The 60,948-nt window shown below is 37.4% G+C and overlaps 2 protein-coding genes across 2 annotated transcripts; one reads left to right on the top strand and one right to left on the bottom strand.

The window, feature by feature from the left end:
- Nucleotides 1-24,945: 24,945 nt before the first annotated feature.
- On the top strand, nucleotides 24,946-28,184 carry LOC132352247 (mucosal pentraxin-like). The gene is made up of 2 exons (XM_059902582.1): nucleotides 24,946-25,050; nucleotides 27,595-28,184. The coding sequence occupies exons 1-2, from the start codon at nucleotides 24,987-24,989 to the stop codon at nucleotides 28,182-28,184; spliced, it is 654 nt and encodes a 217-aa protein (XP_059758565.1). The 5' UTR covers nucleotides 24,946-24,986.
- Nucleotides 28,185-30,126: 1,942 nt separating this feature from the next.
- Nucleotides 30,127-50,723, bottom strand: LOC132366549 (olfactory receptor 10J1-like). Its single transcript, XM_059924173.1, is given in 3 exon segments — nucleotides 30,127-30,893; nucleotides 30,896-31,052; nucleotides 50,670-50,723. Coding segments are annotated over 3 exon segments (978 nt in total).
- Between the last annotated feature and the right edge of the window lie 10,225 nt (nucleotides 50,724-60,948).

Consider the following 60,948-nt stretch of genomic DNA (forward strand, 5'->3'; position numbering starts at 1 on the left):
TGCCCTGGTCTGGAGAGAGCAGTGTGACTCTCATTTCCTCCTAGGGAACTGCTACACATTAAGACTTGGATGAAGGAGAAGCTAACTGCCTCGATTTACCACGCGACTCTCCATAAAGAAACACCTGCCTATGGTGGACAAGAGCATCTTGGGGAACATTGTGTCCTCCCCACTCATGCACACCACCTTTGGAAAAGGCGAGGGTGAGCTACTTGGGCTTCCTGCTACCCCTTCTATCCTCAACGAGCCTCTTACTTGCCCTTATTAAAATCCTCCCTCGTTCTTGGTGTAGAGAAGCTTCTGCAGATTTTTTTCCCCTAGAATCTCCTTTTTCCTTCCCACCCCCAGGAATCAGAAGTCAGACTATTCAGCAGTACATGCAAGAGCTCAGAATGACACTATGTTTTGAGCTGCATGACTCTACTGCCCTGAGCACTCCCTGACTAGCCCAGGGAGGAGGGGTTGCTGAAGCAAATGCAGCACCAAGAGGCTGGCCAGTCACCTCTCAAACTGCATATACAAGAAGTCCTGAGTCTAGCCATTCTACTTCTTAAGTATTTCTCCCTCCATTTTGTTCATTTCTTTCTCACCACACCCATCATCTCTTACTTGGATTGTTGGAAAAAACTCAATAACTAGTCTCTTGTGTCAAGACTTGCTCTGATTCTTCCAACTGTTAACAGGAAGGTACCTCCAAAATATCAATTGGATCATGTCATTTTCATCCTTGAAAGTCTCCAGTGTTTTCTCTTCAGGGGCATTTAGGACAAAGTTTACACTTTTTTTTATTATTATTATTATTACCAGTAAAATATCTTTATTTACTTCTCAGGTACTCACTGTCTATTTCCCCTGCTCACATTTTTTTCCTTTTGGCCTGTTCTGGTTCCAGAGAGGAAAACACAATAACACAAATCACTCTTTAAAGCAAGACACTTTTAAACAGTTTTAAGTAAAAGTAATGAATGCGCATGATAGAATACTTTCTAAAGAACATAAACATATTTAAGTCCAAGTTGCTTCTCCTCCTTCTCACAGGAAACCACTATTAAAGTGTCTAGTGCAAAGATTCAGAAAACTTAGACATACAGAGCATAAACATATGTATTCTTCTTTATTTCACTGTATTCTTGTCTATCATTCTTAACACATATTGGAGATCTTTCCAGTTACCCCACACAGTTCCACCTCATTCAAGATAAAGTTTATACTTTTTGACATGATTAAAATGTCTTAATAATCTGGACCCTGCTTATTTTTAAGGCATTATCTCTTTATCTTTCTACCACCTCCCCCCTCTGCTTACCATCCTATACTCCATACTCTAGCCATACTAAACTACTTTCTCTTTCCCAAACACTATGTGGTCTCTTTAGGTCTTCATGCTTACTCTTCCCTTTGCCTGTAACAAAGACTTATCACAATCACCCTGCTGATATATTCCTCCTCTTCATTTACTTCTCATTTTGGATGTTACTTTCTACAGGAAGATTTTCTTGACCCCCTAGACTGGATTAAACCCTCCTTCTATGTGCTCCCATTATACTCTCAGGTTCCCCCATCATAGCACTCATCACATGATGCTATAATTGCCAATTTACTTGCCTTTCTTTCTGGGCTGTAAATTCTGTGCACAGGAACAGTATCTTTCTTCTCCTTTACCTCTCCAAAGCCTTGCAGAGTGCCTAGCACACAGAGAGTGCTCAGTAAATCTTTATTAAAACCAATCATTCAATCAATGAAACATATGGCAAGAGTAAGAGGAAGGGTAGTCAAGCAGAAAGTAGGTAGAGAGGGGAGGAGAGATGCAGGAGTTATCATCCACATGGAATACTTGCAGAATTGCTATTGGTTCATTACACCTACTTTGAAATGAATGCATTTGAACAAGTAATGAATGATGTGCCAGCCACATGCAGGGTCTGGTGGTTTAACTGCTTTACCTTCTCCTTCTTACCAACTCATCTATCCTTACAATAAGCCTCTATTAACTGTGGTGACCTGGACATATTTCTATTCTGAAAGTCTGATGAAGCCTCACTAATACCAAAGTCAAAGAAAAGTAACCCCTTGACTACCCCAAACATTTAATGCAATATTTCCTACATGTCTCATATACACTTAATGATAGCACAACCTGGGATATAATGGTTGCATAAAAGACTGTCCCTCTCATAAAAGAGCTTCTAGTTGAAGAGGCAGTCCATCCAAAATCAAGTATTACTAACTGGTATTCAATTAAGTGCAAATTAAGAGAAAAAGACAAAAAAAAAAAAAAAAGGATTTAGACTCAAATGAAGATGAGCTCAGTGTGAGATGAGGCTTCAAAGAATGCTCCAAGGAAGAGGTGATATTGAAAGAAACTCTGAAGTAATTGAATTACTTACATAGACCTGATATTGTCAAACCCAAGTTCATATGCTCGATGCACAGTGAAGCCAAACAAACAGAAACGTTAGAGTCTGGAGCAGAGAAAGGTTTATTGCAAGGGTCAAGTAAGGAGAATGGGGCACCTCATGCTCAAAAAGCCCAAACTCCCCAATGGTTTTGGGGGAAGAGTATTTATAGGCAAAATATGGGGGGAGGGCTCAGGGTGTGTGACCCTCCTCTGATTGGTTGGTAGAGAGATAACAGGGTCATATTCCAGGAATCTCAATCATCAGCCTTCTGGTTCCAGCCAGTCTGGGGTTTACTTGCTTGTGCTCAGCCTGAAGTTACCATCCTCCACCTGGGTGAGGGCCTTAGTTACTGTAGAAGAATTCAGAGGTATATTGTTATGTATATCCCTCGAGGAGGAACCAGGACCCTGCCCAATTGCTGCACTATTGTTTCTTGATGGCATTTCCTTTGTTTCTGTATTTCCTCACTCCTCTAATTAGTAACTGAATCTGCCCTTTGGAACTCAGGGAAGGTCTAGGAGGCTGAAACATTTTTCCTACAAACAGGAAATGGGGAGCATGAAAAGGCTTTTGTATCCAGGAGGGTCCCAAAAGGTCCTGCTTGGTTTCATCCCAAAATCAATAGAGGAGCCCAAAGCACGGATGCTAGAGGAATTTGAAGTCTCTAGTACTACAGATACAGTAGATATTAAAACACAGTCCAACTCCTAGCCAGATAAACATAAAACCTCACTTTAAATGCCTGTTTCCCTCAGTTTCCATGCTAATACATCATGCCCAGCTTTCAACAAAAAATTACAAAGTATGCTAAAAGGTAAGAAAAAAAGCACATTCTGAAAAGGCAAAGCGAGAATCAGGAGGAGATTCACATATGACACAGTTTTTGGAATTATCAGACAGAAGATTTAAAATAGTTATGATTAATACATTAAGAGTTCTAATGGAAAAAGTAGACAACTTACAAGACAGATGAGTAATGTAAGCAGAGATGGGAACACTTTGAAACAATCAACAGGAAATCCTAGAAATCAAAAACACTGTAACTGAGATTAGAAAATGCCTTTGATAGTTTCATCAGACTTGACATGAGTAAGGAAAGAATCAGTGAGCTTGCAGATAGGTCAACAGTAACTTCCCAAACTAAAGTGCAAAGAGAAAAAAGAATGAAAAAACAAATAAACAAAGAACAGAACATCTAAGACAAGAGATGTGGGACAAAATCAAAAAGTGTAATATTTGTGTAATTAGAATACCAGAAGAAGAAGAAAGAGAGCAGAAGAGATATTTGAAATAAGAATGGAGAGAATTTTCCAAAATTTATGACAGACAACAAACCACAGATTTATTAAGCTCCATAAACACAAAACACAACAAATACCCAAAAATCTACAATCATACATGTCAGTCAAACTCCAGAAAACCAAAGAGAAAGACAAAATCTTAAAAAAAAAAAAAAAAAAAAAAAGCTAAAAAAAAATCCCCACCTTATCTATTATCTATAGAGGGACACAGACAAGAATTAAGGTAGACTTCTCATCAGAAACCATGCAAGCAAGAACAGAGTGAAATGAAATGTTTAATGCTTTGAAAGAAAAAAAGCCACATGCCTAGAATTGTACATCCAGCAAAAACGTACTTCAAAGACGAAAGAGAAATAAAGATTTTTTCAAACAAATAAAAACTGAAGGAATTCATTGCCAAGATATTGGCCTTACAAATAATTCTAAAAGAAACTTTTCAGGCATAAAGAAAATGGTATGGATCAGGAATTGGGATCTATATAAAGAAAGGAAGAGAGTCAGAGAAGAAATAAATACAGGTAAAATAAAATATTTTATTTTTCTTATTTTGAAATTATCTAAAAGATAACTGTTTAAAGTAATAATAATAACAATGTATTTGGTGATTATAGTATATGGAAAACTGAAATAAATGATTCAAAGTCATAAGAGATGGAAAAGAGAAATTGATAATACTCAGTTATAAAGTACTGTACCATACATGAAACAGTATAGTGTTATTGCTGTTGGACTTAGATCAGGTAAAAATGCATATTGAAAACTCTACTGGCAAACACTAAAATATTTTTTAAATAAACATAATTGATATGCTAAAAGAGATAAAATAGAATCAGAAAATGCTCAGTTAAGACCAGGAAATCTAGAAATATAGGGAAAAAATAGAAATAAAACAAATGCAACAAGTAGAAAACAAATAAATACAAACATGGTAGATATAAACCCAAATTTATCAATAATTACTTCAGTTGTGAATGCTCTAAATACACCTTGCTCTACAGATTCCTCTCAATCTCAACAAAAATTCTAGCAAGTTATTTTTTGGCAAACTGTCTTTGACAAAGGAGCAAAGGCAATTCAAAGAAAAAAGGATAGTGTTTTCAACAAATGGTGCTGGAAATATTAGATGTCCATAATGAAAAAATGAACCTAAACCAAGACCTTACTTCTTTCAAAGTGGATCATGGCCTAAATGTAAAATGCAAACCTATAAAACTTCTAGAAGGAAGCATGGAAGAAAATTGATAGAACCTTTGGACTGGTGATGAATTTACATGTACAACACCCAAAACATGATTATTAAAAGAAAACTGATAAATTAGACTTTATTTAAATTAAAAACTGCTATTTGAAAGACACTATTAAGAGAATGTGGAAAAAAAAGCCACACACTGGAAGAAAATGTTTGTGATTCACATATCTGATAAGGGCATTGTATGCAAAATACAGAAAGGATCCTTAAAACTCAACAATAACAAAACGAACAACCCAATTATAAAATGGAAAAAAAAAATATCTGAATGTATCCTTCACCAAAGGAGGTGGAACATAACTCCCCACTAGTTAAGTATGGGCTATGTATGGTGACTTCCTTCTGATGCTGAAAACTCGGCCTCTGTGCTCTGGTGCCGAATCTAATCTCAGAGACAGAGTTTTGGGTGAAGTAGAAAAGAATAGCTTTATTGCTTTGCCAGGCAAATGGGGACAGAGCGGACTCCTGCCCTCAAAAATTGTGTGTCCCCACGTGGGAGGATTTGGTGAGGAGTTTTATAGCAATGGTCCTAGGACGGAGTTACTGATAGGATTGGGGTGGGTATGGGGCCTGCACTCCTTTCATCTGGTCTCAGGTAATCTCTTGATGAGTTTCTCTGGTTCCTTTAATCTGGCCTCAGGTGGTCTTCTCTGGAATAAGGAATACTGACATCTTCCATTTGTTGGGTTTTAGTTCTGTAAAGAGCTCAAAGATACTGTTATGTGTATCCCTTGAGGCAGAACCAGGACCCTGCCCCAAGACTGCACTTATTGTTTCTTGTCTGCTCCTCCCTTGTCTCTGCATCCCCTCCCTTCCCTGATTAGCAACTGTTCAAATCTGCCCTTTGGAACACAGGGAAGGTCATGGAGGCTGGAGTCTATTCCCTACAAAAAAGAAATGGAGAATAGAAAGGCTTCCGTGCCTGGGAGCCCCACAGGGTCCTGCTCGGTTTCACCTCCTAAGACTAGAGTATGTAACAATAGGGAACTTTACAGTGGAGATACCTAACAAACACTACCTCAACCATGCAATCAGGTCAACATCAGCAGTAATAGTGTGTACCCTATAGCATCATCATATAAAGTGATGAGAATGGCACTTTTCCTCTGTAGTCTTCCTCTCCTAAACTCATAACCACAGTCTAAACATGAGAAAAACATCAGACAAATCCAAATTGAGAGACAGTTTGCAAAATACCAGACCAATACTTACAACTGTCAAGGTCATCAAAAACAAGAGTCTGAGAAAATGTTATAGCCAATAGGAGTCTAAGGAGACGTGATGAATAAATATGATGAGGTGTCTTATATGGGATCCTGGAAAAGAAAAAGGACTGTAGGTAAAAACTAAGGAAATCTTAATGAAGTATGGCCTTTGTTAATAATAATGTATCAATATTGGTTCATTAGTTGTGACAAATGTACCATACCAATGTAAGATGTTAATAATAAGAAAAAGTGCAGGGTATATGGAAACCATTTGTACTATCTTTCCAATTTTTCTATAAATGTAAAACTTTTCTAAAATTATTAAATTAGTGGAAACAAAGAGACCCAGCATGTCTTTGATATCAGGACACCAAAGTTCAGTGAAATTCACTGTAATATTAATTCCATAGGAGAATGGATTTTTAAAAATTGAAGTAGAGTTGATTTACAATGTTTTGTTATTTTTGGGAATATAGCAAAGTGATTCAGTTTATATACATATATTCTTTTTCAGATTATTTTCCTTTATAGGTTATTACAGGATATTGAATATAGTTCCCTGTGATATGAAGTAGGACCTTGTTGTTCATCTTTTTTATATAGCAGTGTGTATCTGTTAATCCCAAACTACTAATTTATCCCTCCTCCAACTCTTTCCCCTTTGTTAACCATAAGTTTGTTTTCTATGTCTGTGAGTCTGTTTCTGTTTTGTAAATAAATTCATTTGTATCATTTTTTTTTAGATTCCACTTATAAGTGATATCATATGATATTTGTCTTAATAAGATTAACTTTACAGTGTGCCTATCACTGGGAAATTTCTATCACTACCAGGATGCAGGGTCTGGCATTCTTATTGGGAAGTGAGAACAAGAGTTTAAACAGCTGAATCTAGAGATAAGATCAACTTATTTGAGGCTCATCCTGGGCAAGTTTCTCTGGAAATACCTAACTTATCAAAAATCTCATAATTTTTAATACCATGGCCTTGATTTTCTCAGAAATCTCTGCATAGAACCCCTTAAATTTGGCTGCTGTCTCTAAATTGTGGTGTGAAATGTATGGGAAGGGTCATGACCAGAAAATAATTGTGTCAGCCAACCTTGCCCAGCCCCATGTACATTCCATATCCAAGAAGAAACTTTCTCTGACTCTTTAGGTTTGGAATCACCCCCAGACAATCTCAACTCATCAATGAAATTCTGGATCCTTTAGTCATATTTTTTTCTACTTCCTACCCTATAAAGCTCTTGTTAGAATATTCCAGCAAGACAATTATATTAGTTTTAAAAATCTGTTGTAACAAATCATCACACTCTTGGTGTCTTAAAAAAACAGAATTGTATTCTCTTACAGTTATGGGGGCTAGAAGTCTGAAATCAAAGTACCTGCAATGCCATGCTCCCACAGAAGGCTCTGGAGGAGACTCCTTCCTTTACCTCTGCTTCTGGTGGCTCCCAGTATTCCCTGATTTGTGTCAGCATAACTCTAGCCTCTACTTTTTGCTTCAAATGGCCTTCTCCTGTGTGTAACTATGTCTTCTTTCCTGTCTCTTGCAAGGACACTTGCCATGAGATTTAGAACCCACCTCAACGAAGGATAAATCTCACATCAAGATCCTTACCTTAATTATACCTGAAGAAACCTTATTCCAAATAAGGCATGTTCTGAGGTTCTTGGTGGACATATCTTTTGGGTGAGCACCATTCAACTCACTACCGTAATCACTGTTAAGTTCTGCTCTGACCTAGTGTCCAAAGGTTTTGCCTGGTAAAGACCCATATATTATTTCTTATCTCAAATATCCTGAAAGAAATTGTATTGTTACTTTCTCTAAGGTAGTATTGTTAAACCACATGTCAACTTTCATTGATTTTGCTTAGAATTACTTCAATTAAGTTTGGTAACAATTGGGAAACTTTTGATTTTTTTTTTTTTTAATATGAGAATGTGAGTTACTTAAGAAGCACAGTTCATTTGGCAAAAACCTGAAAACCTTTAAATATATGCAATTCCAGGAGGAAAAAATAAGAAGGGCCCTTTCTAAAGGTAATACATTTAAGAACCTAATCCGATGAGCATATTATCTATATTATACTACCAGTACTTAATGTCTAACTCTTTTTATAAGTATGCTATCTATATTATTCTCTTCTGATAAGAATTAATTAATATATCATTCGTTTTTTTTTTTATACAGCAGGTTCTTATTAGTCATCAATTTTATACACATCAGTGTATACATTATACATGTCAATCCCATTCGCCCAATTCATCACCCCCCCACCCCCTCTGCTGCTTTCCTCCCTTGGTGTCCATAGGTTTGTTCTCCACATCTGTGTCTCTATTTCTGCCCTGCAAACTGGTTCATCTGTACCATTTTTCTAGGTTCCACATATATGCGTTAATATACGATATTTGTTTTTCTCTTTCTGATTTACTTCACTCTGTATGACAGACTCTAGATCCATCCAAGTCTCAACAAATGACCCAATTTCGTTCCTTTTCATGGCTGAGTAATATTCCATTGTATATATGTACCACATCTTCTTTATCCATTCATCTGTTGATGGGCATTTAGGTTGGTTCCATGACCTGGCTATTGTAAATAGTGCTGCAATGAACATTCGGGTGCATGTGTCTTTTTGAATTGTGGTTTTTATGCCTAGTGTGGGTATATGCCCAGTACTGGGATTGCTGGGTCATATGGTAATTCTATTTTTAATTCTATTTTTTTAAGGAAACTCCATACTGTTCTCCATAGTGGCTGTATCAATTTACATTCCCACCAACAGTGCAAGAGGGTTCCCTTTTCTCCACACCCTCTCCAGCATTTGTTGTTTGTAGATTTCCTGATGATGCCCATTCTAACAGGTGTGAGGTGATACCTCCTTGTAGTTTTGATTTGCATTTCTCTAATAATCAGTGATGTTGAGCAGCTTTTCATGTGCCTCTTGGCCATCTGTATGTCTTCTTTGGAGAAATGTCTATTTAGGTCTTCTGCCCATATTTCAATTGAGTTGTTTGTTTTTTTAATATTGAGTCGCATGAGCTGTTTATATATTTTGGAGATTAATCCTTTGTCCATTGATTCATTGGCAAATATTTTCTCCCATGCTGAGGGTTGTCTTTTCATCTTGTTTAAAGTTTCCTTTGTTGTGCAAAAGCTTTTAAGTTTCATTAGGTCCCATTTGTTTATTTTTGTTTTTATTTCCATTACTCTAGGAGGTGGATCAAAGATCTTGCTGCAATTTGTGTCAAAGAGTGTTCTGCCTATGTTTTCTTCTCAGAGTTTTATAGTGTCATCATACATTTAGGTCTCGAATCCATTTTGAGTTTATTTTTGTGTATGGTGTTAGGGAGTGTTCTAATTTCATTCTTTTACACGTAACTGTCCAGTTTTCCCAGCACCACTTATTGAAGAGACTGTCTTTTCTCCATTGTATATCCTTGCCTCCTTTGTCATAGATTAGTTGACCAATGGTGCGTGGGTTTACCTCTGGGCTTTCTTGTTCCATCTTGTTCCATTGATCTATGTTCTGTTTTTGTGCCAGTACCATATTGTCTTGATTACTGTAGCTTTGTAGTATAGTCTGAAGTCAGGGAGCCTGATTCCTCCAGCTCCGTTTTTTTCCCTCAAGACTGATTTGGCTATTCGGGGTCTTTTGTGTCTCCATACAACTTTTAAGATTTTTTGTTCTAGTTCCATAAAAAACGCCATTGGTAGTTTGATAGGGATTGCATTGAATCTGTAGATTGCTTTGGGTGGTATAGTCATTTTCCCAATATTGATTCTTCCAATCCAAGAACATGGTATATTTCTCCATCTGTTGGTATCATCTTTAATTTCCTTCATCAGTGTCTTATAGTTTTCTGCATACAGGTCTTTTGTCTCCCTAGGTAGGTTTATTCCTAGGTATTTTATTCTTTTTGTTGCAATGGTAAATGGGAATGTTTCCTTAATTTATCTTTCAGACTTTTCATCATTAGTGTATAGGAAAGCAAGAGATTTCTGTGCATTAATTTTGTATCCTGCAACTTTACCAAATTCATTCATTAGTTCTAGTAGTTTTCTGGTAGCATCTTTAGGATTCTCTATGTATAGTATCATGTCATCTGCAAACAGTGACAGTTTTACTCCTTCTTTTCCAATGTGTATTCCTTTTATTTCTTTTTCTTCTCTGATTGCCGTGGCTAGGAATTCCAGAACTATGTTGAATAGTAGTGGTGAGAGTGGACATCCTTGTCTCGTTCCTGATCTTAGAGGAAATGCTTTCAGCTTTTCACCATTGAAAATGATGTTTGCTGTGGGTTTGTCATATATGGCCTTTATTATGTTGAGGTAGGTTCCCTCTCTGCTCACTTTCTGGAGAGTTTTTATCATAAATGGCTGTTGACTTTTATCAAAAGCTTTTTCTGCATCTATTGAGATGATCATATGGTTTTTATTCTTCAATTTGTTAATATGGTGTATCACATTGATTGATTTGCGTATATTGAAGAATCCTTGCATCCCTGGGACAAATCCCACTTGATCATGGTGTATGAGCCTTTTAATGTGTTTTTGCATTCTGTCTGCTCGTCTTTTGTTGAGGACTTTTGCATCCATATTCATAAGTGATATTGGTGTGTAATTTTCTTTTTTGTAGTATCTTTGTCTGGTTTTGGTATCAGGGTGATGGTGGCCTCATACAATGAGTTTGGGAGTGTTCCTTCCTCTGCAATTTTTTGGAAGTGTTTGAGAAGAATGGGTGTTAGCTCTTCTCTAAATGTTTGATAGAATTCACCTGTGAAGCCATCTGGTCCTGGACTTTTGTTTGTTGGAAGATTTTTAATCACAATTTCAATTTCATTACTTGTGATTGGTCTGTTCATATTTTCTATTTCTTCCTGGTTCAATCTTGGAAGGGTATACATTTCTAAGAATTTGTCCATTTCTTCCAGGTTGTCCATTTTATTGGCATAGAGTTGCTTGTAGTAGTCTCTTAGGTTGCTTTGTATTTCTGCAGTGTCTGTTGTAACTTCTCCTTTTTCATTTCTAATTTTATTGATTTTTCTCCTCTCCCTCTTTTTCTTGATGAGTCTGGCTAATGGTTTATCAATTTTCTTTATCTTCTCAAAGAACCAGCTTTTAGTTTTACTGATCTTTGCTATTGTTTTCTTTGTTTCTATTTCATTTATTTCTGCTCTGATTTTCATGATTTCTTTCCTTTTGCTAACTTTGGGTTTTGTTTGTTCTTCTTTCTCTAGTTCTTTTAGGTGTAAGCTTAGATTATTTATTTGAGATTTTTTCTTCTTTCTTGATATAGGCTTGTATAGCTATAATCTTCCCTCTTAGAACTGCTTTTGCTGCATCCCATAGGTTTTGCATTGTCGTGTTCTCATTGTCATTTGTCTCTAGGTATTTTTTGATTTCCTCTTTGATTTCTTCAGTGATATCTTGGTTATTTAGTAACGTAGTGTTTAGCCTCCATGTGTTTGTGTTTTTTACATTTTTTCCCCTGTAATTCATTTCTAATCTCATAACATTGTGGTCAGAAAAGATGCTTGATATGATTTCAATTTTCTTAAATTTACTGAGGCTTGATTTGTGACCCAACACGTGATCTATCCTGGATAATGTTCCGTGCACACTTGAGAAGAAAGTGTAATCTGCTGTTTTTGGATGGAATGTCCTATCAATATCAATTAAATCTATCTGGTTTTTTGTGTCATTTAAAGCTTCTGTTTCCTTATTTATTTTCTGTTTGGATGATCTGTCCATTGGTGTAAGTGAGGTGTTAAAGTCCCCCACTATTATTCTGTTACTGTCGATTTCCTCTTTTATAGCTGTTAACAGTTGCCTTATGTATTGACATGCTCCTCTGTTGGGTGCATATATATTTAACATTGTGATACTTTCTTCTTGGATTGATCCCTTGATCATTATGTAGTGTCCTTCTTTGTCTCTTGTAACATTCTTTATTTTAAAATCTATTTTATCTGATATGAGTATTGTTACTCCAGCTTTATTTTGATTTCCATGTGCATGGAATATCTTTTTCCATCCCCTCACTTTCAGTCTGTATGTGTCCCTACGTCTGAAGTGGTCTCTTGTAAACAGCATATATATGGGTCTCGTTTTTGCATCCATTTAGCAAGCCTGTGTCTTTTGGTTGGAGCATTTAATCCATTCACGTATAAGGTAATTATCGATATGTATGTTCCTATGACCATTTTCTTATTTGTTTTGGGTTTTTTTTTCTGTAGGTCCTTTTCTTCTCTTGTGTTTCCCACTTAGAGAAGTTCCTTTAGCATTTGTTGTAGAGCTGGTTTGGTGGTGCTGAATTCTCTTAGCTTTTGCTTGTCTGTAAAGCTTTTGATTTCTCCATCGAATCTGAATGAGATCCTTGCCGAGTAGAGTAATCTTGGCTGTAGGTTCTTCCCTTTCATCACTTTAAGTATATCATGCCACTCCCTTCTGGCTTGTAGAGTTTCTAGTGAGAAATCAGCTGCTAACCTTATGGGAGTTCCCTTTTATGTTATTTGTCATTTTTCCCTTGCTGCTTTCAATAATTTTTCTTTGCCTTTAATTTTTGCCAGTTTGATTACTGTGTGTCTCTGTGTGTTTCTCCTTGGGTTTATCCTGTATGGGACTCACTGTGCTTCCTGGACTTGGGTGATTATTTCCTTTCCCATGTTAGGGAATTTTTTGACTATAATCTCTTCAAATATTTTCTCGGGTCCTTTCTCTCTCTCTTCTCCTCCTGGGACCCTTATAATGTGAATGTTGTTGCGTTTAATGTTGTCCCAGAGGTCTCTTAGGCTGTCTTCATTCCTTTTCATTCTTTTTTCTTTATTCTCTTCCACAGCAGTGAATTCCACCATTTGGTCTTCCAGAAGAACTTATCCGTTCTTCTGCCTCGTTTATTCTGCCATTGATTCCTTCTAGTGTAGTTTTCATTTCAGTTATTGTATTGTTCATCTCTGTTTGTTTGTTGTTTAATTCTTCAGGTCTTTGTGAAACATTTCTTGCATCTTCTTGATCTTTGCCTCCATTCTTTTTCTTAGGTCCTGGATCATCTTCACTATCATTATTCTGAATTCTTTTTCTGGAAGCTTGCCTGTCTCCACTTCATTTAGTTGTTTTACTGCAGTTTTGCCTTGTTCCTTCATCTGGTACATAGCCCTCTGCCTTTTCATCTTGTCTATCTTTCTGTGAATGTGGTTTTTGTTCCACAGGCTACAGGATTGTAGTTCTTCTTGCTTCTGCTGTCTGCCCTCTGGTGGATGAGGCTATCTAAGAGGCATGTGAAGGTTTTCTGATGGGAGGGACTGGTGTTGGGAGAGCTGGGTGTTGCTCTGGTGGGCAAAGCTCAGTAAAACTGAGCTTGATTGATCATGGGTGGGGCTGGGTTCCCTCCCTGTTGGTTGTTTGGCCTGAGGTAACCCAACACTGGAGCCTACCTGGGCTCTTTGGTGGGGCTAATGGCATACTCTTGGGAGGGCTCATGCCAAGGAGTACTTCCCAGAACTTCTGCTGCCAGTGTCCTTGTCCCCATGGTGAGCCACAGCCACCCCCCCACTTCTGCAGGAGACCCTCCAACGCTAGCACGTAGGTCTGGTTCAGTCTCCCCTGGGTTCACTGCTCCTTCCCCTGGGTCCCAATGTGCACACTACTTTGTATGTGCCCTCCAAGAGTGGAGTCTCTGTTTCCCCCAGTCCTGTCGAAGTCCTGCAATCAAATCCCACTAGCCTTCAAAGTCTGACTCTCTAGGAGTTCCTCCTCCTATTGCCAGACCCCCAGTTTGGGAAGCCTGACGTGGGGCTCAGAACCTTCACTCCAGTGGGTGGACTCCTGTGGTATAAGTGTTCTCCAGTCTGTGAGTCACCCACCCAGCAGTTATGGGATTTGATTTTGCTGTGATTGTGCCCCTCCTACCATCTCATTGTGGTTTCTCCTTTGTCTTTGGATGTGGGGTATCTTTTTTGGTGAGTTCCAGTGTCTTCCTGTCGATGATTGTCCAGCAGCTGGTTGTGATTCTGGTGTTCTCACAAGAGGGAGTGAGAGGACGTCCTTCAACTCCACCATCTTGGTTCAGGCTCCCTCTATTATATCATTCTTATAAGCATGCTATTTGTATTATACCCTTCTGATAGCTCTTCCATTAAGCATGCTATATTTATTATTCCACCAACACTTAACATCTAAGTCTTGTTATCAGTATAAACAAACAGAAGGAAACTCCCACTAAAATAAAACCAGCTGCCTGACGCAATTGGAGCCGCTTCATCTTTTAACTGCAAACCTGAATGTGAAAATGTTTGTTTAATCAGCAATTCCTATAAATTTTGTTCTAACAGATGGGAAGCCAACAACAGTATGTTTGCCAACCTACACCAATTTGATTTTGAATAGTTCCTGATCCTTACCAACTGCACCCCCCACTCCTGTCTGCCAAAGCCAAAGAACTCATTTGAAACAAAAAAATTGGGTAGGAGTTTCTGAATATTTGAGAGAAGTAGTTATCTCTATAGTCTGACATGCTTCTCTGCCAATGGGAATTGGTGGCAATAGGCATCACTGATTAGGACATAATTAGGATGAAGAATCAGGAAGACCCTAAAGAATGAGTACTCTGTCTGGACAGAGGAGACACACATATTGAGTTTAATCAAGGAGAGTTATTTAGGGGGAAGAAAAAAACCAATACTTTGGGAATGACAATGAAAACTAGGGCATTAAGTATAGTCAGTAAGCCATAGCTATAATCTAAAGCATCTGTTGATGCCTGAGATAATAGGCCATCTGCCCAAAGCAAAAAAAAAAAAAAAAAAAAAGGGTGTCCTATAAGAAAGAAAAATGGAAGAGGTCAGTCCTAAGAGGCTGCCTAGCATTTGAGAGAGAGTGATTTGAATAATTGGTGTGTAAAGAAATTAAAAAGTAAACTGCTTGCTCAGAGTCTTACAGAATTAGATGAAGAGCTGGCACTTGGCCCAAAGTCACCTCAGTTTTTTGTATGGTATTCTTTCCATGGCTCATGCTGTTTCTCCATACTGTAGGCCTAATTCTCTCTTTCCCAACAGGAAAACCAATCGTAGGCACACATGGATTAAGGATCACAAACTTCCCCTCCCCGTAATGGTCACTGGTTCCCCTCATCACCCCAGGGAAGGTAATCTCAATATTCACTAAACATATCCCTCTTGTCAAATGTTGCTGGTTCACATAGTCATCCCAGATGTCAGTCAGGGTCACCCTGTCCTTTGACATACACAAATACTTGCTTGAAATGGATTCACACCTTCCATTCAGTCTGATGGGAAATCCAAAACGCCCTTATAATTTCTGCAAATTCACCAGGATTTTTATTTTTAGGCTTGTTTCAAATTCTGGTTTCTTGATTCCATTTGCTCTCTCTTGCCCTTACTTCCTGTGGCTATTGTCTTCTCTTGATCCCATACCAACACAGGAGAGGAATCCAGCCCATTTCTCTAACTTGCCACAAAGTAGCAGTCAGCCAGATAGATACTTGTTTGTGTAGCAGAACTAATAGCAGGAGGGGATGGAGAAAGTTTCCATTGTAGCATCACACTGCAAACTGTTTCAGTGTTAATATCTGATAAGTCTTCTTAAAATTCTTCGACAGTCTTCACTCATTACAATCTCTCATTGTACCGTATTTCTCTACAGTCATCATGTATGCCACATTTCTGAGCCTCTCTCTACACCTTTTCCCCTATTCTTTGTTTACAGAGGCCACCAAAAATCAAGTCGTTTCTATGTACAGCAGCTTCAAATCTCTGATTATTTGTCCTTCTCTAAACAATGACCTGGGGTGTCCAGGAAGGAAGAGAAAATGGGAGCTCAACATTGTGACACAAAGTGGCCTAAAAAGGGCATTTTTCTATGGAAAAGACCCTCTGCTCCAGAGAGAAGGGACAAGCCTCTGAAGAAAGAAATAGCCTTAAATGACGTTTTTTAATGCCCATTGTGTTTTGTTTGCTGTATGCCACACAATGAAATTCTGAGAAGAGTCTGAGATGAGATCCTAAAACCAGGATTTTTTTCCAGTTGAATAAAACAGATGGCCAGAACTTGACCTCAGTTCTCTGTACAGGCATCTAACGAGGTGGGGGGTGGGCGGGAGGGGCGGGTTCAGGTTCTGAGTACATGAAAATGAATGTTTATTTGAATGAGAAAAGACGGTTTCTTATAAGAGGTCTGTGCAAATGAAGGAGAAGCTTAAGTTTCATTAACTTCTTAGTAAATCCACCTCTGAGCCTAAACAGAACCTTAATGCTATAAGTTCTTCCCAGTTCATCTAGAACTCAGCCAGGTATAAACTTAACTGTAATGGAAAGAAACCATCCCCCAAACCGGCCTGACCCAGGGCACCCAGATGCCCTATTGTACTTATAGAAAACTACTATGTATGCAACCTTGATGCTTATTAATTAAAAATAAAAATTAAATATTAGCATAGTTGAGATACAACTTAATAATATTAGTGTAAGCTTCTTCCCATGCTGGCCTTGCTTTTAAAAGAATTGTTTGGTAAACAATCTTCTTGAAAAATAATAACTTAAGCAAATAGTCCTTTTCTTAAAAATTGTAATGATAATCAATAATTATTAAGCTCTTAGTAAATGCTAGGCATTGAGCTAAAAGCTTTTCATGCATTACTGAGTTTAATCTTTACAATAACTCTTTGAGGTATGTACTATTTTTATTCTCCAATTTACAGATAAGAATATTAAGGCTGAGAGAGTTTTTATTTTTCCAAGAGCACAGAAAGCAGGTCAATTCCCCAAAAAAGGGATTTTTCATGGCAGAGGTCAAATGCTAACCATTACATAATAATGTCCTTTGAGTAACAAGAAACTCAGCACCTTCCTGAGAAACCCACTTCATCTGCAGTACTCAGAGAGAGAGAGAGACAGAGACAGAGACAAAGAGACAGAGACAGAGAGAGATTTTTACATTGGGATTAAATCTGTTTTCTAATAGACTTTGTCCAATCAAATGGGGCTGTAAAGAACAAGGCTAGTCCTTAGTGTTACCCCTAAGTCTTTTTTCCTGTGGACAACCTTTCTCAGTGCTTTGCAAACTCCTCCCTAGGACATCAGCACCACGAGGGCAGAAACCTTACCTTGTTCTCTGCTGTATTTCCAGTACTTGGAATAGTGCTTCACTCAGAGAGGGAAAGGACTGAAAAGGGCACTGTGAAGAGCACAACATCACTTGTGTGGTGTTCCTGACAAAAGGGCACAACCTGAATCTGATCATAGGGACACACCAGATAAATCTAAGATAAGGGGCATTCTACGAAACAACTGACCTATCCTCTTCAAAATGTCAAAGTCACTAAATACAAGGAAAGACTGAAGAATTGTTCTGAATGAAAGAGACTAAAGAGACATGGCAATGACATATGATGGGTGATCTGGGATTTTCTTTTGCCTTGTGAGATATTAGTAGAATAACTAGTGAAATGTAAAAACAAAACAAATCAAATCAATAGAGTATTGTATCAATTTTAATTTCCTGATTTCGATGTGTGTGATTATACAGTATAATGTTTCTCAACCTTATTTTTTCATTGTTGTACTCCCCCCAGGAGAAAAATTAGATTAAGTGATATTTAAATTAAATTAATTTCTCCCTAATAAGAGAAATTAAATACTAAGAAATAAGATTTTGTTGAATAGGACTGAGCTTTGGAAAGCTACAGGTCATATGTAGTATCTGTTTTTTGGGGGGTTTTTTTGGCCCATAGAATCAATGTTTGCCCCCTTGAGGGTGATATCACCCCTATTGAGAATGCATAATATAAGAGAATATCCCTGCTTTTAGAAAATACACACTAAAGTATTCATGGATAAAGGAGCATCATGTCTGCAAATGATTCTCAGCAGTTTAAAAAGAGATGTAGATAAAAATTATATAAACATATATATGTGTGCACACACATGTTTGTGTATGTGTGTGTATGTATGAGAAAGAGAAAGGGGGAGGGGGGAGAGAGAGAGAGAGAGAGAATGAAGTGGGGGCTATAAAGTCAAACATGGTAAAATATTAACATTTAGGAAATCCAAGTGAAAAGTATATGGGGCATAAAGACCAATATATAGACCAATAGAATAGCATAGAGATCTCAGAAATAAACCTTTGCATATATGTTTAATTGATTTTCAATAAGGGTGACAAGATGATTCAATGAGGAAAGGACAGTCTTCAGCAAATGATGTTGGGAAAACTGTATATCCACATGCAGAAGAATGACGTTAGATCCTTACTTTATACCATATGCAAAATGTAAATCAAAATAAATCAAGGACCTAAGTGTAAGAGCTAAAACTATAAAACTCTTAGAAGACATAGGAAAAATCTTTGTCACATTGGATTTGGCAATGACTTCTTGGATATGCATGAGAGAAGCACAGGCAACAAAAGAGAAAATAGACAAATTGGACTTGATCAAAATTTAAAACTTTTGTGTATCAAAGGAAAATATCAAGAGTGAAAAGACAACCCACATAATGAGAGAAAATATTTGCATAGCATATATCTGATCGGGTATTGTTATCCAGAATGTGTATATGTGTGTTTATGTATGTATGTATGTATATATGTATGTATATATATGTATATTTTTTGAAAATGGGCAAAGGATTTGAATAGACAGTTCTCCAAAGAAGATAAACAAATAGCCAATATAAACACCTGAAAAGATAATCAACATCACTAGCTAGCCATTAGAAAAATGTAAAGTAAACCCACAATGAAGTACCATTTCATATCCATTAGGATGGCTAATATGTATTTTTTTAAACAATGAAAAATAACAAGTGTTGATGAGGATGTGGAGAAATTGGAACACTTGTTTATTGTTGGTGGAAGTGTAAAATGGTGAAGCAACTGTGGAAAACAGTCTGGTGGCTCCTCAAAAAAATTAAACATAGAATTATTGTATAATCCAGAAATTCCACTCCTAGGTATATACCTAGAAAAATGAAAACAGGGACTCAGATACTTGTACATCAATGTTCACAGCATATTCACAACAGCCAAAAGGTGGAAACAACCCAAATGTCCATCAACAATAAATGGATAATCAAAATGTTGTATGTGCATACAAAGGAATATTATTCTTCTGTAAAAAGAAATGAAATTCTGATACATGCTGCAATATGGATACAACATAAACATTGTGCTAAGTGAAATAAGTCTGATACAAAAGGACAAATATTATATGATTCCACTTATGTGAGGTACCTAGGATAGGTAAATTTTATAGAGATAGAAAGTAGATAGAGGCTACCAGGGACTGGGGGAGGGAGAAATTGAGAGTTATTGTTTGATGGGTACAGGGTTTCTGTTTGGAATCATGAAAAAGTTCTGGAAGTGCACAGTGGTGACAATTACACAACATTGTGAATGCATTTAATATTACCAGTATATACTTAAAAGTGGATAAAATGGTAAATTTTATATTATGCATATTTTACCACAATAAATTGTTTAAGTATATGGAAATTTTTTTACTATTCCTGCAACTTTTTGTAAGTCTGAAATTGTGTTAAAATAAAAAGTTATATGAATAAAAAGACAACCTCAGAACCTGCCAGTTTGTGACGATGTCATCACAATAGATGGTATATTATCTCCTTTGAGAAGAGCATGTAATCCTATAGGACTAATCTCAAATGTCGCCATTAAAGAACTGCCCCTAAAAGATTTTCAAATTTTCCCCTAAAAGAATCCTGCTCCTGCCCCAGGGTGATCTTTTCCTTCTGTCCAGTTGAGCATCTCTTTCTCACTTGTTCCTCTTCTACCCAGGAGTTCTACGGTGGCAGAGATTGATTTCAGTTGGCACAAATGGACTGAGGTGAGAGGGTCTTTGAGTGGCTTGACAATGCCCTCTCTATGCCCAATTGGTAAGCCGTACTCCTCAGTTTTATCTGGATATAGGAAGAGAGCATTGTCTTGGTCTGGGTGCTGCAGAGCAACAGAGGCTTTAGTGACAGGTGAACTTGGTGTGTAGGATTTCTCTAGAATCAGGACAAGAAACAATGTCAACAAGAGAGAAGATGAAAATTACCCTACCAACTTCATGACTCACGTTTCCCATATGTTCTATCTCCATATAGAGCTTATTGTATTTTGGAGTTTACAGAAGACTTACAAATATATGTATTTTATTTATATGTGATAGAGGAATTAAAGATCTTATGAGGTATTTTGTTCCCTAACTTACTTGTTTGGTTCCACCAACTCAATTCCAGGGAAATTTTTTAAAAGGATGATTTATTGAGGGTAATGAACAAAGGTGGTAGAACTCTATATATCCCTTTATCTCTCATACCTGGTGCCTGGACAGTACACCCTCAAAGTCAGAGAATTTTCCACATAGAGTTGAATGTGGCTGATGATAAATAAATACGGTGTTAAATTCTAAGGTTTTCCATTCTGGCTGGTGGGATCAGGCTCTGTTCCCAGCCCTGGTGATTGCTGGGTACTATTACTTTTCTCTTTTTTAAATTTTTATTGAAGTATAGTTGATTTACAATGTTGTGTTGGTTTCAGGTGTACAGCGGAGTGAATCAGTTTTACATATGCATATGCATGTGTCCACTCTTTTTTTTTTTTTTTTAGATTCTTTTCTCATGTGGGCCATTGCAGAGTGTTGAGCAGAGTTCCTTGTGCTGTACAGCAGGTTCTTATTGGTTATCTATTTTATATATAGCAGTGTGTATATGTCAATCCCAATCTCCCAATTTATCCCTCCTCCCTTATCTCCTGGTAACCATGAGTTTGCTTTCTACATTTGTGGCTCTATTTCTGTTTTGTAAATAAGTTCATTTGTACTCTTTTTTTTTTTAGATTCCACATATAAGCGATATCAAGTGATACTTGTCTTTCTGTGTCTGGCTTACTTCACTCAGTATGACGGTCTCTGGGTCTATCCATGTTGCTGCAAGTGGCATTATTTTGTTCTTTTTGATGGCTGAGTAATATTCCATTGTGTATATGTACCACATCTTCCTTTTTTTTTTTTAACATCTTTATTGGAGTATAATTGCTTTACAGTGTTGTGTTAGTTTCTGCTATATAACAAGGTGAATCAGCTATATGTATACATATATCCCAATATCCCCTCCCTCTTGCATCTCCCTCCCACCCTCCTTATTCCACCCCTCTAGGTGGTCACAGAGCACCAAACTGATCTCCCTGTGCTATGCAGCTTCTTCCCACTAGCTATCTATTTTACATTTGGTAGTGTATATAAGTCAATGCTACTCTCTCACTGCTTCCCACCTTACCCTTCCCCCTCCCTGTGTCTTCAAGTCCATTCTCTACCTCTGTGTCTTTATTCCTGTCCTGCCCCTAAGTTCATCAGAATCATTTTTTTTTTGATTCCATATATATGTGTTAGCATACAGTATTTGTTTTTCTCTTTCTGACTTAACTTCACTCTGTATGACAGACTCTAGGTCCATCCACCTCATTACAAATAACTCAATTTTGTTTCTTTTTATGGCCGAGTAATATTCCATTGTATATATGTGCCACATTTTCTTTAGCCATTCATCTGCTGATGGACATTTAGGTTGCTTCCATATCCTGTCTACTGTAAATAGTGCTGCGATGAACATTGTGGTAAATGACTGTTTTTGAATTATGGTTTCTTCAGGGTATATGTCCAGTAGTGAGATTGCTGGGTCATATGGTAGTTCTATTTTTAGTTTTTTAAGGAACCTCCATACTGTTCCCCATAGTGGCTCTATCAATTTACATTCTCACCAACAGTGCAAGAGGGATCCCTTTTCTCCACACCCTCTCTAGCATTTATTGTTTGTAGATTTTTTGATGATGACCATTCTGACCGGTGTAAGGTGATACCTCACTGTAGTTTTGATTTGCATTTCTCTAATGATGTTAAGCATCTTTTCATGTGTTTGTTGGCAATCTGTATATCTTCTTTGTAGAAATGTCTATTTAGGTCTTCTGCCCATTTTTGGATTGGGTTGTTTGTTTTTTTGATATTGAGCTGCATGAGCTGCTGGTATATTTTGGAGATTAATCCTTTGTCAGTGGCTTCATTTGCAAATATTTTCTCCCATTCTGAGGGTTGTCTTTTCGTCTTGTTTATGAAATACCTGATATTTATCTTTAAAAATAAAAAAAAATAACAGTTGTGAAAATTTAAATTTATAACAGAGTAAAGTTACAAAATTGTATATCAAATACCATATATACCATATTTTTGCCACACCATATTTGTCATAATTGTTTCCTGTCTTTTCTTTTAAGGTAATATTTATGGATACAATCAGAAAGTCCCTACATTCTTTCCACTTCCTTACTTCCTCCTTCCTCAGAGGTAACCACACTGAGAATGTGTGTATGTTTCCTTTGCATGTTTATACATATGTAATTATAAACATATGGTATTATTTTAAATTTACACATGTATTTCAAAATTTATCCGTATTGATTGACAAAAAGATCCTAATCTTATAATCTATAGCACATCAAGATGTCTTTAGCACTTAATTAAGTCCTTGTAAGGTAAACACAGTTGGCCTTTCATATCTATGGGTTCTATATCCACAGGTTTAACCAAATGCTGTTCAGAAATATTTAGAAAATAATTCCAGGAAGTTCCAAAAAGCAAACCTTGAATTTGCCATGCACCAACAACTATTTACATAGAATTTACATTGCATTAAGTATTATAGGTAATCTAGAGATGATTTAAAGTATACAGGAGGTTGTGTGTCAATAATATGCAAATACTGTACCATTTTATATAAGGAAATCAAGCATTCATGAATTCTAATATGGGGGGGGGATCCCCCATAGATGCTGAGGGAGTACTGTACTTGGAATCTAGCATTAATATTTTTATTTATTTTTTTTGGCTGTGCCGCACAACATGTGGGATCTTAGTTCCCCAACCAGAACCCACGTCCCCTGTACTGGAAGGTGGATTCTTAACCACTGGACAACCAGGGAAGTCCCATAATAGTTTTATATTTTTAAATTGTGTGTGTGTGTGTTTAGGCTCTAAACATCAGAAACACAAATCAAAATCATCAGAGAAATTTTTGTATATTTCTGATGTAGCAAAATGTAGTTAAATTTCAAACTTCATTTTTTTTCAAACTTCATTTTAATGCATTTAGTTTTATCCTCAAATGAAATGTGGGATTGACAAAATGTCAATTTGAATCTGTCTATAAATTGTGTTCTTGCTTTCATAAAGTTAATTCAATAATATGAAGCACATTAAATGTGGATAGGTCAAATTTGTCTTTTTAGATATGTATCATGAATATTATTAAAGGCTTTAATAAAATTAACTTACAATGTAACCTTTAATTGTAATATATTGACCTAAAGTAACATATTTTATGGAAAATAATTTATTTTATGTTGTATAAACATATACCATGAAAAATAATTTTAAAAATTCCTTAGGGAATTCTTGATATGTTAATGTGCATATAGTTTATAATTAAAGGAGAGAGGGAGAAATCAAGATTGATTTAAACCAACCTAAAATTATACAAATAAGACAAAAATTTTAAAATGCTTTAATTCTCATTGTACCATTTCTGACTCATATAATATTACTGTCCAACTAGCTGACTTGCTGTTAATCACCCAGCTAAGACTGAAAGAATCACTAAGCCCAAATCATCAACCCACAGACTCATGAACTAAATAAATGTTTTTTGTTTTAAAAACTGAGTTTTGAGGTGGTTTGTTGCACAGCTTCATTAAGTAGAAATAAACTGCCACAACTAATACAGTGGCTTTTGTTGTTTGCAACCGAGAGCCTTTGATAATTTCCTTTAGTTCTTCTCATCAACCCGGAAACACCCAGATTAGTTCATTTCATAAGTAGTATTAGGGCTTTTATAAATGAATCACAGTGATAAGTGCTGGAGATTAAACTGTGGGAGAAAACATACATGACCCATATGTTCTCAAATTTTAAAATCTTATAATGTGTAATGAATAATAAAGGAGAAATTGATACAGCAACTTACAAAAAAAATTTATTAGAGACAGAGAAACACCAGGATAAAATGTTTAGACGTAGTCAGGTTTGTAAATCACAGATTTAGGTCATAACATATCTGGCTTGTTCCCAGTATCTAAGCACTATTCTGTGCCCTCTCAAAATGGGTTCAGTCTATCCACCTTCACAGACACCTTCTTTGAGCTTATTTCCTAGCTGATGTCCAGATTCCAAGTGAAGGGCATCATCTTAACACCCAGCATCTAGAAGCTTCCTTACAGACAACCTGGCAACTTCATCATCAAGACCACAAGAGCTAGATCTCCACTATCTTGAAGTTCACAGCCACCTGAATCAGTAAATGTCAGTTTCTCCACTGTGATACCCCAGCCCCTAAACACAGGGGGGAAATGGTTCCTCCAGCAGCTCCACGAGGATGCCCATCTGACAGAACTAACAACAGACTGCCACAATTTCCTTACATATATTAGGTAATTAAATGTCCCTTTAGGAGGACATAGAGTCTCTTTTTCTTGTGGGGAGACAGGACCAGGACAGTTCAGCAGGAAATAGAACACTTAAAAAAGAAAGGAAAGACCCTACAACTGAAGCAATAGACCAGAAAGTAAACAAATCTGTTTCCAAATCCTTTCCTGCTTCAGTTAATATTTACCATTTATAGCTTTGCCTTCTGTTGCTGGAACAAAGGCTGTGCCTCTAAAAGCACAATATAAGAAGTCAGACAGTGAGCATCTCTCCATTGGTAGGACCACTGCTGTTCCTCCCACTACTCCTGAAGATCCAAGGAGCACAGGATGGAGAAGCTTCTTCTGGGTGTCCTGCTTCTCACTTTTCTCTCAGAGGGTATGACACAGAAAGGTAGGTCCTGAGCCTTGCTGGGATAAAGTTTTCTCCAAGTCCCAGGGGAACTGGAGTACAGCACATTTTGTTACTACTGGGGTTGCTGTTTGAGGAAGATGTGAATGAAGGATGTTATAAGTTATCTATTGCAGTATTACAAATCACCTTAAAATTTAGCAGCTTAAAACAACAAACATTTATTATCTCATACTTTCTGTGGGTCAGGAATCAGGGAACAGCTCGGCAGGATGATTCTGACTCAAGGTCTCTCATAAGTTTGCAGTCAGTCAACCAGAGCTGTCCTCTCATCTGAAGGCTCGACTTGGGGAGGATCTGCTTCCAAGCTCATTCGCATGGTTATCATCAGGATTCAGCTCTTACAGGCTGTTGGGTTGAGGGCCTCTGTTCTTCACAGGCTGTTGGCTGGAGGCTTCCCTTAGTTCCTTGCCATATGGACCTTTCTATCAAGCAGCCTATGACATGGCAGCTGGCTTCTCCAACAGTGAGTGATCTAACAGAGAGAAAGGGCCCAGCCCAAAAGCACAGTCTTTCTTAAAAAATTAAAAATAGAACTACCATATGATCTAGCAATCCCATTCCTGGATATATCCAGAGAAAACTATAATTCGAAAAGATACATGTACCCCAGTGTTCATTGTAGCACTGTTTACAATAACCAAGACATGGAAGCAGCCTAAATGTCCATTGACAGATGAATGGATAAAGATGATGTGGTATGTATATACAATGGAATATTACTCAACCATTAAAAATAATGAAATAATACCATTTGCAGCAACATGGATGGACCTTTCTCAGACAAAGACAAATATATGATAACATTTATATGTGGAAACTAAAAAAAATGGATACAAATGAACTTATTCACAAAACAGAAGCAGACTCACAGACATAGAAAAAAAACCTTACAGCTACTAAAGGGGAAACACTGGTGGGAGGGATAAATTAGGAGTTTGGGATTAACATGTACACACTACTATATATAAAATGGATAACCAACAAGGACCTACTGCATAGCACAGGGAAATCTATTCAATACTGTGTTATAACCTATATGGGAAAAGAATCTGAAAAAGAATGGATATATGTATATGTATAACTGAATCACTTAGCTGTACACCTGAAACCAACACAACATTGTAAATCAACTATACTCCAATATAAAATAAAAACTAAATTAAAAATTTTTTAAAAAAGAAATAAAACTTGGAAGCAACTAAAAAAAAAAAAAAAGCACAGTCTTTTCAAAATCTCATCTTCTGTCACTTACCTCAGTTCTGCTGTATTCTATTCATTAACAGCAAGTTAGCCTACAATCAAGGAGAGGAGAATTATTTCAGACATATTCTTAAAACCACTACAGATACTGATGAGTAAGGACATGCCTGGCAGAAGGAAGCCCCAGGGCTAGAGAAAGGACAGCTGGCTTTGTTTACTACTTGGGAACACCATTACCTCTCACCTGAGAGAACAAGAAGGGATGTGCAACTTTTATTAGAAAAAGAGGTTATTACAGTTATTAGGGTGTTCATTCTCTGATCCTTCTCAATCCTTTAGTCTGGGTCACGTGAGAGGAAATATGAAATTTTAGAAGAATCTTGAACTTTAAGTAGAGAACCAGTTTCTCCCAAACTAACTGAATTGCCTTTGTGAAGTTGCTGAACTCTGACCCTCAGTTTCTTTGTCTATGAAATGGGTATAAGGATGACATCACACTAAAGGGAAAAATTTACTTTGTGATGCATAAGTGCTACAAAGAAGTTAGGTTTTATTAGCAGTAAAAAAGCTTTAATGTCCTGGCACTCTTTTTTTCTCCCTTTCTATTGTACCTAATAAGCCCAACCCCAGCTTCTCAAGTTTGAGACACCCACTTTTCTGTCATATCACTATCAGTTATAAGTTATTCAAAACACCACTCTCTGGCTAACCACGCTATTTTGCTTCAGGTTTGTATACTGACAAGGTCACAAACCACACATACGGTGATATTTAGATCACTGACATCTCAGAATATGATCAGCAATGGGAGAATATGGGGTGCTACATACTTTAACCATTATACTCCATGAGTCATCTGTGTTTCATTTTCTTCTTTTTTTTTTTTTTTTTTTCATTTTTTTCTCTTTGGCTGCACCACGCAGCATGTGGGATCTTAGTTTCCCAACTGCGGATGGAACCCATGCCCCCTACACTGGAAGCGCAGAGTCTTAACCACTGGACCACCAGGGAAGTACCCTGTGTTTCATTTTCTACACTGGTGTTTGCTGCTCTACCCAGATGAAACCTACAAAGAAGATGAGAGTGCGAGTTGATATAGGACATCTTTAATTCCTCTTTCTATCAGGACAACTGTAGCAAAACCTGCCTTTTAACACTAACATTTTGCTTATACTATCACTGAGATAATGCACTTACAAGCATCTTGTAAACACTGTATATACTCTATCAGGAAGCTGCCCATGATCCATAGTGAGAGCAAATCAAACAAAAGAATTGATAGAATTTTTGCCACATTGTTTTTTTTTTTTTTTCTCTCTACAGATTTGAGAGGGAAGGTGTTTATTTTCCCTAAAGAATCAAACAAAGCCCATGTGTACCTGATCCCCAGGGTGAAGAAGCCGCTGAAAAGTTTCACTCTGTGCCTGAAAGCCTCCACAGACCTCACCCGCTCTTACAGCCTCTTCTCCTACAGCACTAGGTCTACAGACAATGAGCTGCTTCTCTTTGTCAACAAAGTAGGAGAGTACAAGCTGTACATTGGGAACACCGGGGTCACTTTCAAGGTCTCCCTGTCCCCTTATGCCTCAATCCATCTCTGTGTCAGCTGGAAGTCTGCTTCTGGGATTGCTGAACTCCGGGTGAATGGGAAGCCTGTGGGGAGGAAGCGTTTGAGGAAAGGGTACTCTTTGGGAGCAGAGGCAAGCATCATCCTGGGACACAAGCAGCATTCCTTTGGGGGACGTTTTTATGCAAAACAATCCTTTGTTGGGAAGATCTGGGATGTGTCCTTGTGGGATCATGTGGTCCCCTTAAAGAATATGTGCTCCTCCTGTTACAATGGCAACATCTTGAATTGGCGGGCCCTGACTTATAAAGCTAGGGGCTATGTGGTGGTGAAGCCCAAGTTGTAGGTGTAAGCCTCACTCCCTTCAGACATGATTTGTGTTTAATAATAGTCACTCACACATTCTCTTTGAAATTAAATACATTGATTTCCATTTTTCTGGCTCTGTTAAGATGGTGTAAACTACATTAAAGACACAAGGACTAGGTAGACCTTTAATATACATTCTTTGTTGTTGCACACATTACATAATTTTCTGCAGCATCAAACTATAGGAACTCAGGGGAAAACACTGCTTTCAGTGTGGCTGTCAATCTTCTAGAGCCCTGTATAGCTGTGGGATGCCCCATGGGGGTCCTGAGTGCAAAAAAGTTCATCAATCTATAAAAATGATGTGACTGCTGAGAGAGGCCTTTCAAGAATGGGCTACTATCATGAGCAGGACCCCCGAAGAGAAAAATCTCCAATGGGGCTTTCTCAGAAAGCAAGGTTGTGACTGTTACCCTTGAACCTAACCCGGAAAGGATTCAGAAGTGTTCTCAGGGAACCCAGATAAAGGCAAAGATTAACTGCCTTGGAGGCTCTTCTTCACATTCACTCTCTTGGAGGTAGCTCCTCTAGGGAGGCAAAGCTTATATTCCTGCAGGTAATTCTCCATAAGCATGAAGATTTCCCTTCTTGACCCTGGTACCATTAGGGAGTCCCAAGTCCTTTGTTTGACAGGCAATTTCAATGCATCCTCAGTGGGGACACTTGGACTGTCCTCAAGCAGAAGAAGGATAGTGGGTGGGAGACATGGACTACTTTCTTTTTTTCTTTTAACGTCAGCCCTTTATGGACTAGAAGACATTTGGCAAGTTCTGCCTCTTTTGAATGCCAGGACAAATCATCCTAAAGCCTTAAACGTTTCTCACAAATCAATACAATTTTCCCCTTCAGAAGGCAATAACAGTAAGAATTGGGAGACTCCCAGACTCTTGTTTAGGCAAGTGTTTAAACTCAGAGTTTGAGGTACCCAACGGTTAACAGAAAATGAGTTCATCAATGTAAATAGAAATGAAGAGGGCAAAGGCAAGACACAGGCATCACCTCAGGCTCCGCATAGAGATGAATGAAAATCACAGGCTAATTTCCAGATCTGAGACAGTCAGAGTTAGTTGGGAGGTGGTATTAATAAATTTAATTCCTTTTTTTTTTTTTTTTTGGCTGGGTCATGCAGCTTGTGGGATCTTGGTTCCCTGACCAGGGTTCAAACGCAGCCCACCGGCAGTGGAATTGTGGAGTCCTAACCACTGGACCAGGAAATTTCCTTAATAAATTTAATTTCAAAATAGATCTTCGGAAAGCTAGCCCTACACTTGTGAATACATTATGGCATATGCATTACTCCCAGAGAAAGCATGTATAACTGCAGTGAAATTCAGTTGCTGGGTGTGACAAGTTACTTATTAACATGTAAATATACAAAACTCACCAAGGAAACAGTCCTAATGTGAGCTTCAGCAAAATTGAGAAAAAAAAAAAAAATTCATGGGTCTCCAAGGCAGGTGAGAATGTTTTAATCTGGTAATATTTCTTCTGAAATGTCAGAGTCTGTTACTCTTGTCATTGCCCAAAGGAGAAAGTGATAAGTCGGAAAGGTGGTTTTGACTGTGCTTTCCACAAATCTTGCCCACCGACCATGCTATCTCTGAAGTTTTAGAGCTCAATATCTACCTGACATTTAGGTTGATCTTTCAACCCAGCACCTCAAACAGGCGTTATGCAGCCCACTTTTCTGGCATTAACAAAGTGGAAACAATCAGTCACCCTCTTGCTTATTATTCCCTACCGACTTTCCACTTTGTGAGGAGCATCTGACCATGTGGCTGGTGGTAACCCCCCAAATGAATAGAGGGTATGGGAGAATGATGGTAAAAACAGAATTCAAGTCAGGGAAACTCAGTTCTTTAATGCAGGCTTACCACCAAATTGTGCAACTCTCTCTGAGTAGAGGAAGAATGATAGGATCAATTTTTCTTGTGATTACAAAAATACCCACAGTATGATAGGGTATATATCAAGCTACCAAAGATCCTAGGCAAGAGGTTTTTGCCAACAGCACGGTGAAGGGCATCCTTGACCTCTTTGTTCCTTAGAGTATACACCACAGGATTAAGGAGAGGAGTAAAAACGGTGTAAGTCATTGAAATCAGCTGGTCCTGATCCCTCATGATCTCTGACTTGGGCTTGGGGTAGGGAGTGGAGGCACAGCCGTAGTGGAGAATGACCACAGTGAGGTGGGAGGTGCAAATGGTACAAGCCTTCTTCCAGCCCTCAGCAGAGGTGATCTTGAGGATGGTAGAGATGATGAGGACATAGGAGATGAAGACCAAAACCATGGGCACCACAATAATGAGTGAGCTGACAAGGAAATTAATTATGTCACGTATAGTGGTGTCAGCATAGGAGAGTTTCATAACTGGGCGGATGTAACAAAAATAATGGGCCGTCTCTCTGTCACAAAAGGGCAGCCTGAACACAGAGGAAGTCTGAATTGTGGCCACAAGTAGCCCAATGCTGCAGGGCCCCCATACCAGCTGGGCACACGCCCTCTTGTTCATGATGACTGTGTACCTCAAGGGGTTGCAGATGGCCACATAGCAGTCATATCCCATTGCTGTGAGTAGAAAGCACTTGTTGATGGCCAAAGTGATAAAAAAGAACATCTGGGTGGCACAGCCAGCCAAGGAGATGTGTTGGCTCAGGCTTACAAGGCTGGAGAACATCTGAGTACAATGACCAATGTGTACGAGGTCTCTGAAGTGGAAAGCATAGTAAAAAAAAAGTACATGGGTGTGTGAAGGTGGTGATCAATACTGATAATTGTCACAATGATGACATTGCCAGCCAAGGTTAAAAGGTATAAGGTAAGAAATACCACAAATAGGATGAGCTGTGTTCATGAAAGCTGGTAAAACCCTATAAAATAAATTCACCCACCATTGCATGGTTCTCAGTCTTCATTGACAAATTCCATGTCCAAAAGCTGGAGACTTAGGCCAAGCAGTCAGAACACATCAGTGTCCAGTGCTTTGAGCAGGGGAATTCTAGGAGAAGGAAATAATAAGGATCTGCTCCAGATGGATGTCCAGTTAATGAGGACTATTGTTCACCTATAAGTAAAAGATAGAAAAACACAATCAAGAGAAGCAAGAAAAAATACAATCCTGCAGGCTGTGGAACAAAAACCACATTCACAGAAAGGTAGACAAGATGAAAAGGCAGAGGGCTATGTACCAGATGAAGGAACAAGGCAAAACTGCAGTAAAACAACTAAATGAAGTGGAGATAGGCAAGCTTCCATAAAAAGAATTCAGAATAATGATAGTTAAGATGATCCAGGACCTCAGAAAAAGAATGGAGGCAAAGATCGAGAAGATGCAAGAAATGTTTAACAAAGAGCTAGAAGAATTAAAGAACAAACAAACAGAGATGAACAATACAATAACTGAAATGAAAAATACACTACAAGGAAGCAATAGCAGAATAGCAGAATAACCAAGGCAGAAGAACAGATAAGTGAGTTGGAAGACCGAATGGTGGAAGAGAATAAAGAAAAAAGAATGAAAAGAAATGAAGACAGCCTAAGAGACCTCTGGGACAACATTAAATGCAACAACATTCTCATTATAGGGGTCCCAGAAGGAGAAGAGAGAGAGAAAGGACCCGAGAAAATATTTGAAGAGATTATAGTCAAAAACTTCCCTAACATGGGAAAGGAAATAGCCACACAAATCCAGGAAACACAGAGTCCCAGGCAGGATAACCCCAAGGAGAAACACACAGAGACACACAGCAATCAAATTGACAAAAATTAAAGACAAACAAAAATTATTGAAAGCAACAAAGGAAGAATGACAAATAACATACAAGGGAACTCCCATAAGGTTAACAGCTGATTTCTCAGTAGAAATTCTACAAGCCAGAAGGGAGTGGCATGACATATTTAAAGTGATGAAAGGGAAGAACCTACAACCAAGATTACTCTACCTAGCAAGGGTCTCATTCAGATTCGATGGGGAAATCAAAAGCTTTACAGACAAACAAAAGCTAAGAGAATTCAGCACCACCAAACCAGCTTTACAACAAATGCTAAAGGAACTTCTCTAAGTGGGAAACACAAGAGAAGAAAAGGACCTAAAAAACAAACCCAAAACGATTAAGAAAATGGTAATGGGAACATACATATTGATAATTACCTTAAACGTGAATGGATTAATTGCTCCAACCAAAAGACACAGGCTCGCTGAAAGGATAGAAAAACAAGACCCATATATATGCTGTCTACAAGAGACCCACTTCAGACCTAGGGACATATACAGACTGAAAGTGAGAGGATGGAAAAAGATATTCCATGCAAATGGAAATCAAAAGAAAGCTGGAGTAGCAATACTCATATCAGATAAAATAGACTTTAAAATAAAGAATGTTACAAGAGACAAGGAAGGACACTACATAATGATCAAGGGATCAATCCAAGCAGAAGATATAACAATTATAAATATATATGCACCCAACATAGGAGCACCTCAATACATAACGCAAATGCTAACAGCTGTAAAAGAGGAAATCGATAGTAACACAATAATAGTGGGGGAGGTTAACACCTAACCTACAGCAATGGACAGATCACCCAAAGAGAAAATTAATAAGGAAACAGAAGCTTTAAATGACACAATAGACCAGATAGATTTAATTGATATTGATAGGACATTCCATCCAAAAACAGCAGATTACACTTTCTTCTCAAGCGCTCATGGAACATTCTTTAGGATAGATCACATCTTGGGTCACAAATCAAGCCTCAGTAAATTTAAGAAGACTGAAATCATATCAAGCATCTTTTCTGACCACAACACTATGAGATTAGAAATCAATTACAGGAAAAAAAAGTAAAAAACACAAACACATGGAGGCTAAACAATACATTACTAAATAACCAAGAGATCGCTGGAGAAATCAAAAAATACCTAGAGACAAATGACAACAAAAAGACGACAATCCAAAACCTATGGGATGCAGCAAAAGCAGTTCTAAGAGGGAAGTTTATAGCAATACAGGCCTACCTCAAGAAAGAAGAAAAAATCTCAAATAAATAACCTAACCTTACACCTAAAGGAACTAGAGAAAGAAGAACAAACAAAACCCAAAGTTAGCAGAGGGAAAGGAAGCATAAAGATCAGAGCAGAAATAGAAACAAAGAAAACAATAGCAAAGATCAATAGAACTAAAAGCTGGTTCTTTGAGAAGATAAAGAAAATTGATAAACCATTAGCCAGATTCATCAAGAAAAAGATGGAGAGGACTGAAATCAATAAAATTAGAAATGAAAAAGGAGAAGTTACAACAGACAACACAGAAATACAAAGCATCCTAAGAGACTACTACAAGCAACTCTATGCAAATAAAATGGACAGCCTGGAAGAAATGAACAAATTCTTAGAAAGGTATAACCTTCCAAGACTGAACCAGGAAGAAATAGAAAACATGAAGAGACCAATCACAAGTAATGAAAGTGAAACTGTGATTTAAAATCTTCCAACAAACAAAAGTCCAGGACCAGATGGCTTCACAGGTGAATTCTATCAAACATTTAGAGAAGAGCTAACACACATCCTCCTCAAACTCTTCCAAAAAATTGCAGAGGGAGGAACACTCCCAAACTCATTCTATGAGGCCAACATCACCCTGATACCAAGACCAGACAAAGATACTACAAAAAAGAAAATTACAGACCCATATCACTGATGAATATAGATGCAAAAATCCTCAACAAAATAGTAGCAAACAGAATCCAACAACACATTAAAAAGATCATACACCATGATCAAGTGGGATATATCCCAGGGATGCAAGGATTCTTCAATATATGCAAATCAATCAATGTGATACACCATATTAACAAATTGAAGAATAAAAACCATGTGATCATTTCAATGGATGAAGAAAAAGTTTTCAACAAAATTCAACATCAATTTATGATAAAAACTCTCCAGAAAGTGGGCATAGAGGGAACCTACCTCAACATAATAAAGGCTATATATGACAAACCCACAGCAAACATCATTTCAATGGTGAAAAACTGAAAGCATTTCCTCTAAAATCAGGAACAAGACAAGGATGTCCACTCTCACCACTATTATTCAACATAGTTTTGGAAGTCCTAGCCACGGCCATCAGAGAAGGAAAAGAAATAAAAATAATACAAATTGGAAAAGAAGTAAAACTGTCACTGTTTGCAGATAACATGATACTATACATAGAGAATCCTAAAGGTGCCACTAGAAAACTACTAGAGCTAACCAATGAATTTGGTAAAGTTGCAGGATACAAAATTAATGCACAGAAATCTCTTACATTCCTATACACTAATGATGAAATATCTGAAAGAGAAATTAAGGAAACACTCCTGTTTACCATTGTAACAAAAAGAATAAAATACCTAGGATTAAACCTAACTAAAGAGACAAAAGACCTGTATGCAGAAAACTTTAAGACAATGATGAAAGAAATTAAAGATGATACCAACAGATGGAGAGATATACCATGTTCTTGGATTGGAAGAATCAATATTGTGAAAATGACTATACTACCCAAAGCAATCTACAGATTCAATGCAATCTCTATCAAATTTCTAATGGCATTTTTTACAGAGCTAGATCAAAAAATCTTCAAATATGTATGGAGACACAAAAGACCCCGAATAGCCAAAGCAGTCTTGAGGGAAAAAATGGAGCTGGGGAAATCATACTCCCTGACTTCAGACAATACTACAAAGCTACAGTAATCAAGACAGTATAGTACTGTCACAAAAACAGAAATATAGATCAATGAAACAGGATAGAAAGCCCAGATATAAATTCACGCACCTATGGTCACCTAATCTATGACAACGGAGGCAAGAATATACAATGGAGAAAAGACAGCCTCTTCAATAAGTGGTGCTGGGAAAACTGGACAGCTACATGTAAAAGAATGAAATTAGAACACTCCCTAACACCATACACAAAATTAAACTCAAAATGGATTCGAGACCTAAATGTAAGATGAGACACTATAAAACTCTTAGAGGAAAACATAGGAAGAACACTCTTTGACATAAATCACAGCAAGATCTTCTTTGATCCACCTCCTAGAGTAATGGAAATAAAAACAAAAATAAACATATGGGACCTAATGAAACTTAAAAGGTTTTGCCAAGCAAAGGAAACTACAAACAAGATGAAAAGACAACCCTCAGAATGGGAGAAAATATTTGCAAACGAATCAACGGACAAAGGATTAATCTCCAAAATATATAAACAGCTCATGCAGCTCAATATTAAAAAAAAGAAACAACCCAATCCAAAAATGGGCAGAAGACCTAAATAGACATTTCTCCAAAGAAGACATACAGATTGTCAAGAAGCACATGAAAAGCTGCTCAACATCACTAATTATTAGAGAAATGCAAATCAAAACCACAATGGGGTATCAACTCACACCAGTTTGAATGGGCATCATCAGAAAATCTACAAACAACAAATGCTGGAGAGGGTGTGGAGAACAGCGAATCCTCTTGCACTGTTGGTGGGAATGTAAATTGATACAGCTATTATGGAGAATAGTATGGAGGTTCCTTAAAAAACTAAAAATAGAACTACCATATAACCCAGCAATCCCACTACTGGGCATATACCCAGAAAAAACCATAATTCAAAAAGACACATGCACCCCAATGTTCATTGCAGCACTATTTACCATAGCCAGGTCATGGAAGCAACCTAAATGCCCATTGACAGACGAATGGATAAAGATGTGGTACATATATACAATGGAATATTACTCAGCTACAGAAAGGAATGAAATTGGGTCATTTGTAGAGACATGGATGGATCTAGAGACTGTCATACAGAGTGAAGTAAGTCAGAAAGAGAAAAACAAATATCGTATATTAACGCATATATGTGGAACCTAGAAAAATGGTACAGATGAACTGGTTTGCAGGGCAGAAATTGAGACACAGATGTACAGAACAAACGTATGGACACCAAATGGTGGAAAGTGGTGTTATGGGGTGGTGGTGTGATGAATTGGGAGATTGGGATTGACATATATACACTAATATGTATAAAATGGATAACTAATAAGAACCTGCTGTATAAAATAATAAAATTCAAAAATTCAAAAAAAAAAAAAAGAAAAACACAATCAGGAAACAATTTCATGTATGGGGATTTATACAAAAGAATGAATAGGGATGGGATAAGATAGAAAGAAGGAAGGCTATGTCAAGTGTGGAAAATGTTTTCTGGTGTTTTAGGACATTGGTGTTGGGGAAAACTGAGGCTAAAGAAATAGGAAATCCATAGTTAAATTTGGAAATAATTTTCTCATGGATTACAGTTTCAGATTTTTTACCTAAAATAAATTTTCCAACTATGCCCACAACTCTTCTACTTTTCTTTAAGGAACAGTTTTATCATCTTCTCAGACATCTTCCCTGCTAAATTGCCAAAGAAGACAATGCTCTCTGATCCAACAAGACATAAGTTTTTGCTTTCTCTCTGTTCCACTTGTTTGCACCATTCATGAATGCTTTTCACAAATCATTGAATAGCTTCCAATTTGACTGCCCCTGTCTCCCACACACATACACATTATTTTTTAACAAGCCACATTCCTCTATTTTTTTTTCAGTACTTACCTCAAGTCTCCTCTTGCCCAGAAAATCTCAGGACTAAATACAACCGATCAACCCAAGCTCTCTGTAGTGTAGTTCAATTGCTTAGTTCCACACCATAACTGTTCTCATGGACGGTGTGTATTTCTGTGTGTTTTCTACCTTGTGCTTAGATTTGGATTTTCACAGGTAGTTTGACTCACTACTAGACTCTGAACACTCTTCTCTGATTCCTTCAGAATTATAAACAGGTATCTTTGGGGAAACCAGTTTGCACATCTCCCTCTATTCCCTACTGGGGAGTTACTGAAGATCAGAAAGTTCTCATTAATAAAAAAAGTTTAATAATAATAACAACAACAACAATAATAGCCCTTTATGGCACTTTTTAGTTTATAAAGAGTTTTTATCTATATTATGTAACAGCATAACTATCCCATATGTTAGGTAAGAATTATCTCCATTTTGCAGATGGGGAACCTAAAGACACCTAGGATTAGGTGATTTGTCCAAAATTATTAAGTCCTTGATCCACTTTTTAAATTTTAAAGCCAGTGTAATTTGTTCTGCACCACAACTGCCTGAGAAGCATTATGACTACAAAGCTGATGAGGAAGAATAAACATTTTTTGTTTTGCTTTGCTTTTATTAAAAAGAATTAATGCATTTTCCTCATTCTGGGAATGAGATTATATTAGGAAAAACTTGGAAAAACTAAAAAACATTGTGAAAACTGGAAAAATTTGGACCTGTCTAAATAAGTATATGAAATATTAGCATATTAGTGACAATGCATGTCCATTTTCCTTGGCTTGATATTTCTACTTCCAAGTATTTATTTTAAGGAAATAATCAGAGATATGTATCAGGATATATATATAAGAAATTTTTATGATATTATTTATAATAATGAATACCAAAAATAATGTAAATGGATACAGGAATGATTAAATAAATTATATCCATCTGCTGGCAACTATGCAGCCATTATATGTCTAAAAGGGCTGATATAGATAAATACATTAGATAGATAATACATAGATAGATAAATAGATCATAATTTGGTAAAAATAAAGAAAAGGAAAAAAGGAATTAACAAAGAAAGGAAACACATTCAATGGCACACATGCCTTTGAAAAAGCCTGGAAGTAAATATACCAAAATGCTAAAAATATTTTTTTCTGGGTAATGAATTATCTTAAATTAATTTTCTTTTTATGCTTTCTATATATTCAAGATTTTCTTCTTAATTATTCTCTTCTAAACACAAAAACAAAACTGTTAAATTCTTTTCCAAAATGGAACTTTCTAATGAGGCTGCAGAGGATTGAGGAGAAAAGGTGAAAGTAATGGGTTAATTTACCTTGGAGAAGAAAAAGTTGACAATATAATGTGCAACTAACTTAAAGTCTCTGAACAGGCATTTTATAGAAATTTGAGTACCCAAGGGCCAGATTCAGAGGAAATTATCTTCAGTTTTTAAAGAAAGATGTTAGTTGGTAAAAAGAAAAACTTTCTGAAGAGTGGCTGGAAATAGAATGTGGCTAGTGAGGCCTCACCTTGGGTGCAGGATTTAAGGGAGAACCAAAAAAAACCAAAACAAAAAAACAAAAAAACTCAGTAATCAAGATGAATTAGATTTAATGCAGTATTAAAAAAAAAATGAATGCAACAATCCAAGCTGAACAAAATATTAAAATTTTAAATAAAGACAGAACCATTTCTGACTATTACTATATTGGGATGCAAGTAGCTGAATGAGGGCAGATGTTGCAAAGCAGAAAAATATAAAATATTTTCAAAATATAGAGAAAATGTAGAGCAAAATATGTGTTCCTTTTCCTCTGAGATGTGGTGATTGACTAATCTTTAACCGCTTCTGTTTAACTGAGATTCATCATGTATTACTGAACAAGACAAAATTCAAAGCTTATGTAACTGGAAAAATCAATCCTACCTATATGAAGGGGAATGAAAAAAAAAAAAAAAAAAAGCTAGGCTATAGAAGAGAAAAGATTGAATGGAGCTTATGCATTCCTGCAATTCCATCTCCTCCCCCTTCACTCCCTCAGGAAAATGGGGACTCCTTAAGATGGCAAAGAACTGATAAGTGGTAACGCTAGGATGGTAAGAGCATGATAACTGACACAAAATGGCAGCCTCCTTGTGTGGAATTCACGTCAGTGAAAAAAAGCAACACTTTACACCACTTTCTGTTTCCTTGGATTCTGGATCTTTAGCCAAAAATCTCTCTCCATGCTAAAAAAAGTAAAAGTGTTTCCTTCTAGAGGCATCATTTTCTTTTTTTTCTTTTTTTTTTTTTTTAAATTTATTTATTTATTTATTTTTGGCTGTGTTGGGTCTTCGTTTCTGTGCGAGGGCTTTCTCTAGTTGTGGCGAGCGGGGGCCACTCTTCATCGCGGTGCGCAGGTCTCGCTATCGCAGCCTCTCTTGTTGCGGAGCACAGGCTCCAGACGCGCAGGCTCAGTAGTTGTGGCTCACGGGCCTAGTTGCTCCGCGGCATGTGGGATCCTCCCAGACCAGGGCTGGAACCCGTGTCCCTGCATTAGCAGGAAGATTCTCAACCACTGCACCACCAGGGAAGCCCACGGCATCATTTTCTGCTTAGACCTGACAACCAGTCCTAGGCAAGGGGTTAATCTTATTCGTTTCATTATCCAAGCCTTTGCTTCCAATTGGAAGCAAGGTGGAAAAAATTCATGTTTGTGGTAGCTTTACGTCCTTTAAATGTAACTGAATCATAGGACCTTAGATTTAGGAGGTAATTTTAAAAGCACAGCACTCCTCAAAAATAGCCCCTAAACTCTGCTTCAGTGCTTCCAATGATTGGAATTTCATTATCTTACAAGTTAGCATTCCCTTGTTTTTTTTAAAAGAAACTAAGTTTACTTAAAAAAATAAAACTAGGGCTTCCCTGGTGGCGCAGTGGTTGAGAGTCTGCCTGCCAATGCAGGGGACACGGGTTCGAGCCCTGGTCTGGGAAGATCCCACATGCCGCGGAACAACTGGGCCCGTGAGCCACAACTACTGAGCCTGCGCGTCTGGAGCCTGTGCTCCGCAACAAGAGAGGCCCGCGCACCGCGATGAAGAGTGGCCCCCGCTTTCCACAACCAGAGAAAGCCCACGCACAGAAACGAAGACCCAACACAGCCAAAAATAATAAAATAATAAATAAATAATAAATAAATTAAAAAAATAAAACTAGGCTTTTCATATTATAAAAATGCTTCAGGGGGGAAAAAAAGCCATCTGTATAGAAGGGTATAACCGGAAAAGTTAGTTTTCTCTTTCTGTACTTTGCATTCTCTGGTCCAGAGGTAAACATGATTTATGTTTGTTTGTTTGTTTTAATTTGTTTATTTCTGTCTAGAAAATTTCTTTGTACAATTATGTATATTTCTGTATCATTTCAACTTTACACAAATGGAATTAGACTGCACATACCAATTTACAACTAGCTTTTTTCTGTTAATATTATATCTTGAATACTTTCCATAATGGTACTGTAAATCTGTCTCACTCTTTTCATTTCTAATGGTGCATACTATCTCATTACATAGATCCATATATGATCATCAATTCTATTTTTGAGTGGCCCTAATTTTTAGAAAATGTTACTTCCTATTGACTCAATTTCTCTCTCCCTGCAACTTGCCATATCCCCACATTATCCCACCTTCTATTTCCTTTTCAACCTGATAATAATTAAAATATTTCGAGATCATTATAATGTCTCAGCTAAATTTCATGTCCTTGAATCCATTACCACAGCAAGATGAGCATGAAAAAATGTAATATTAATGAACAAGAGAATCAATATAACCAAAAAATACTGCAAACCATAGAGGGAAAACAGTAATGTCTTGGAAAATACCATAGCATTCCATTTTCATTTAGTTCTGCCAACAGCCGCTCGCTGTGCCTGACCTTAGCAATAAGAAGGAGGAGCCACTTTCCAGATAGTGATCTTTAAAAGACATTGAAGGCTGACTCTATTCAGAGGAAGCAGGTGAAAACACCATGTATTCAAGAGCCATTTAAAAGGAAAGCTAAAACCCACAAATCAAGAAAAACTCAGCTCTTCTAGTATCAAAGAGAACCTCAAATTATCGCTATATTCCTTAGGCTGGGGGCATTTGTTCCTTTGGCTTGGGAAGTGGCCCAGGAAAAAAAATGCAGTCTGTTAAACTCCAAATTTCAGGAGCTTTGGATATTTATTTTCCCCAAGAGGAGCAAATCCCTGTACCCCAAGTCTCCTGGGACCATCTGTTTCAAAATCCCTCCAGGGTACTTAGAAGGTAAGGATGAGAGAACCCTAGAGCTTATCTCAAGGACTTTGTTAGGAACTTGGGTAGTAGATGAGAGAGATGCTTTCATTTGCTTACTCACTTTGGGGGATTTTGGAGGTTTCACAAACTAATACTGCATTGAGTTTTAGCCAACCATAAATATACTGGATAAGTTTACAAAGAGAAGACCCTAAATTTTGTTTTTTCAGGATTAGAGAGCAGCCAACTTCCTGAAAGTTATTCAAATAAGATCAGAGCAAGCAGAGTGTTTATAGGAGCCAGGGCTTCTCTTGTCCAGTTTCAACCTACAGCCTATTTCCTTATGTCTCACTGACATACATCTCAGCCTAATTCTCCCATTTAGAGAGGTCCATCTCCTGTGTTTGGAAAGGACAGAAGATACTCTCAGACCCATCCCTCGTGCTCCCTTTGGTTCATTCTCAGCTTATTCTGGAGAGAGTATGAAACAGCAGTACCTTTCCACTCCAGTAAGTTGAGTTTCTGGCTCAGCATGACCTCTCCATCAAGATGGTCTCTGTACCCTTGGGAGATGTTTGAGAAACCATTTTAGCTCTACCATGTAAAAGGGAATGGCCATAAGGATATTGAACTTTGACTAATAATTTTCTTTCTAAAATTATTCTATTTTCCCTCTGATTAAAAAAAGTAATATATGTTCATTATAGAAAAAACAGGAAAGGAAAAATAAGACACCAATCACTTCTGATCTCCAACTTAGAAATATCAACACTATAAACATTTTGATGACTGGTTTTCTGATCATTTTTCTATGCATTCATATCTGTTTACACACACACACTTATGTTTATGGCAAAAATGGGATGGTTTTTATTTTTGTAACACTTTCTCCTTTTTAGCAACATGAGGGTATGTTAAACAAACTTCTTTATATCCAGTCTGTTTTTTCTCTTAGCAATGTATTGTGAACCTTTCCCATATCAATAAAAAATTTTTCTACATTATTCTTCTTAAATAGCTATCTTGCCTTCTATCATAGAAGTGCTCCATATTATAGTATGGTTTCAAGATTCACATGATCGTTGTGCTTTACATGTGGTTGGTAAATCTTTAAAGTTTTTTTAGACTAGATCAGAGTTTCTCAACAGCAGCACTGTTGACATTTTGGGCCTAACAATTCTTTGTCGTGTGTGTGGAAGGTGAGAGGGGAGTGAGGAGGGAGATTGTTGCGTGTGTTACAAGATGTTTAGCAGCACCCCTGACCTCTAACTACTAGGTGCTAGTAGCATCATTTCCTCTCCTCCCACTACATTAGAGAAAACCAAAAATGTCCCTAAATATTGCCAAATATCCCCCAGGGGCAAAATCATCCTCATTTGAGCATCTTTGGTCTAGAGCATTCTGCTGTTCTCCCCACCCCCACCCACCCGTCTTTGTTTTTTCATTTCATTGATATGTTTAAAAACCAGGTCAAAGTTTCATCTTCTGGATATCTACTTACTCATTGTACCATTAAATTTGTTCTTCTATATCCTGTGTTTCCTGCAGATTGGAAGTCAGTTCCAAAGGCTTAATTAGATGCAAGTTCAATTTATTAAACTATACTAAATATATATATATGCTATAAGCTATATTATACTATATTAAGCCATATATATAACTATGTTAAACTACACTATATATATATATTAAACTTTTGCATTACATCAAGTAGGATTATCAGGTTTAACACATACATATACAAGACACCTATCTAAATTTGAATACTAAATAACTAACAAATAACATTTTAAGGATAAGGATATCCCAAATATTGTATGGGTCATACTTATATTAAAAATTATTGTTTATCTGAAAATCAAATTTTACTAGGCATCCCATATTTTATCTGTCAACCCTCATCAGGAGGCACATATTGTTTGATTATACTACTCTCAGCAATGCTAAATTGATCAGTGTTTCAGGGAGAAACAGCCTAATGCTCTATTCAAGTTGATCCCATCAACCTTTCATCATTTCATCTTTTAACGACTTTTGGCTAAATCAGTTTTTTATTAGGTGATGCAAGCAATGCTTTTCTAATCATGTCATTTCTTCTACGGATTTTTTTTTTTTTTTTGGTATGAAAGTTTATTTCATCAATTAGGGCAAGAGTGAAAGATATTGAATAGAATTGAGTATAACTGGAATTCAAACTGGGTTCTCTATTTCTGAGTCTAGTGTGTATTCCATTCCAACCAGTGAAAAAAGACTATTCACTTTCGATTGGTTGATGATATGTGACTACAAATAGTCATATTCCAGCAAGCCTATATCTTATAATTAGCAGAGATGTAAGATGGTAGAAATATAGGAGGGGGTTGGAGTGGTGCCTGCAATCATTCAGAAATGATTCTCTAAGCAGGAAAAAATAAAGTTCTAGAAATGAGGGGTAAATGATGGCATCCAGAGGAAAAGAGAGTGACTCACAATTAAAGAATCTGTGCCATTTTTTCATTTTCCTTTCATTCTGGCAACACATTCTGAGTAACACATTTCAAAATAATCCATAAAGCCAAGTACATAGCCATGGATGTGCCATAGAGAGTCAAATTGCTTGTAGTTCCTGAAAGGTCTGTTTGTTCACAAACAGACTGTAAAGGTAGGTCAAAGGAAGATCCCCTTTCTTCAGCTATGTGACATGTGACATGATCAGAATTAGGCAGAACCAGGAATTTCATCTTCTTCTTCATTTATTGACTTTATTATACTGAATTTCAAGTTAATTAAATTTATAGTTAAATATCCTGTGGTTAGAATACAGAAAGAGTATTAGAAGACCCTATCTTGCACATATTTTACATATCTCAATAGGGCTGGTAAGACATCAGTTGTAAAAGAAAATATTCTGTGATATAATTACCATAGGAATTCATTGATGAGTATGAAAAAGACATGCAAAGATTGGTGATTCCCATGAAAGATAAACAATTGGAGATAAAGAGTTATCAAGGATGTCTTCAGTATGCATTTTTTTTATCATCTTTATTGGAGTATAATTGCTTTACAATGTTGTGCAAGTTTCTGCTGTAAAACAAAGTGAATCAGTTATATGTATACATATATCCCCATATCCCCTCCCTCTTGTGCCTCCTTCTCACCCTCCCTATCCCACCCCACTAGGTGGTAACAAAGCACGGAGCTGATCTCCCTGTGCTAGGCAGCTGCTTCCCACTAGCTATCTATTTTATATTCGGTAGTGTATATATGTCAATGTTACTCTTTCACTTTGTCCCAGCTTACCCTTCCCCCTCCCTGTGTCTTCAAGTCCATTCTCTACCTCTGTGTCTTTATTCCTGTCCTGCCCCTAGGTTCATCAGAACCATTTTTTTTTTAGATTTCTTATATATGTTTTAGCATACGGTATTTGTTTTTCTCTTTCTGACTTACTTCACTCTGCATGACAGACTCTACGTCTATCCACCTCACTACAAATAACTAAATTTCCTTTCTTTTTATGGCCGAGTAATATTCCATTGTATATATGTGCCACATCTTCTTATCCATTCATCTGTCGATGGACACTTAGGTTGCATCCATGTCCTGGCTATTGTAAATAGTGCTGTAGTGAACGTTGTGGTACATGTCTTTTTTTGAATGATGGTTTTCTCAGGGTATATGCCCAGTACTGGGATTGCTGGGTTATATGGTAGTTCTATTTTTAGTTTTTAAAGGAACCTCCATACTATTCTCCAGAGTAGCTGTATCAATTTACATTCCCACCAACAGTGCAAGAGGGTTCCCTTTTCTCCACACCCTCTCTAGCATTTATTGTTTGTAGATTTTTTGATGATGGCCATTCTGACTGGTGTGAAGTGATACCTCATTGTGGTTTTGATTTGCATTTCTCTAATGATTAGTGATGTTGAGCATCCTTTCATGTGTTTGTTGGATATCTGCATACCTTCTTTGGAGAAATGTCTATTTAGGTCTTCTGCCCATTTTTGGATTGGGTTGTTTGTTTTTTTGATACTGAGCTGCATGAGCTGCTGGTATATTTTGGAGATTAATCCTTTGTCAGTTGCTTTGTTTGCAAATATTTTCTCCCATTCTGAGGGTTGTCTTTTGGTCTTGTTTATGGTTTCCTTTGCTGTGCAAAAGCTTTTAAGTTTCATTAAGTCCCATTGGTTTATTTTTGTTTTATTTCCATTTCTCTAGGAGGTGGGTCACAAAGAATCTTGCTGTGATTGATGTCAAACAGTGTTCTGCCTATGTTTTCCTCTAAGATGTTATAGTGTCTGGTCTTACATGTAGGTCTTTAATCCATTTTGAGTTTATTTTTGTGTATGGTGTTAGGAGGTGTTCTAATTTCATTTTTTTACATGTCCAGGTTTCCCCACACCACTTATTGAACAAGCTGTCTTTTTTCCATTGTGTATTATTGCCTCCTTTGTCAAAGATAAGGTGACCATATGTGCATGAGTTTATCTCTGGGCTTTCTATCCTGTTCCATTGATCAATATTTCTGTTTTTGTGTCAGTACCATACTGTCTTGATTACTGTAGCTTTGTAGTACAGTCTGAATGAAGCCAGGGAACCTCATTCATCCAGCTCTGTTTTTCTTTCTCCAGATTGCTTTGGTTATTTGGCGTTTTTTGTGTTTCCATACAAATTGTAAAATTTTTTGTTCTAGTTCTGTGAAAAATCCCATTGGTAGCTTGATAGGGATTGCACTGAATCTGTAGATTGCTTTGGGTAGTATAATCATTTTCACAATGTTGATTCTTCCAATCCAAGAGCATGGTATATCTCTGCATCTGCTTGTATCATCTTTAAATTCTTTCATCAGTGTCTTACAGTTTTCTGCATACAGGTGTTTTGTCTCCTTAGGAAGGTTTATTCCTAGGTATTTTATTATTTTTGTTACAATGGTAAACAGGAGTGTTTCCTTAATTTCTCTTTCAGATTTTTCATCATTAGTGTATAGGAATGTAAGAGATTTTTGTGCATTAATTTTGTATCCTGCCACTATACCAAATTCATTGATTAGCTCTAGTAGTTTTCTGGTAGCATCTTTAGGATTCTCTATGTATAGTATCATGTCATCTGCAAATAGTGACAGTTTTACTTCTTCTTTTCTGATTCGGATTCCTTTTATTTATTTATTTTTTCTCTGATTTCTGTGGCTAAAATTTCCAAAACTATGTTGAATAATAGTGGTGAGATTGGGCAACCTTGTCTTGTTCCTGATCTTAGAGGAAATGGTTTCAGTTTTTCACCATTGAGAACAATGTTGGCTGTGGGTTTGTCATATATGGGCTTCACTATGTTGAAGTAAGTTCCCTCTATGCCCACTTTATGGAGAATTTTTATAATAAATCGTTGTTGGGTTTTGCCTAAAGGTTTTTCTGCATCTATTGAGATGATCATATGGTTTTTCTCCTTCAATTTGTTAATATGGTGTATCACATTGATTGATTTGTGTATATTGAAGAATCCTTGCATTCCTGGGATAAACCCCACTTGATCATGGTGTATGATCCTTTTAGTGTGCTGTTGGATTCTGTTTGTTAGTATTTTGTTGAGGATTTTTGCATCTATGTTCATCAGTGATATTGGTCTGTAGTTTTCTTTTTTTGTAATATCTTTGTCTGGCCTTGGTATCAGGGTGATGTTGGCCTCGTAGAATGAGTTTGGGAGTGTTCCTCCTTCTGCTATATTTTGGAAGAATTTGAGAAGGATAGGTGTTAGCTCTTCTCTAAATGTTTGATGGAATTCACCTGTGAAACCACATAGTCCAGGGCTTTTGTTTATTGAAAGATTTTTAATCACAGTTTCAATTTCAGTGTTGTGATTGGTCTGTTCATATTTTTTATTTCTTCTTGGTTCAGTGTTGGAAGTTTGTACTTTTCTAAGAATTTGTCTATTTCTTTCATGTTGTCCATTTTTTTGACATATAATTGTTTGTAGTAGTCTCTCATGATCCTTTGTATTTCTGCTGTGTCAGTTGTTACTTCTTTTTCATTTCTAATTCTGTTTATTTGAGTCTTCTCCCTTTTCTTCTTGATGAGTCTGGCTAAAGTTTTATCATTTTGTTTATCTTAAAGAAACAGCTTTTAGTTTTATTGATCTTTGCTATTGTTTCCTTCATTTCTTTTTCATTTATTTCTGATCTGATCTTTGTGATTTCTTTCCTTCTGCTAACTTTGGGTTTTTTTTGTTCTTTCTCTGATTGCTTTAGGTGTAAGGTTAGGTTGTTTATTTGAGATGTTTCCTGTTTCTTAAGGAAGGATTTTATTGCTATAAACTTCCCTCTTAGAACTGCTTTTGCTGTATTCCATAGGTTTTGGGTCATTGTGTTTTCATTGCCATCTGTTTCTAGGTATTTTTTGATTTCCTCTGTGATTTCTTCAGTGATTTCTTGGTTATTTAGTAGCATATTGTTTAGCCCCCATGTGTTTGTATATTTTACAGATTTTTCCTGTAATTAATATCTAGTCTCATAACGTTGTGCTCATAAAAGATACTTGATATGATGTCAATTTTCTTAAATTTACCGAGGCTTGATTTGTGACCCAAGATATGATGTAACCTGGAGAACATTCCATGAGCACTCGAGAAGAAAGTATATTCTGTTGTTTTTGGGTGGACTGTCCTATAAATATCAATTAAGTCTATCTGGTCTAATGTGTCTTTTAAAGCTTGTGTTTCCTTATTTATTTTAATTTTGGATAATCTGTCCATTGTAGAAAGTGGGGTTTTAAAGTCCCCTAGTATTATTGTGCTACTGTCAATTTCCCCTTTTATGGCTGTTAGCATTTACCTTATGTGTTGAGGTGCTCCTATGTTGGGTGAATAAATATTTATAATTGTTATATCTTCTTCTTGGATTGATCCCTTGATCATTATGTAGTGTCCTTCTTTGTCTCTTGTAATAGTCTTTATTTTAAAGTCTATTTTGTCTGATATGAGTATTGCTACTCCAGCTTTCTTTTGATTTCCTTTTGCCTGGAATATCTTTTTCCATCCCCTCACTTTCAGTCTTTATGTGTCCTGAGGTCTGAAGCCAGTCTCTTGTAGACAGCATATATACGGGTCCTGTTTTTGTATCTATTTAGCCAGTCTATGTCTTTTGGTTGGAGCATTTAATCCATTTACATTTAAGGTAGTTATCGATATGTATGTTCCTATTACCATTTTCTTAATTGTTTTGGGTTTGTTATTGTAGATCTTTTCCTTCTCTTGTGTTTCCTGCCTAGAGAAGTTCCTTTAGCATTTGTTGTAAAGCTGGTTTGGTGATGCTGAATTCTCTTAGCTTTTGCTTTTCTGTAAAGATTTTAATTTCTCCATCGAATCTGAATGAGATCCTTGCTGGGTAGTGTAGTCTTGGTTGTAGGTTTTTCCCTTTCATCACTTTAAATATGTCCTGCCACTCCCTTCTGGCTTGCAAAGTTTCTGCTGAAAGATCAGCTGTTAACCTTATTGGGTTTCCTTTGTATGTTATTTGTTGCTTTTCCCTTGCTGCTTTTAATATTTTTCTTTGAATTTAATTTTTGATAATTTGATTAATATGTGTCTTGGCATGTTTCTCCTTGGATTTATCATGTATGGGACTTTCTCTGCTTCCTCGACTTGATTGACTATTTCTTTTCCCATGTGAGGGAAGTTTTCGATTATAATCTCTTCAAATATTCTCTCAGACACTTTTTTTCTCTTCATCTGGGACTCCTATAATTTGAATATTGGTACACTTAATGTCCCAGAGGTCTCCAAGACTGTCCTCAATTCTTTTCATTCTTTTTTCTTTATTCTGCTCTGCAGCAGTTATTTCCACTATTTTATCTTCCAGGTCACTTATCTGTTCTTCTGCCTCCATTATTCTGATATTGATTCCTTCTAGAGTATTTTTAATTTCATTTATTGTGTGGTTCATCATGTTTTGTTTGCTCTTTAGTTCTTCTAGGTCTTTGTTAAATGTTTCTTGTATTTTCTCCGTTTTATTTCCAAGATTTTGGATCATTTTTACTATCATTACTCTGAATTCTTTTTCAGGTTGACTGCTTATTTCCTCTTCATTTGTTTGGTCTGGTGGGTTTTTACCTTGTTCCTTTATCTGATGCATATTTCTCTGTTTTTTCATTTTATTTAACTTACTGTGTTTGGGGTCTTCTTTTTGCAAGCTGCAGGTTTGTAGTTTCCTTTATTTTTGGTGTCTTCCCCCAATGGGCGAGGTTGGTTCAGTGGCTTGTGTAGGCTTCCTGGTGGAGGGGAGTGGTGTGTGTGTTCTGGTGGGTGGCACTGTAACCTGTCCTTCTGGTGGGCAGGGCCGTGTCCGGTGGTGTGTTTTGGAGTGTCTGTGAACTTAGTATGACTTTAGGCAGCCTCTCTGCTAATGGGTGGGTTTGTGTTCCTGTCTTGCTTGTTGTTTGTCATGGGGCGTCCAGCACTGGAGCTTGCTGGCTGTTGGGTGGAGCTGGGTCTTAGTGTTGAGACGAATATCTCTGGGAGAGCTCTCGCTGATTGATATTACTTGGGGCCAGGAGGTTTCTGGTGGTCCTGTATCCTAGACTCAGCACTCCCACCTCAAAGGCTCAGGCCCAACACCCGGCTGGACCACCAAGACCCTGCCAACCACACAGCTCAGAAGAAAAGGAAGAGAGAAGAAAAACAAAAACAAAAACAAAAAAATGAACAGACAGTACCCTAGGACAAATGGTAAAAGCAAAGCTATACAGACAAAATCACACAAAGAAGCATACACATACACACTACACTCACAAAAAAGAGAAAAAGGAAATATATATAAAAGGAAGAGAGCAAACAAACAAATAAACAAATCCACCAATGATAATAAGCACTAAATACTATACTAAGATAAACATAAAACCAGAAACAAATTAGGTGCAGAAGGCAAACCCTAAGTCTACAGTTGCTCCCAAAGTCCACTGCCTCAATTTTGGGAACATTCATTGCCTATTCAGGTATTCTTCTGATACAGGGTTTATCAGGTTGATTGTGGGGATTTAATCTGCTGCTCCTGAGGCTGCATGGAGAAATTTCCCTTTCTCTTCTTTGTTCGCACAGCTCCTGGGGTTCAGCTTTGGTTTTGGCCCTGCCTCTGCGTGTAGGTCTGCCTCAGGCATCTGTTCCCTGCCCAGACAGGAGGGGGTTAAAGCAGTGGCTGATTAGGGCTCTCTTGCTCACTCAGGCCAGGGGGAGGGGTATGGTATTCATAATTGGAATGTGGGGTGAGCCTGAGGTGGCAGAGGCTGGCGTGCATTGCTATAGCCTGAGGTGTGCCAGGTGTTCTCCCAGGAAAGTTGTCTCTGGATCTTGGGACCCCAGCAGTGGCGTGCTGCACAAGCTCCTGGGGGTGTGTGGATAGTGACCTGCACTTGCACACAGGATTCTTGGTGGCAGCAGCAGTAGCCTTAGTGTTTCATGCCCCTCTCTGTGGTCCGAGCTAATAGCCACTGCTCACTGCTGTCTCTGAAGGTCACTTAGGCAGTGCTCTGCCTTCTGTGGGCACACTGGGAAGAAATCCCCTCCCCTTGCACACCCTGAAACAAAGGTCTCTTACCTCTCTGGCAAGTCCAGACTTTTTCCCGGACTCCGTCCTGGCTAACTGTGGCATACTTGCCCCCTTCAGGCTGTCTTCACACAGCCAACACCAGTCCTTTCCCTGGGGTCTGACCTCCGAAGCCTGAGCCTCAGCTCTCAGCCCCGACCCACCTGGGCGGTTGAGTAGACAAGCCTCTCAGACTGGTGAGTGCTGGTCAGCACCTATCCTTTGTGCAGGATTTGCTCTGCTTTGCCCTCTGCACCCCTGTGGCTGCGCTCTCCTGTGTGGCTCCAAAGCTTCCCCCCTCGCCCCTGTCTCCGCCAGTGAAGGGGCTCCCTAGTGTGTGGAAACTTTTCCTTGTTCACAGCTCCCTCCCAGAGGTACGGGTCCCATCCCTATTCTTTTGTCTCTGTGTTTTCTTTTTTCTTTTGCCCTACCCAGGGAAGTGGGGATTTTCTTGCCTTTTGGGAAGTCTGAGGTCTTCTGCCAGCGTTCAGTAGGTGTTCTGTAAGAGTTCTTCTACATGTAGATGTATTTTTGATTTATTTATGGGGAGGAAGGTGATCTCCACATCTTACTCCTCCGTGACCTTAAAGGTCCCCTTTATCATCTCCCCTTCAAGAGATGATTTTTTAAAGCAATTATCTCTAAGAAAGGAGAGGAAGATTTATCAGGTTGCAACATCACAATAGAAATAATCAATGAGTTAATTGCTCATTTATATCTCTAATATGTATTTATGGAAAATCTAAACATGCTCTGTATCATGCTAAGCACCAGGTAAAGAGCAATCAATCAAACACATATAGTATGTGATGAGGAGCAAGACAAGAAAATATAAAATTCTTATATACTGTGATTCATGCTTTGATAAGAATGGAGTAACCTGGGCACAATAAGTAACCTTCTGACATGCACTTTATTTTTTAAAATTTTAACTGTTTTTTTGCCACACTGTGCTGCTTGTGGGATTTTAGTTCCCCAAACAGGGATTGAACCTGTGTCCTCGACAGTGAAATCCTAGAGTCCTAACCACTGGACCACCAGGGAATTCCCATGACATGCATTTTAATATACTAAATTACTTATATCCACAAGCAAAAGCCACATGGAGGTGACTGGTCTAGAATATTCACCATCAAAAAATGAATGAATTAGCATTTTGAGTTATCTTGTGAGTTTGAATAATGTCTCAGAGACTGGTCAGCTTTAGTGAGTTGACCACTGAGATTTGGGGCTTGCATGGCTGAGACAGACACTGGATGGTGGGAGCTACACCAACGTTTTTCTCATTACCAGATTCACTGGGCTGCTCTTGGTTCTTCTCCTGCTTGATAACTCTGATGCATTCAACAGTGCTAATCACTCTCCATCTCGAAATTTTCTCCAGCCTTGATTTTGTGATACCACTACTATCTCCTGGTGTTTCTACTACAGAGAAGCTTACCAGGGGTGGTCATTTAGCATGTGGTATGCATTTGTCAATCTGTTTTACAGAGGGGATGGTGAATGCCATTTAATCTAGTCAGTCAGTGAACTTGAGGTTGTTAAGAGAGATTCTACTGTACTGTTATTTCAGTATGTGATTAACCTAAATATCTAAATTAACCACCCACTCACTCAATCACATCACTGATTTAACTCTCTGCCTTGTTACTACCTGGTATGTTTTTGTTCATTTCTTTATTCATTTCATTATTGTCTTTCTCTGCCCATTGGATTACTAGTCCTTGAGAGCACTTAGTCTCTCATCCTTTCTTCAGTCCTAAACCTTCAGTCAAAACAAACAAACAGACAAACAAACAAATCCCCATGATTTAGCTCTGTATTTGCCACTCACTGATTAATAGCTCAGATAGAAAACTTGCACAAGCCATGTTCTGGTGTTCATGTTTCTCAATCTTTAAAATAAAGGAATTTAAATGGATTATTTCTAAAGTCCTTTCCTATTTTATTTTATTTTTAACTTTTTATTTTATATTGGAGTATAATTGATTAACAATGTTGTGATAGTTTCAGGTGTATAGCAAAGTGATTCAGTTATACCTATACATGTATCTATTTTTTTTCAAAAATTTTTCCCGTTTAAATTGTTACATAGTCCTTCCCTATTTTAAATTTTGATTTTTCTCTACTTTGGGACTTAGGATAAAAACTGAGAGGAAACTGAAAATACCTTCTCTCCCCCAAGTCACTTCTAACAAATGTCCCATGGTTATCATCAATCCCACAATCTTTACAGTATTCTGCTTTCAATTCCTTTCTTTCTTTGACTTCCACTTTCAAATCTACCACCACTTCCTGTTACTTACTATATATCCTGAACTATCAACCTAGCAGACCAGATAGGAGAATGAATGACTCATCAACCAGGCAGCAGGAGTCACTTCTCTCTGGGAACCACCACAGGGCCACACCATTCCAGTAACTTATCTTATTGAACTCTTACAATCCTAATTGCCAAAAAATGCTCAGATGTTAGACCTGCAGAAGACCTTAGAATTAATGTAGTCCAATCTTTCCATTTCATAGACACAACTTTTAAAAAATATATTTATTTATTTATTTATTTATTTGGCTACCCTGGGTCTTAGTTGCGGCTCATAAGACCTTTTAGTTGCAGCATGCATGTGGGATCTAGTTCCCTGACCAGGGATCGAACCCGGGGTCCCCTGCATTGGGAGCATGGAGTCTTAACTGCTGGACCACCAGGGAAATCCCAACACAACTGTTTTGAAAGAAGTCTCAACTTGTGCGGTATAAACAGGAAATTGTTTTTTGTTTTTTTTTTTTTCTATAACTCCTACTGTGGCCTCATTCCTGTTGGGCAGCAGACTCCCTTAAACCAATTTCATACTTTTTTTTTTTTTTTTGGCCACACCGCACGGCATGTGAGATCTTAGTTCCCCAACCAGGGGTCAAACCCGTGCGCCCTGTAGTGGAAGCATGTAGCATTAACCACTGGACTGCCAGAGAAGTACCTCATAAACTTTAATTACTTTGTGTTATTAAAACTGTCTCGTTAGAGTTATTAAACACAATCCTATTATTTCCAAAAATTTATATTTTATTTGAAATTCTCTCCAGTCTCCATCACCCCCTATCCTTCTACCTTCCCCCAAGCATAGAGTAGGCTTATGGCTCCAGTGGCTTGATATGTGTTGGGAGGTGAAGTGTAGTCACCACATACCCCTTTCTCTTCCCAACATCAGCCACTTCCTTCCTGGGAGGTGAGAAGAGAGAATGGAGAATAAAAAGCAATATCCACTGTGTATTAGCTGTCAACTCCTTGTTTTGTTGTCACTGCTATTCCTGAAATGAATATCACCTTATAAGTGGAGGTACAGTTGTGGTAATTTACACTTTTTGTTAGTTGCCAAGATTTCTTTAGCATTGTTGATTGTTCTTTCTCATTTGTCAGTTAGGTGCTTTTGTAGGAGTACCTCTAGGCTTTTCAGAGGCACCTATGTTCCATTTTTTGCACAGTTCCAGCCTATCCATCTAAGGCTCATTTACTTCAGCTCTGATTGGAGGCAGCCCACTCCACAGTCTCTTCTTATTGGAGTGCCCATCACCCAAAGAGTGACTCTTTGGGGGAAGATAGGAAAGATGGCATGCCCCTACCACTTTCTGTTTTGTTCACCTAACCCGTGGGACATTTGCTTAGCCTTGCCACACAGAATGCTGACGAAATACAAGGTAACTCCTAGCACCCCACCTCTCAGGTCCATCACTTCTTTCTGGACTTTTCCTGTAAGCTCTAGCAGCATTAGATACTCTTCCAGAATAATGCTTCATAAACCTTAAGCAAAAGATGGCCATGAGTTCTCAAGTTGTTGGAGGTGGAGGGAATGATTCGATAATCCCAAATGTTGTGGGAAAGGTGTTGGGGCACCCCACTGAATGCCTTCCTTTCCCATTTTTAAGAACCTAGCTATTCAAACCTCTAAGCTTCAAATCCTGGCTCTATCATTCACTAGTTGTATGATCTCTCTACTTCATGGAAAACAAGAATGCTAAGGGTACCTACTTCATAGGTATTAAATACTTGCGAGTATTAAATGGCATAAAGCACTCTGATATAGAGTAAGTGCTAACAATTATTATTGTTGCTGCTACACATTTATTATTTTTATTGGACCACCAGGGAAGTCCTGACACAACTGTTTTGAAAGAAGTACAATTCTTCTTTCAACTGTTTTGAAAGAAGTACATTACAATTTTTCCTTTATTATTTCTGCCTATGGAAATCAAGATTTTGATAAAGTCAAATGTGGTTACAGGATCTCCCTTTTATGCATCTTTGTACCCTACACAGTACTCAGTATATTGCTATTCATGTAGCAGCTGCTGAACAAGTCAAGAAATACACTACAGTTTCTGTGATACAATGGATGATTCCGAAATGCAAATATTCCACATACTATTGGTAAACCAATATATGTTAATATAATGTGGAAGTGAGTTCATACAAGATTTTTCTGAGAATGTTAATGTTCTTTTATTATGAAGGAATAGTAGCTGAACACTGATCTTACTAGCACAATGGAACTCAGCAAGCAATACGGTACCCTACTCAATAACCATTCACTTTAAGCTTTTCTTCTTGGCTTAGTTTTACCGCATGTCTGTCTTGAGAGTGTTTTTAAATGGTTTTCTCTGGCTTTTGTGCATTTTCTCCTTGTGACCTTCTTCTATCAACCTACCTTTATCTCTGAAGAAGATCAAACCCTATGTCTATCATTGATTTTATTCATTTAATTAGAAATTTAACATATCTTTTTTTAAATAGACTTTATTTTTTGGAACAGTGTTAGATTTACGGAAAAATTGACAACATAGTACAGAGAGTTCCCATACACCACACACCCAGTTTCCGCTATTAGTAACACCTTACATGAGTATAACATTATCTTTTTAACCATTTAATTTATTTAGTAGAAACGCTAATGTTTTTGTTAGTGCTCTGGTTATAAGTTTTGCATGATCTGCCACAATATTTTTTTCCCAAAAGACTTGTTATTTTTAGTGTGTTTTTTCAGAATGCAAGGACTTTTTAAAATCAATGCATCTGATGTTGTAGCAAAAACACCTGTGTTATGTTCAAGAACTGTTGAGTTGAATGAGTGAAAATCATTTCTCCCTTTTTGCCTATTCAAGGACTTAACTCTTTTAACTATTTAACCTTGTCTTCCCTCATTCTCTGTCTCTGCTTACTGCATTATTCCTACCTGCTAACAAATATGATCTAGCATCTTCTATAAAATACAAACCCTCTCTTGACCCACATCTTCCTATATTACCATCCCACCGCAAAACTCAGAAAACTGTCTACACATGCTATCTCTACTTTCTCACTTCCTATTTACTTTTCTACCTACTTCAACCTGACTTCCACACATACTAATCCACTGAAACTGCCATTGCTAAGGTCCCCAAAGTTTCCATATTGCTAAGTCCAAAGAATAATTTTATTCTCTTATCTTACTTCACCTCTCAATAAGATTCAATATAATCAATGATTTCCACTAGAGCCGTACTCTTTTCAGCTTCAGTGACACAACTCCCTGAGATTCCTCCTACATTACTGGCTGTTTCCTCTAGTCTCTTTTCTAGATCTTCCCCTTCTACCCATCCTCTAAATATTGGAATTCCTTATGGCTCTGTCATGAGACCTTCTCTGTTTTCTAGCTGCTCTTCCTCTCTCTTTAGCTGACCTCATCTTATTCCAATGGTTTTAAACATATGCCAATGACTTACAAATTTATGTTTCTAGTCCAGACATTTATTCTGGTCTCCCAACTCTTGTATCTGCCCATTTAGCATAAACACTTAAATATCACAGAGACACTTCAAACTACAACATCTCCAAACTAAAGACTTGATTTTCCTTCCTAAATCTGGAACTTCCTCAGACCTTCCCATGTAATAAATGGTATAACCACCTACCCAGTGATTAGAGCCAGAAACTTAGGAATCATATTTCATGTTTTCCTCACCCTCTAATCTATCAGCAAGTCCTGATAATACTATCTCCAATATACATCTCAAACCAATCAACTTGTCTTTATTTCCACTGCTCCTTCTCTAGGCTAATCTATCATTGCATTTTACTGTCTCCTAACCATCTCCCAATAGCCACTCAAAAAATATTTATCACATGTAGCTACAGTGTGAATATGTATGTATGTGTGTATATAAACATATACATGAAAACCCATCAAACCATTTAAAGTAAGGAAATGCATAAGCATTTGTGTATGTGTGTGTGCATACACGTGTGTGTCTGTGTATTCCCTTGCTTAAAACAGTTTGGAGGTTTTTCATTACCCTTCAAGTAAAATCCTGACACTTTACCTTGTTTTACTAGGCCCTCACCAACTGGCCCCTATATACGTATCTAATCTCATTTTATGCCATAGTCTCCCTTTGTTCCCTACTGTACTTCAGTTCTACTTGTCTTCTCTTAATTCCTAGTGTTCTCTAAAGTCTTTCTTGTTATGGGGACTTTGAATTTCCCACTGCTTGAAATAGTCTTACTCCAGCATTTTCTTGGTCCCTTCTATCTCATGCTTTAAGTCATTTTTGTTGAAAGGCCTTCCTTAACCATCTTATCTAAAATGTTACTCTTGTGATTCTGTATAGCAACATTATTTACTTTTTGTAAACTTTATTTGTTTACTTGTTTATTGTCTATCTTCTCCAACAGAAACCTTACTCCATGAGGGAAAAGAGCTTGTCTATCTAATTCTCTTTTGTATTATCAGCAAATAACAGAATGCTTAGCCATAAATATTTGTTGAACAAATAAAGAAGTGAATGTATATGATGACTAATGTTCTTGTGCTAAAACAAAATTGTGTTGTGTTGGGTTTAATGGTAGAATGATCAACTATCAGCTCTGTATCTATATTTAAGTCATTCCTATATTTGGCAGTAATAATTCAAGTTCAGGGATTGCCTGTTTGGAAAAGTATATTGTACAAATGATATTAATAGACTTCAAGACTTAAGTTTGTTCACTCTGAGAAATCAGGGCATATAATTAACCAAAACTCTACCAGCAAGCTATGTTCAAATGCTGACTTTAATAATGTAGGCTTTGATAATTCTATGTAGTTCTCTTTTTCTCTTAAATATAAGATTAGCACTCTGACATTACTGAAAAATATATAGTGAATTGGTATAAATCCAAGTTAAAAATGGGAAATATTAAAATTAATTTATTTCATATTTATCATTATACTTTCCTTCTAATTAACTGTTGCCCCATGGGTCTTATGAAGAGAGGATTCTCTTCATGTGTATTTCTGCAATGTGACTATGGTATTAGCTGTGATAAAGAGGACTGTTTTGTGTTCTGCAGCTTATTCTGTTGTGGGCCTTATGTTGATTCACTCTTCTCTCCACTTTTCTCTAATTGAACCCATTTTCATGGGTACAACATGACTTAATTTGACAGTCACTTGATGTAATTTTAAATTGTAAAAAAAAAAATAGTGCAAACGTAGGTCCTGAGATCAAGTGACAATTTCTGGTTATGAAACGGTCATGTGGATGATCCATAACATAGTTATATTAATTTGTTTAGATTGTCACTAATTAAAAATGTACATATTTTCTTGTTTAAAAAAATTTCAAATCTCTGATTGTGAGAAACACTGGCCTATAGGAATGGTCACTAAAAGGTACTAAATTTTCTGACATTGCACCTATTTGCATTATTTAGTCCAATGTTCAAATCACATGTTAGACTATACATTTTAATTTTTGGTCAGACACTCAATATTCATACGTTTTCTTGAACTTCTATGATAATCTTTCTTGTTTTGAAGGAAAGGAAAAGTTCACTGGGAACTGTCTATGTTTAAGTCCCCTATTTCACCTTCTGGCCCTTTTCTGTTCTTCAAAATCTAGACCGGTGGTATTCAAATCCTACCAGACCCCATTTTATGGTTTATATTTTCTAACACTTTCTTTGCTATGCTGATAAGAAATTATGAACTCACCTAGCAGAGTTGGAGTTACGGTGAAGCTAATGAAAGTTAAACTTCATGACCCCTCATTTGCATGGGCCCCTCCAAGATCCTGCAAGTGGTCATATATTTTTATAAAATTTGCAAAAGTAAGATGTTTTAGCCACGTTTGGATAAGACCACTGTCTTTTCCCCATCAGACTTCCCTCTGTCATGCTTCCTTTTTAACTGGCAGCATGAGAGTAGCTGCAGAAAGCTTTTGGGATCCAGCCAAGATGAACTTGAGTTAAGGATTTGTTTAGTTCTGGTTTAGTGTAATAGATGTACACGGTTCGCAGTCACTTCCAGGTATGGGAAGGTATTGCAAGTCACCCTGGTGTAGAAATGGCTTCCAAGAAAACGCCACCAAGAGCCAGCTCTCCTGACTTTAGGACACGAAGGCGGAGGGGCAAAGGTCACACTGAAGCGTGAATGCATCCTCCAGTACTCAGCACTGGAAATTTGTGGGCAGTGAAGTAAGACAAGGTTGAAATATCTGGAGTCAGTTCTCCTGGGTTCTTCCCATGTATACACGATATTAAACTTTTGTTTGATTTTCTCCTGTTAATTTGTCTCATGTCAATTTAATTCTTAGACCAGCCTGAAGAATCTAGAAGGGTAGAGGAAAGTTTTTTCCTTCCCAACACTCTATAAAAAGTGATATTACAATATAACTGTCTAATGAAGAAGAGATCAGAGTATGTAGTAAAGGTATATAGGAAAAGAAAATTATTTCTATATTTTATAATGTTCATGTCATTTTCCAGCTTTTACATTTTGCAGTTTGTTGCAGTTTGTTTTCTTTTTCTAAATAAGTAGTCATTCTAATACCTAATATTGTATTCATAATTTTCTATTCAGCTTTTTAAGGAAGACACCCCAAATTGTGGAAGTTTCAGGCACCTGAAACTGGATTCATCGCTCCTACCTACACACACATATAGATTTTAAATTCAATATAATTCCCAGTCTTAATATAAAAAAGAAATAAAATGAATTGACTTTACAGTAAGAAGATATATCCATGATGAATATGACAGCTATAAATGTAGCCTAATATGATAGTGAGATATTGGTGATACTGAAACCAAGGCTGTTACCCCAGAGGCGTTCTCCAGCCCCTTTCTCCAAGAAACCAATTACTCTTATCTAAGTTTCAGGAGGAAGCTGTAAAGAGAAAAACAAGAACTGGTTAGAACCAACTAAGCCCAAGATGGCAGAAGATTTGACTTCCAGTAGTCCTTGAGCCTCATTATATGCTCATTGTAATACATTAGCATATGCTAAATGATACACCCACAGGTGCCATGACAGTTGACAATTGCCATGACAACAACTGGAAAAGCCCATGCAAAGGCTGAACAGGAGTCTTGCATCAGTTCCAGGTCCAAACCACACTCTTGTGCTTGGATAACTCATGAATATTCCTCTCACTCTTTCCGATTTCCCTCCCTTTTACCTCGACCCTCCTATATATTTGGTGTCTCTGCCCGAACTGGATTGAGAAGTTGATTTGCAAAAAGTTCCTGCTTCTTCATTCTTTGGCCATTGAATAAAGTTTGTGCTGTTCCAGCCTCAGCATCAGTTTTCTTATTGGCTGCACAAATGCAAGCAGAAAAAGAACCTCCCTGGCTGAGCCAAGGGGTCTTGGCCCAGGCTAGGACCCTGCTGGGGTCTAGCTGACTAATTTGGTAACAATACAATGATCAGGAACAGTGTAGCTGTTGGTGATCTGATTTTGGGAAACAGTGAAAAATTCAAGGATGCTGTTCCAGGAAAAGCAAATGTGAGCAGATAGGGTAGGTGTTCCCTAGAGAAAGAGAACCAGGCATGGCTTTCTTGACATAAGAGAAGCCATTTCTGGCCTAAGTCATCTTGTGAACTAAGCTTGGCCACAATACTTGCCCATGAACAGATCTCAGTAATCAGGAAGTGAGGGAATGAAGAAACAAAGGAAAAGTAGTCAAGAAACAATAGTACAGCTATAAAACAGGGTCCTAGCTCCTCCTCAAGGGATATACATGACACTCTGATACAGTCTTTGAGTTCTGCAGGAACTAAGGTCCCCACCAAGGGGGAGGATTGAATGATGATGTTGACCCTTGTGACTTTAATCAACTAAACCTTGGACTTGACCTTGACCCCAATTCTATGCTGATTCTCCTCTGCTCGAGCCCCTTCAAGAATATGCATGTAAGGCTTCCCTGGTGGCGCAGTGGTTGAGAATCTGCCTGCCAATGCAGGGGACACGGGTTCGAGCCCTGGTCTGGGAAGATCCCACA

The sequence above is a fragment of the Balaenoptera ricei genome, chromosome 1, assembly GCF_028023285.1.
Source record: "Balaenoptera ricei isolate mBalRic1 chromosome 1, mBalRic1.hap2, whole genome shotgun sequence".
Lineage (NCBI taxonomy): Eukaryota > Metazoa > Chordata > Mammalia > Artiodactyla > Balaenopteridae > Balaenoptera > Balaenoptera ricei.

Excerpts from the sequence above, each read along its gene's own strand:
- LOC132352247 (XM_059902582.1), top strand. The coding sequence starts at position 24,987 with ATGGAGAAGCTTCTTCTGGGTGTCCTGCTTCTCACTTTTCTCTCAGAG. Across the intron at positions 25,051-27,594 it reads AGAGGGTATGACACAGAAAG|ATTTGAGAGGGAAGGTGTTT; the intron begins GTAGGTCCTGAG and ends TTCTCTCTACAG.